The sequence below is a fragment of the Pelodiscus sinensis genome, chromosome 19 (assembly GCF_049634645.1).
Source record: "Pelodiscus sinensis isolate JC-2024 chromosome 19, ASM4963464v1, whole genome shotgun sequence".
Classification (NCBI taxonomy): Eukaryota; Metazoa; Chordata; order Testudines; family Trionychidae; genus Pelodiscus; species Pelodiscus sinensis.
Window position 1 is genome coordinate 7,426,679 of NC_134729.1, and position 71,007 is coordinate 7,497,685.

Below are 71,007 nucleotides of genomic sequence, written 5' to 3' on the forward strand. Positions count from 1 at the left end.
ACTGTAACTTGAGACCACTGCTCCTTGTTCTACCATCCGTCACTACTGTGAACAAACTTTCTCCATCCTCTTTGGAACCTGATCCCCATATTTGGGGTCGGGAAGCAATTTTCCTCCAGGGTAGATTGGCAGAGGCCCTGGAGGTTTTTCGCCTTCCTCTGTAGCATGGGGTACAGATCACAGCTGGAGGATTCTCTGCATCTTGGGGTCTTCAAACTATTTGAAGGCTTCAATATCTGAGATATAGGTGAGAGGATTATTCTAGCAGTGGGTGGGTGAGATTCTGTGGCCTGCACTGTGCAGGGGGTCAGACTAAATGATCATAATGGTCCCTTCTGACCTTAAAGTCTATGAGTCTATGAGTCTCCCTTCAGGAAGTTGAAGGCTGCTACCAAATCCCCCCTCACTCTTCTCTTCTGCAGACTAAACAAACCCAAATCCCTCAGCCTATTTTGATAGGTCATGTGCTCCAGCCCCCTAATCATTTTGGTCACCCTCCGCTGGACCCTCTCCACATCCTTTTTATAGTGAGGGGCCCAGAACTGGACACGATTTTCTAGATGTGGCCTCACCAGAGCTGAATAAAGGGGAAGTTGTGTGTGGGGAGTCCAGGACTGGCCATGAGAAGCCTGTGATCAGAACTGAGAGGCCCCAGGGTGTGTGGCTGGCGAGAGGGGGCTGGAATAGCAGAGGGCTGTAGGTCCAGAATGAGGTGGCGTGGCAGCACTGTGTGTGTGGAGCCCGGGACTGGAGCAGAAGAGGGCTGGGATTTGGTATTGTGGCAGCAGCCCAGTGCCTGAATGACGGGGTGGCAGGTTGACAGTGAGGGACAATAACAGAGCTGGGAGGGGAACCCAGGGTTAGAAATGCAGGGGGCTGTGGTGCAGGACTTGGAGCCAGGGACAGAGCGGGGGCAGAGGGCTGGAAATGCCCCAAGGGCACACACCCAAGGGGGTGTATGTTGGATTTGCGGGGCATTGACAAATGCTGCAGATCAGGCCTGGGGGGAAATAGCAGAGCTAGAGGAGGAAAAGCAGCGCTGGAGTCGATGAAGAAACGTTGTAGCTCGCGAGGGATGGGACATATGTTCCAGAATTTGGACCTCTTGACTCCACCCCTGCTCCTCTTCACAGAGCTTGGCCTTTGAGTCTCTTACAAGCCCCTCCCCTTGTCTGCTTACGGCATCCTTACTCAGTGTGTGAAGTGCGTGAGCCCCCTCTGTCCTGGGGAAACGAGGTCACCAGTGACAAGGGGAAAGAATGGGAGAGGATTTGGCGTGTGCCGATCCCCTTCACTGTGGTCATTTAGAGCTGGTCCAAAAGCAGAAAGTCAGATACGTGGACACTAGTGTTTGTCCCAAATTGGGAAGGAAAATCCGAATATAAAAAAAAAAGCCAGGGGAAGAAACGTTGTGAAAATGTGGGTTTAGAAACGGTGCAGCATTTGTCACCAGGAAACTAATGGGGGTGGGGAATGTCCCAGTGTCTGGTACTGGGAATGGGAGATCCTGGGATTTGGCGTGAGACACAGACTGTCCCCGCCCTCAGGACTGGAGCAGCATTTCAGAAACATCAGGCCAAAGGGAAAGTCTCTTTTTTGTCCCACAGGGAAAATTTAACAATTTTATCAAAAATCTCCATTTTCCTGCAGGAAATTTCCATTTTGATGAAACCACCTTTTCCAAGGGGAAAATGTTTTGTGCAACAGCTGTTTCTCAGCAATAATTTCTTTCTCCCCAGCAAGTGCAGGGGCCTGCCTTCCTCACACCTCTGGCTCAAGAACCTTTGACCCCTGGAGGCTGGGGCGGGGGTATCATTTTCTCCAGAGGGGATTATACTGACAGTCACTATTCAGTTGGGATGAGCAGCCTTACACCAGTATAGCCAGTGTCTGGGGGGAGGGGGAGAGGCAGCTTTAACTGGTCCAGGATAGGTGAAAAGCTCTGGCTTTCTAGTGCGCAGTGGCGCTGGGGCTGTGTCGGCCCCAGGGTGTTTGAGACAGGGCGGGTGAGGTGATATATTTTATTGGATCAGCTCCCATTGGAGGGCGAGACCTGCACAGAGCTCTTCTTCAGAGCTGTCAAGTATCAGAGGGGTAGTTGTGTTAGTCTGAACCTGCAAAAGCGGCGAGGAGTCCCGTGGCACCTTATAGACTAACTGAACTGTAGGAGCATAAGCTTTCGTGGGCAAAGACCCACTTGCATCTGACGAAGTGGGTCTTTGCCCACGAAAGCTTATGCTCCTACACTTCAGTTAGTCTATAAGATGCCACAGGACTCCTCGCCGCCTCTTCAGAGCTGGGAAACACAGCTCTGTGTAAGGCAGGTCTGGCCTTACCATGATGTGAACTGAGGCGGCTGCCTCAGGTGCCAGACTTTGGCGGGGGAGGGCGCAGCTAGGAGCCACTTGGCCCAAGTGAGGCAGCATGGGGGCATAATTTGAGCTCCCCGCCTCAGGTGCCAAAATGTTGTGGGCTGGCCCTGGTGTGAGCTCACAAGCTGGTCTCTCACCAAAGGAGGTTGGTTGAATAATGGATACCACCTCCCGCCCCTCGTCTCTCGGCTTCTGGCGTAGTCAGGGCCTAACACAGAGAGTTGCCTTGCTGCTTCCCCACCCCTTTCTAGGGTGTCTGTGAACTTCTACAGGGGCTGCGAACCAGACCCCAGTTAGGGGAGTTCTTTACAAGCCTGTTGGTGAGTCGCTCCAGCCTCCCTCTGCCCCTTGCAGGTCAATGGCTCAGAGAGAGGCACCCAGAACCCTGTACAGATGAAGGGTGGCACCCTACCTTCTTGGGGAGCCCCTGGAGTGCCCCGCGCCTGTGGCAATGGGACACAGTGGGGTTCAGTGTCTGGGATGACCCCACCCTGCTCCCTCCTCCCCTGGGGACTGGCAGTGCAGAGCGTGGGTCCCAGCTGAGCCACTTAAGGGCCAACAGACGGAATCTGCTTTCAATAACCCCGCTCCAGGCTGTGGAGTGGAAGAGCCTGGGCATCTGAGAGCCCCACGCAGGCTGCGCAGGCCTTGGAGCTGAATTAGCCCGACGGCCCTGTATCAGGTGCCTCTAGCACTGGTCTGGAGGGGGAGGAGGGGGTTGGGGGAAGAGGGGGCCGGGACGGAGGACAGTCCTGGGCTGCACTTGCTTTCCTGATACCTCCTCGCCAGGACAGTGTCATCGAAGTGGCCTCACAGGCCTTATCCCCAGGAGATTCCTCTGAGCTGCTGGGTTCTTGCTACGTTCTCAGCCCTCAAGTCAAAGACTCCAAGTGACGGAGACTCTGCGCCCCCCCCCCCCCCCCGCAGCCACAACAGTGGCTGATCTCCCACCCCCACTGCGAGGAATGGGCTTTCTCTCAGGTCTGGAGTTTTCTGGCTCCCCCTCCCAGCCATCGGGCCCCATTCTGCCATTGCCTGCTGGGTTAGAGGCTCTCAGTACTTCCTCCCCAGGTAGCCGCTGTTCCCGTCTCGCTGTGACATCGATAACCCTACTAGCCCCCTCCCGAGCTGCTGGGACCCACCCCTTCCATGTGTGCCTCTGTTTCCTCCTTTGTGAGGGCCACGTCTCGGAGGGGCTGTTCTGGGCCTCAGCCTCTCTCTGTTCAGAGGAGACACCTCCCCTCCCCCTGTGCGTCTGACCTCACCCTCTGCTCCGGCAGATCGGCTTTTTGTGCTGCTCTCTCAGTGCGGGGACATGTCCCCCTTCCCAGTGCATCCCAAACACACTCTGCTCCCGCCCCTCCAGATCTCAGCCCAGGCCCATGAGGTGCCCTGCCTCGCTGGGTGACAGTGGCCCAGACAGTGCCAGGAGGCAGCCGTTTGTCCCTGGTCTTCTCAAGCCTACAGTACAGCCTGGGTTATGTGGGTCACATCCCCTCCCAAAGAGGCTTATGTCTCCGCAGCCTGCCCTGACAGCTGGGAACGGGGTCCTGGGGGAGGGGGAAAGGCCAGGCAGGGGGGTGAATCCTGCTGTGCAGGAAGTTGGAATGACCTGTTCCCGGAGCAGCACCCCTTGGTTCCCCAGGACTCCTACCAACATCGCTTGTTCTCTCCGGGAGGAGTCCTGCATTGGCCCCATCATAGGGCCCTTCCCAGATGATGGAAGGAGCTGGCCTCCCTCCAACCAGCAGCTCCCCGAGGGCCCAGGAGCAGCCCGACCCAGTCGCCCATCTGCAGGTGGAGAGCCTCACTGTGCAGCCCATGGTGCACATGGAAACAGGGCCTGTCTCAGAGCCAGGTAGCAGAGCTCAGCGCTGAGACACAAGCAGCAACCCACCTGCCCAAACAGCCCAGGCATCATCCGAGCCAGTCCCTGCAGCGCCAATGGCCAAAGGTTAGTGGGGACTGTCGGATAGTCCAACTTTCCTGGGTCAATGCAGACTGTGTGTACTGGGTGGAGGCATTTGGGGTGTGGGGGAGGGGATATTTGGGGGTGCTAGTTGGGAGTATTTGGGGGTGGTGGGGAAGGTATTTGGAGTACTGGGGGGTGTATAATGGGAGGATGTGTTGGAGTGCTGGTGGGAATATTTGGAGTGCTGGGGGTATTTGGGGGTTGTGGCAGAGGCGCTGAGGGTGCTGGAGGGGGGTGTATACTGGGAGGATGCATTGGGGTGCTGGTGGGAATATTTGGGAGTGCTAGGGGGTATTTGGGGGCTGTGGCAGAGGTGTTTGAGGGTACTGGAGGGGGGGTGTATACTGGGAGGATGCATTGGGGTGCTGGTGGGAATATTTGGGAGTGCTAGGGGGTATTTGGGGGCTGTGGCAGAGGTGTTTGAGGGTACTGGAGGGGGGGTGTATACTGGGAGGAAGCACTGGGGGTGCTGGTGGGAATATTTGGGAGTGCTAGGGGGTATTTGGGGGCTGTGGCAGAGGTGTTTGAGGGTACTGGAGGGGGGTGTATACTGGGAGGATGCACTGGGGGTGCTGGTGGGAATATTTGGGAGTTGTGGGGGGTATTTGGGGGTTGTGGGAGAGGCGCTGAGGGTGCTGGAGTGGTGTGTGTACTGGAAGGATGTGTTGGGGTGCTGCGGGGGATACTTGCACCCTCACAGTGTTACTCACTGTTACTGTGGCAGGGCGGTTAGTGCAGGCCCACGACACAGGGCCAGCCCATCAGTCAGCACCTGCCTTCGAGTCTCTTGCTCCCATAGCAGGGACTTGGGGCCTGGCTCTGTCACCTCCCCAGCCCAGCTCCCTCCAGCTCCCTGATTGCCCTCCAGTTCCTTGCCTGGTACACCCAGAGAGACAGACGCCCACTGCCCCCTCACTGGGCCTGGGTAAGAGCCCAGGGGAGACACCAATGCTGACCCTCAGAAAACTTGCCCTCTGAGGAAAGGGTAAGACCTGGGTGTGCTTAGTTCTGAGACAAGAAGATGGGGGGTGACCTGAGAACCCTCTTCTGACATGGTGAGGGCTGTTACAAGGAGGACGGGACAGTGATCAATTGCTCCCATGGCCACCGAAAGCAGCACAAGATGCAGCGGGTTCAACCAACAGCAGGGGAGAGTGAGGTTAAATATTGGGGGAACTTTCTAACTCTGAGGTCTGGAGTGGGCTTCCAAGGGAAACGGGGGAATCCTCATCAGTAGAGGGTCCTAAGGACGGGCTGGGCAAACCCCCTCCGGGCTCCTCTACTGTTACTCGTCCTGCCTCAGCACAAGGGGCTGCACTTGACAATTCAGCCCCTCCCCTGACATTTCTGTGATTTGGTGTCACAGCGTGGCACCCCCACGGCACCTCCCACGTAACCCAACGGCCACTGATCACCTAACACAATCTTACAGCATGGCACGCTCATATAGCATAGCACGATGCTCCATATAACACAGCATGGCACCCCCTGTAACACGGCACGACACCCCATATAACACAGCACAACACTCCCATGTAACACAGCATGGCACCCCATATAACACAGATTGGCATGCCCTGTAACACAGCATGGCATCCCCATATATCACAGCATGGCACCCCCTATATCACAGCATAGAATCATAGAACCATAGAGCTGGAAGAGACCTCAGGAGGTCATCAAGTCCAGCCCCCTGCCCAAGGCAGGACCAATCCCAGCCAATCCCATGGCACCTCCCATGTATTTGAGTACATCATATTCCCACACAACACAGCATGGGCCCTTCCCCCCCGCCTGGTGTGGCACCTTTGGAGCCATCCCCATGCAGGGCACTTCGGTGTCTGCTGATCTATGCGGCATCACAAGGAGCTCGATGCCCCCCCCAAGCTTCCCTCCCTGACATGATACTGCATGGGACCCCCTTCCAGGGAGCCCGAAGAGCAGAGGATCCTATGGCATCTCTTTCCTGGCCAGTGTGGCCTGGACCCCACCTGCCTGCCTTGCCCAGCACACGTGGACCAGCATGGCATGGCCTGCCTTCCCCAACCAACCCTAGGTGCCCCGATCCTGCTGCAGCAGGGCAGTGGGGCCCAGGAAAACCCTGTCCCCCTTTCCCAGTTGCTCTCTGCTGTGCACTAGCCCCTTCCAGGCCTGTCGCCGCTGCGGTGAGAGTGCTGCCGTCTGTTTGCCTCGGGTGCTGATTGGCTGCTTTGAACATGACATGAGCTGAATAGTGTCAGGACAGGCGTGTCCCATGGGCCCTGGAGGGGGAGGGGCTCTGCCGGGGGCTGGCAGATGGGGCTGCTCGTGCAGCGTGCCAGAGGAATACAATGTGCAGCAGTGAATCCAATCAGGGGCCATGTGCACTGAAAGGGGAGACGCTCTGGCAGGGGCGCTACTGGGAGCTCGGGGGCATCTGGCTCAGAGTCACCAAAGCAGAGCTGAAGGCGGCTCGGGGGAGCAGAATCCCGTGTGCGGTGCTGGCATGGCCAGCGCCTGGGAGAGACCCTGCCTGGCAGGCCCAGTGCTCCAGCCACTCACACAGTGGAGGCAGCAGCGAGATTCGAGGGGCCTGGCCTGGCACTAAAGCTGGGGGATGGGAGATTGTCTCCCCACCCTATGCCCCTGACATGGTGCAGGAGCCTGGAGCGCTGCACGTGTGTGTGCACATGGACACGCCCTGCCCTCGCTTGGCAGCTGGGCTCGGTGACAGCGAGTGACCAGAGCCGGGTCCTGTTCCCTGCTGCCAAGCAGTCCCTACGACTCCTGTGGCCAGCCCCTTCCCTGCGCCCCGGCTGTCCCCTGGAGGTGGAGACGAGGGCCAGACATGCTCAGTATTCATGTTCTTTGCGCGCGCCCTGCATCCTTTGTCTGGGGGGGTCTCAAAAGTGCTTGGCCAACATGACTTGCATGCCAGCCCCTCTCCGCAGGGTAGGGCAGAGTGACTGTCCTGACACAGACAGGAAAATCAAGGCAGAGAGAGAGAATTGCCCGATGGCAGGCAGACCTCATGTTGCTGGGGGACTCTGTGGAGGTGGTGTCTATTGGTAGAGAGGGGTAAACTGAGTTACAGAAGGGGCTCAACAGCATAGTCAGGATTCAAACCCAACTCTCCAGACCCTCCGGCACTAACCAGGCCCAGAAAAGAGGCTGAAATTGAACTGTCCATGTTCCCTGTAGCCTCTGGGACAAACGTGTTGAAATGGCTCCCCCTGCGGATGGGGGAGGGGGACAATCAAATCAGACAAGCAGGAGCAGCACATGCAGTTCTGGCTGGGGAGTCCAAGTGCTGGGGCTCTGGTCCTGAGCCTGCCGCTGACCTGCTGTGTGACCGCGGGAAGGAGCTTTCTTGTCTGTGTAGCACTGTCGCTCCCTGTGTGTGCTGCCCCCAGCACCTCAGCTCCCAACCCGAGCACTGGGCCATTGGGCAGGGATTAAACCACCACTGGCTCTAGGCTCCTGCACTGGGCCAAGCCCCCCAGCCCCTGAGCTCAGACATCGCCTTTGGCCCCTGCCCCTGAGGGCCCCCCACAGCCAAGCCAGGCAGGCTCCAGTGCCAGATTGGTCTACTGCTCCACCACCCAGCTGAGCCACCAGCCCCTTGACCCCAGCACCAGGCCAGCCCCAGCTCCTGATTGAGACATTTCACCCCCTTTCCCGACATCCCTGCCCACACGCTGGCTTGCTGCACCCTCCTCACTCCCCTCCCAAGAGGAGGAGGGATGCAGCAAGCAGGGGGATTTTTGTGTGGGGGTGTGTGTGTGTGTGGAGGACTAACGGGCAGGCAGCACGGCCTTGGGGAAGGGACAGGGCCAATGGGGCCCAGGTGCTGGGCGGGGGGTCAGTGGCTGCTGTGCCAGGGAAGGCTTAGCCCCCAGCAACCCTAAATAAAGCCTAGAGCTGAGCTTTTAGATCAGCATCCCACGTGCACTGAGCCATTGTCAGTGCTGGAGAGTCCGGCACAACCCACGTGGAGCTGCTCTGGGGGCTAAGCAGCGCCAGCGGGAAAACCTTCCACCGGATTCCCAGGCTGAATGTCTGGCTGCAGCTGCCCCAGTTGGATGGAGCGAGACCTTCCCCCGCTCGACTGCAGAGCCCATCAGCAGGCATCTGTTCTCTGTAACCTAGTCACCGTCGCTCCTACCCCGGCCGGATGGTGCATAGGGCCTGAGCTGGGAGCTGGCTTCTGACCACACATGCTGGATCAGGGCCCATGGGCCACATCTCTGCCTATTTCTCTCTGGTTTGTGGATCTCTCTGGGGTCACCCAGGGATACAGGTGCCCAGGGAACATTTCCCCTGGTGACTTAGGCACTGAATGAATTCAGCACCCAGGGGGCACGGTGGCAGCTGCAGTGGAGCCCAGAACTGGACTGAGGCCCACGACCATAGGGGCCTCGGAGCGCCCAAGCCCCCTTAGAAAATGAGGCGTAAATCACAGCGCAGTGAACTCAGCAAAGCCTAGCTGGCTTCAACAATCTGGGGCTGAGGCACCTTTGAAATTGTTCTTGTGCCTTTTACCTTCCCTGACACTTGTCCCCTCCTCTGCACCGGCCCATTGTAGGTCTGGCTACACGGCCATGGAAAGGCCCCTCTGGAGAATCTCAGAGCCTGATTCTCTGCCCTGGAGGCTCACTGGAATGTGTCTTTTGACTGCGATGAAACCAAATTGGCGCAACCTCCCTCTGTGCCATGCTGCCCGCAGAGGCCAGTTCCAAAGGGCTCTGGTGAGTGACCGGTCCTGAAAGGAGGGTCTAGCCCCCCCCGTATTATTCCTAAGAGGGGAGCAAGGAGGAGCCGGCAATCTGAGCAGAAAGGTGAACATCTTGAGAGAAAGCTCCCAGGGGGCATCCCCCTTAACTGGAACAGATGTAAAGTCTCCTCACAATAGGATTAGTCTGTGGCACGTGGACTCCTCTGGCTCTGCCGTGAAAGGGAGCCTGTCTGCAGACAATGGGCCATGATCTCCCCCATCAGTTCGCTGGGGTCACTCACAGACCCAGCCCAGAGGAGGCCAGGCAGGCTGCTGCTCATTCTCTGAGCCTCAGACATTTGAGGGCCGGGGCTGGCCAGAAAAGCAAGGACATTTGCATGTACCACCCCCGCTTCCAGATTCATCTCATTGGCCGGCCGCTCTCCCTCTTTGTATAGTTCCGAATAGAGGCAGGAGTCCAAACCTGTTGGAACCATCTGCCAGGAAGGGAGAGGGCGATATTCGATACGGAGCTGGGGGGACTGTGGCAACAGGCAGATTTATTGGCTGCAATCTGTTCCCTGAGTTCCCAGAGCAGCCAAGCCCAGAGGTGGAACCTTAGATGTCAATCCATTAATGAATTAATTAGTATTCCCTGTAATCCCAGGCTCCCAAGGAAATGAGTGTGTGTGCCCCAAATTACTGTGCAGTGGCCTCAGGTTTGGCGTAGGCAGGGGATCTCTCAAAGAAGTGAGCTCTGTGTGCTGTCAAGGAAACCAGCCAGCAGCCAGCACAGTGGTAATACCAGAGGCCGTGAGCCTCTCAGGGCCCTTGCTGACACTGACCTAAAGGATGGGGGCTCCAGGCCTGTCTGGGAGAAAATCTGAGCATCCCCATTCACAGGGAAATAGAGATGATGAGGACTTTCAGTGCCCAACTGAAAGTGGGACCCTGCAGTACCCAGGGTTGCACAAAACTTAACTAAGATCAGGACTCTGTTGTACCAAGTGCTGCACAGACCCTGGCTGAGGTCAAGGTGCCAGGTGCTGCACAGACATAAGGGGAGAACCGTGTTATCCACTCCTGTGAGTGTTACAAGTTGTATGATAATTGGAGCATTTCTTAAAGCCCCAGCTCTGGGAGTCAAGTGATCCCCTGAGAACTCAGCTGAATAGGGAAGGAAGTTTCTTGCCCTTTTGGTTGAAGGGGCCGCTCTGGCAATGTGACTAGATCGTGACCACCTGGTTCAAACACCAGCAGGCAAATAGAAACAATCCCACATTTATGGTTCTTTTCAAACTCAACTCACGCTTGCTTAGGCCCAAATCATGATTTTCGAGTTGAAGGTGCTAGATGATGTGGTCTGTGCTCAAAAGAGTTTGCAAGACAGACACAGGGTGGGTTCAATTAGCTCCTGGAACAACGGACCAAGGGACAGGGTTGCTCATCACTTGGAGCCTTTCAATCCAGGGTGGTTGTCTCTTTTGGTAAAATCCATTCTGGCTCAAGCACGTATTAATCCAGGGATCCCCTGTGCTATGCAAATTGAAAATTACTCTTGAATGTAGCAGCAGCAGTAGAGATTAAAAAGATTGAGACATTTCATCTTAGAAAAGAGGAGACAAGGGGGGATATGATAGAGGTCTATAAAATCATGACTCATTTGGAGAAAGTGAATAAGGAAAAGTTATTTATTTGTTCCCATAACATATGAATTCAGGGTCACCAAAATGAAATTCACATGTAGCAGGTTTAAAACAAACAAAAGAAAATATTTCTTCACACAACACACAGTCATCCTGTGGAACTCCTTGCCAGAGGATGTTGTGAAGACCAGGATTTTAAAAGGGTTCAAAAAAGAGCTAGATAAAGTCATGGAGGTTAGGTCCATCAATGGCTATTAGTCAGGATGGGCAGAGCTGGTGTCCCTAGCCTTTGTTTGTTAGAAGCTGGGAGCGGGTGACAGGGGAGGGATCGCTTGATGATTGCTTGTTCTGTTCACTCCTGCTGAGGCTATGTCTACACTACACTGTTCTTCCGGAAAAAGCCATGCTTATTGCAAACCGTAATTTGCATTTTTTCTGCGTCTTTTTTCAGAAGAGGATTTTCCAACATTTGGCCCATCTACATTGGGCCAAATGTCAGGGAAAAAATCCATGTTCAGAACAACTTTTCTTCCTCATAAAACGAGGTTTACAGGGATGCCAAAAAAGTGCGTCTGCTCTTAGGAAATTTTTTTTGGAAGAGTAGATGCATTCCCTGTAGTATAGACATAGCCTTGGGCACCTGGCATTGGCCACTGTTGGAAGACAGGATACTGGGCTAGATGGACCTTTGGTCTGACCCAGTACCGTTCTTGGGTTCTTATGTTCTCATGTACTACTACAACTAAACTGCATTAACATGGCACATGCCACAGATAAATCAATCCAGAACTTAGAAGGGCCTTCTGATTCTAGAGATACAAGACCTTCTTCAAAAGCGTGGCAATGACAGGCACCTTTTTCAAAAGGGACTTAGGCACTTAGGAGGTGAGTCAATTGGAAAGCCCGTGGCACTGAAGGGCTTTGGTCCCTTCTAGGCTGCTCTGGGGACGCTGGTCGGTGCTAGCAGCCCAGGCGGGGTCGGGTGCTCGGTGCTGTACTCGGTGCTGGCAGGGTACAAGGTCCCGCCTGGGAAGTCTCGGAGCCGGCCGCAGGAGCGCTGGGAGGGCCGGCCCGCCAGCAGGAGGAGCCTGCCAGCCCCAGCTTACCGCGGCCCCTCGGAAAGGGGAGGAGTCCCAGGCAGAGCAGTGGTGCAGAAATTGCTCCGGGGAATCTTTCAAAACTGCCGCGGCCCCGGCTCACCGCGCAGAGCCGGGAGCTGCCCGAGGGGAGCGTGGTCCGGAAAGGGGCCGAGAAGGCGCAGCCCAGCCTCGCTCGGGCCGGGCGGGGCCAGGCGCGGGCAGGCTGGGGGCTCGGGCGGAGCTGGCCAGAGCCCTGGTGCTGAACCCGCGGGCGGGCGGAGCGGCATGGCGACCGGCCTCTGAGAGCGGCGCCGGCGAGGACTCGCTCGGGGGCGGCGGCGGCTCGGCCAGCGGCCCGCTCTGCGCTCCTGCAGGTGAGGCTGCGGCCGCGGCGCGCTGGTGGCACTGGGCGGCCGAGCGGGCCCTTTGGTCTCCGGGAAAGCAAATACCCCGGGCGGGATTTCAAACTGCCAGCTGGGATTGCGGGGTGAGTTGCGGGTCCCGTGGCTGGGATATGCGGGTTGAGTTGCGGGTCCCGTGGCTGGGATATGCGGGTTGAGTTGCGGTCCCGTGGCTGGGATGTGCGGGGTGGGTTGCGGGTCCCGTGGCTGGGATATGCGGGTTGAGTTGCGGGTCCCGTGGCTGGGAGCTGAGTGGGTTGCGGGTCCCGTGGCTGGGATCTGGGTGGGTTGCGGGTCCCGTTGGCTGGGATGTGCGAGGTGAGTTGCGGTCCCGTGGCTGGGAGCTGGGATGTGGCGGGGTGAGTTGCGGGTCCCTTGTGTGGGAGCTGGGTGGGTTGCGGGTCCCGTGGCTGGGAGCTGGGTGAGTTGCGGTCCCGTGGCTGGGAGCTGGGATGTGGCGGGGTGGGTTGCGGGTCCCGTGGCTGGGAGCTGGGTGGGTTGCGGGTCCCGTGGCTGGGAGCTGGGTGAGTTGCGGGTCCCGTGGCTGGGATGTGCGGGGTGAGTTGCGGGTCCAAAGCAGACTCCGGGCTTGCTGAATAACAGACGCTCTCGGACGAGGCAGAAATGGGGCAGCGCTTCGGATCCACTTGACCGCCGAGTTGAAGCCCGGAGCCGGACCGGGGGCGTGGGGCCGGGGCTGTCTGCGAGCAGGGAGCCCCGGCGAGCCCACAATTAATTCATCCTTCCCCAGAGCTCCCCCGCCGGAGGCGAGAAGCCCCGAGTCACCGACAGCTGCGGAGCCCTGTGGCCCGGGCCGCGTTAGGCCCCGCGGGCAGCGTGGTCTGTGGGGCGGGAGTGGTTGGGCCCGACTGCGAGCTCCTGCTGCCGCCTACGGGCCCCCGCGGCCGCGGTGAGAGTTTGTGACTCGGAAATTTTGCCCCGGCCGAGCGAAGTTCCCGCTGGCTTGTGGCTCCGTGTCGCGGGCCAGCAACGCCAGAAGCGGGCGGATGAGTGAACGGGGCATTTCCCCGAGGTCTCCGCTCCGCCTTGTGCCGGGCGGCGCCGCGGGAAGCGTTTTCCTGCCCTTGGCGTTTGCTGAGAGAGCTGGGGAGGGACACAAAGTGCTAGAGGCCCCCGGGCCAGGAGATTTTCCTCCCTCTCTCCCTTCTTTCTTCTTTCCTCCGCCCTTCTCTCCCTCTCTCCCTCCCGCCCTCATGTTCCAGCCGCTCGAGAATTCTAAAAGCTCCCAGCTGGTACCAAACACTGATGAACACCAACCACTTTAGAAGAGGATTCCTACCGCCCGTGCCCGGCGGACCCTGCCGGGGTGCCTGCCTTGCTTGCACCGCACTGCCTGGCTCCTGAAACCCTCCTCTGGATACTCCAGCCGACCCCTGGGCCTTGCTCCCTCACTTCCCTGGCTCTTCCCATTTCGGGGAGAAGTTTGCAATGTAGTAAACAGCTGCCCCAAGTGAGCAAGTGGGGGACAGGCAGCCTGGGGCAGCTGAAATGACCTAGGCAGGAGCCAGCGCAGATGCCAGCCAGGGGCATTCAGGGTTGACAGCAGAACATGGCATTGGTGGGGCTTGAAAGTGCAGAGGAATCGGCCGAGGGATCTCTGGCTCATCGCTGGCAAAAGCACCGAGCAGCTGAGCTCCACGGGCTGCTAAGAGCCTTTGGGGGGAATGGTCCTTGACCACATCATGAGCAGAGGCCCCCAGAGGCTCCGAGGGGTTGGCCCAGCTGTCCTGCTGGCACTTGGCCTGTTTGCATTTCCAGTGCCTATGCACTTTTCATTCACAAGCAGGTAGCCACTGGGAGGGACCCACCTCTGGGGGGAGCAGTGTCTCCTGAACAGGGCACAGCAACACTGTACAAGGGCTTAGTGAGGACGTACAGCAGACTGGCATGTGCCACTGGAGCTGTGGAGGGGTTTAGGTGGGGGAGAATGGAATTACCTAGCTTGGGATTTAGTCAGGACACCGGAATTAACTGCCCTGCTCTTGCAAAACACACCACGGGGTCACTGGCTCTCCTCCCGCAGCGCAGTGCACTCAGCTGATGGGGTCCACCAAAGAGAAACACTGAAACGTGAGCTCCTGGGTGTACTGCATGGTCCCTACTCCCCACCCGCCCCCACTGGCCTGAGTAAGGCAAGAGTAACTAATTAGCTTTGCTCGGGGAGGCTGTGTATGTGAGTGACAGGCATTTAACACCAGGGAAGAGAGAATGTTTCCAGGCACGGATCTTCCTGGAGAGCTGGTCAGGGCGGGAAGTTGAGTCTCGGTGCCTGGGTAAGGAAACATCTGAGCCTCAGGGGCAGCAGAAGTCACCATGACCCCTGTTGCTATTCCCCCAGTACCAGGCTGCTAAGTCTGCTGCCCCAGAGCAGCCTCTGATGTGTACTGGGACTCACCCCAGGGAACTGCTGGTCCCAGTGGCGTGTAGGGGGCTGCAACGCAGGAGAGAGTAGAAGGCTTTGTGATTTGGGCACATCGTTGGGGAAAGGGACCAGCACCCCACCAAAGCAGCGTCCCAGCTAGCTCTGGCACTTGAATGTTTCCTATAACAGCCATCAGCTAGGGCCTTTGAGTGGGCTGTAAGCCTTTGTCATGGGGTCTGCCTTCAGTGCAGCTGGAAGCTGACCTGGGGAGACAACTGGCTAGTTCTGCCTGGACTGGCAAACTGAAAATAGCCACATGGTTGTTGTGGTAGCCTTGGTGAGCCACCTGCGCCCAAGGCCCTGCAAACCCCGGGTTCGGTCTCAGCCCAAGCCCCTGCCAACTGCCCCATCCAGACCGCTCTTTTTAGCATGGAGCTTGTGTCTCTCTGCTCAGGGTAAGTGTCTCTTCAAGGCTAACAGCCCAGCTTCCTCTGCTTGTGCTAGAGGAGCAGCTTCTCTAGCCGGCAGACGTAGTAGCTTTGCACCTCTGAGGTGGTCTAAGCTTTAGAGGGGAACAAAGATCTGGACTCAGTCAGGGAGGGTCGCACATGTTATTTGCGTCTTGTAATTTTTCCATAAGGGCAGTAGCACAGACCCTGAAGGGCCTGCCCAGTTTCATGACCTGATTTCCATTGACATGACTTTGGGTCTCTTGGTTTATCAACTCCCGGTGTCTGAATATGCAAATTACTGCGATTGCAGTAACTGACTCTGCTGTCTGGGTCTTCCCCTCCCCCCGCCCCCTCAAGCAATTCATGGATTTCTTCTGGTTTCTCTTGTTGGTGTGCTGGCAGCACCAAGAGGCCTAAACTCAAACTCGGAGCCTGGCTGTGCTGGGCGCACCCTCTTCCCACTCCTGAGATCTGGGCGTTTCTCATGCCAGGCACTGTCTCCCATCTCTGTAACCAACTGCACCCAGCTGCTGGCTCTGAGTGCTGCTGCTGGACCATGGGCTAGTCCAGCATCCCTGGCCGGAGAGAGGAGGGGCCGAGGTGTAAGTGACCCAAGCTGGGTGCTTTCCTCTCGCTCCCTGACAGTGAGGGAAGGGGAAGTAGAGCAAGCAGTGCCCTGGTAAGGTGGGCATCAGCCCCCTCTCCCTTCCTAAATGGTGCCCTGGCTGCTGCCTGTTAGTGATTCATGCCCCTGTGTCCTAGTGCAAGAGTGACTCTGATTCACGTCCCTTTCTGACCCTTTAGCCTCAGTTTCCCAAGGAGGATTTCTCCCAGCTGAAGTGCTGAGCTGTGACCCCGCATTGAAACTTTACTTATTGCAGATTGCAGTAGTGTGTGTGTACATCTGTGCCTATGTGTGTACATGCATCCCTTGTATGTGTGTACATGCATCCCTTGTATGTGTGCACATGTACATATGAGCACGTGTACGCATTAGTGTGCCCATGCGTGTGCTGTGAGTGTTTCTGTGTACATGCATGTTCACATGCACAGCTGAGTATGTGTGTGGCTGTTTGGGTGTGGGTGTGCAAGCATGGGGGGCTGGCTGTGGTGGATAAAAACCCAGCTGCTTTCTGGACTCTTTCTGCCTCCCAGACAGCTGTGTGCAGGCTGTCGCAGTCAGAGCAGGAGAAGCGCTGATCCCTCCCCTCATCTGCATTTCCAGCACTAGGGGTGGGGTTTTCAGGGCACTGAGCACAGAGAGCTGCAGGATCTGGCGCCAGTGGGAAGGGGGTCAGAGCTGGTGCATGACTGCTTTGGGGTTCTGGCTGGGTGGTTTTTGTAAGTTTGAGGCAGGGACCTGGAGCTAAGCACAGCGCCTGCTCTGCTGCTGACTGGGGCCTGATTCTGATCCCATTCCACCGGTGACTGCACTTCTGCCATTGCAGCTGTACGGGTTTAAAAGAGGTTGTTCAGTTTGGAAAACGGAAGACCGAGCTGGGACATGACAGCAGCTTTCAAGGGCCTAAAAGGGTATTACAAGGAAGAGAGAGAAAAATTGTTCTCCTTGGCCTCTAGGGATAGGACAAGAAGCAATGGGCTTAAACTGCAGCAAGGGAGGTTTCGGTTGGACATTAGGAAAAGCTTCTTACCTATCAGGGTGGGTAAACACTGAAATACATTTTCCCAGAAACTTCAACACACAGGCCAAGAGTGGGGAGGAGGGCAGATGAGCTGGCCTGGTTCCCAACTGCAGTGGAAATGGGTTCTGATCCAGGTGGTGGGATGGAGGAATCCATGGTCCAGATCCTGGCCAGTACTGTGGCCCCTTTGGCAGTAGACTAGGGGTGTGTCTAGACTACATGCCTCCTTCGACGGAGGCATGTAGATTAGCCAGATCAGAAGAGGGAAATGAAGCCGCGATTAAAATAATCGCGGCTTCATTTAAATTTAAATGGCTGCCCCGATCTGCCGATCAGCTGTTTGTCGGCAGATCGGGGGAGTCTGGACGCGATGCGCCGACAAAGAAGCCTTTCTTCATCGGCACAGGTAAGCCTCGTGAAACCAGGTTTACCTGTGCCGATGAAGAAAGGCTTCTTTGTCGGCGCATCGCGTCCAGACTCCCCCGATCTGCCGACAAACAGCTGATCGGCAGATCGGGGCAGCCATTTAAATTTAAATGAAGCCGCGATTATTTTAATCGCGGCTTCATTTCCCTCTTCCGATCTGGCTAATCTACATGCCTCCGTCGAAGGAGGCATGTAGTCTAGACACACCCTAGGTGGTGTAAGCAGGCACCATTGCTAACCCAGGTTTCCAGCTGCCTCTTCCTTCTGCGATATTTACTGACCACAGACTCTGGGAGCTTGGCTTTGAATCAGTCCCTAGAGATGACCCTTGCAGAAGCACAATGTCCCCTAGCGCCCCACTGGGACACTGGGCAGGGATTCCTAGATTCACACATTCCATGGCCAGATGAGATTGTTGTGATCCTCCAGCCGGACCTTGCCAGAGACGAGCTCCAAGATCAGAACTTTTAGAAACAGAATTCTCAATATTAAACTAGTCAGCGATGGAGAGTCCATCACAACCCTCTGCAAATTGTTCCAGTGGTTGATTATGCACCCTGTGAACAATTCATGCTTTACTTCCTGTCTGAATTGGGTTAGCTTCAGCTTCCAGCCACTGAATCATGTGAGATCTTTCCCTGCTAGACCAAAGATCCCATTAAATATTAAATGTTTGCTCCTCATGCAGGGGCCTAACAGGTACTTGTAGACTGATCAAGTCACCCCTTAACTTTCTCATTCTTAAGTTAAATAGCTTGTGCTCCTGTGGTCTATAAGGCAGCTTTTCTAATTCTTTGATCATTCTCTTGGCTCTTCTCTGACCTCTCTTCAATTTATCACTGCCCTTTTTGAATTATGGATGCCAAAGGTAGACACAGGATTCCAGCAGTGGTCACACTAGTGCCCATTACAAAGGTAGAAGAACCTTCTACTCCTACTTGAGATTCCCCTGTTCAGGCATCCAAGAATTGCATTAGTCCTTTTGGCCACCCCATTGTACTGGGATCTACCTCATGTTCAGCTGATTATCCACCATCACCCCCAAAGTATTTTCAGTCACTGCTTCATCAAAATTTTGTGCAGTACGAAGGCAAAGCCTTACAGAAGTTCAAGTCAGTTCCAACAACACTATTATCTTTACCTCCCAAACTTGTAATCTCACCAAAAAAGATATCAGATTAATAGGCCATAATTACTGGTCAATCTGTTTAACCTTTTAAAATATACTATCATAACAGTAGTTTTCTTTCAGTCCTTTGTAACTTCCCTGATGTTCCAAGACTTATTGAAATTCAACATTAAGGGCTCATCTAGATGTAAATGAGCCCTACTGAAATGAAGCATGGATTTAAATATCCCGCACTTAATTTGCATATTTGTGTCCTATCGCTGTTTCTAAAAAGGGTATTTTGAAAGTGAAACCACAGTCTAGATGCGGTTCTTTAAAAAAAAACCTTTTTCAAAAGAACCCATACTCCTGAAAAAAAATGAGGAATACAGGTTCTTTTGAAAAAGGGTTTTTCCCCCAAAATAACTATGTCTAGACTGTAGTATCACTTTCAAAATACCTTTTTTGAAAAAAGTTATTGGACGCAAATATGCAAATGAAGCACGGGATATTTAAATCCATGCTTCATTTGCACTTTCGATTGGGCTCATTTACATCCCTCTTTTGAAAGAGGGATGTAGTCTAGACATAGCCTAATAGTCCAGCAAGATCCCCAGCCAACTCTTTTAGAACTCTTGGATTCAAGTTAGCTAGACCTGCTGATTTTAAATTAATTTAGAAGCAGCTTTTAACAGCCTCCTGATATACTAGTGGGATGGAGGAAATGTTATCACAATCATAAAGTGACACTACATTATCTGTTTTTCCCTGAATACAGAACAGGAATATTTATTGAACACTTCTGCTATTTCTGTATTGTTATTGAGAATTTTCCCTTTTCATCTAGTAATGCACTAATGCCATTTTCCGGATTCCTTTTGTTCTTAATATATTTTTAAAAGTCCTTATTGTGCTGATTCACAGTGGGCAGCATCCCCTACCACAGGGATTTCCAATCCTGCCCTCCTAGGAGGTTGAGCTTAGGTGCCCCCCTGCACTGCCTGGCAGGCAGGTGAAGAAGGAAGACCACTCTAAGCAGCTCCAGGCTGGAAAGGAGAAGCCCCAGGGTTCCTGCCTGCTCCTAGGCCTGTTTCAGCCCTGTCAAGTCCCAATTCTGAGTCCCATTCTCACCTCTACCCCACCCTGGGCCATGCCCAATTTTGTGCAGGGACAGAGCCCCCTCAGTATTTCCACAGGAAGGGCACTAGCCTGCTGCCTCCCTCCCCACCGCCCCGATGTCTCAGCACCTCACAGTCTTCACTACACTGATCCTTTCAGCCATCTGTGAGACAAAGCCACAGATGAGAGAGCAGCGGGCCAAAGAGGCCAAGTGATGTGAGAAAGGTCACAGAGAGAGCAGGTGAGCCAGGGACAGAGCCTCAAAACTGGGGACATTCCAGAAGAGTAGAAGAAAGCTAATACTGGACTAGTTTTCAAAAAGGGTAAACAGGATGACCCAGGCAATTATAGACCTGTCAGCCAGACATCAACTCTGGGCAGGGTACTGGAGCAGCTGATACGGGATGCAATGAATAGTGACCTAAAGGAGGGTAATGCCAAAAAAGAACCAAAAAAGTGTCACCAGGGCTTAACAACCAAGTAAAAGAAGTAGTGAGAGATAAAAAGGCATCATTTTAAAAGTGAAAGTTAAATCTTAGTGAGGAAAATAGAAAGGAGTATAAACTCTGGCAAATTAAGTGTAAAAATATAATAAGAAAAGCCAAAAAGGAGTTTGAAGAGCAGCTAGCCATACACTCTAAGGCTGTGTCTACATTGGCCACTTGAATTTCCGCAAGAACACTGACAATCTCATGTAAGAAATCAGTGCTTCTTGCGGAAATGCCATGCTGCTCCCGTTCGGGCAAAAGTCCTTTTGCGCAAAAGCTTTTGCGCAAAAGGGCCAGTGTAGACAGCTCAGATTTGTTTTGCGCAAAAAAGCCCCGATTGCGAAAACGGCGATCGGGGCTTTTTTGCACAAAACAGTTCTTCCCTGTCTACACTGGCCCTCTTGCGCAAGTATTCTTGCGCAAGAGGGCTTTTTCCTGAGCGGGATCGTGAAAGTATTTGTGCAAGAAGCACTGATTTTGTACATTACAAAGTCAGTGCTCTTGTGCAAATTCAAGCAGCCAGTGTAGACAGCCGGCAAGTTTTTGCCAGTCTAGATGCACCCATAGAATAACCTAATTTGTTGTGGGAAAAGTCAACATGGTTTCTGTAAAGGGAAATCATGTCTTTATAATCTACTAGAATTCTTTGAGGAGGGTCAACAATCATGTGGACAAGGGGGATCCAGTAGATATAGTGTAGTTAGATTTCCAGAAAGCCTTTGACAAGTTTCCTCACCAAAGGCTCTTAAGTAAAGTAAGTTGTCATGGGATAAGAGGGAAGGTCCTGTCATGGATTGATAACTGGTTAAAAGACAGGAAACAAAGGGTAGGAATAAATGGTAAGTTTTCAGAATGGAGAGAGGTGTCCCCCAAGGGTCTATACTAGGACCGATCCTATTCAACCTATTTATAAATGATCTGGAGAAAGGGGTAAACAGTGAGGTGTCAAAATTGGGAGATATTAAACTGCTCAAGATAGTTAAGACCAAAGCAGACTGTAAAGAGCTTCACAAAGATCTCACAAAACTAGGTGATTGGGCAACAAAATGGCAAATGAAATTTAATGTTGATAAAGGTAAAGTAATGCACATTGGAAACAATAACCCCAGCTATACTTACAGTATGATGAGGACTAGTTTAGCTACAACTACTGAAGAGAGAGATCTTGGAGTCATTGTGAATAGTTCTCTGTAAAACATCCACTCAATGAGCAGCGACAGTCAAAAAAGCAAATAGAAAGTTAGGAATCATTTAAAAAGGGATAGAAAATAAGACAGAGAATATCTTACTGACTCTATATAAAACCATGGTATGCCCACATCTTGAATACTGCATACAGGTATGGTTGCCCCATCTCAAAAAAGATATATTGACATTGGAAAAGGTTCAAAAAAGGGCAACAAAAATGATTAGGAGTTTGGAGTGTGTCCCATATGAAGAGAGATTAAAAAGACTGGGACTTTTCATCTTAGAAAAGAGGAGACTAAGGGTATGTCTACAATACATGGCTCCGTCGACGGAGCCATGTAGATTTGTTTATTGGGCAAAGGCAAATGAAGCCGCGATTTAAATGATCGCGGCTTCATTTAAATTTACATGGCTGCCGCGCTGAGCCGACAAACAGCTGATCAGCTGTTTGTCCACTCAGCGTGCTAGTCTGGACGCTCCCCTGCCGACATCAAAGCCCTTTGTCGGCAGCCCTGTTATTCCTCGTGGGATGAGGTTTACCGGGGCTGCCGACAAAGGGCTTTGATGTCGGCAGGGGAGCGTCCAGACTAGCGCGCTGAGCGGACAAACAGCTGATCAGCTCTTTGTCAGCTCAGCACGGCAGCCATGTAAATTTAAATGAAGCCGCGATTATTTAAATCGTGGCTTCATTTGCCGTTGCCTACAAACCTAATCTACATAGCTCCATCGATGGAGTCTAGACACAGCCTAAGGGCGGGGGTGGGGGGGTATGATAGAGTCTATAAAATCATGACTCGTTTGGAGAAAGTGAATAAGGAAAGTTATTTACTTGTTCCCATAACATAAGAACTAGGGGTCACCAAATGAAATTAATAGGTAGCAGGTTTAAAACAAGCAAAAATAAGTTTTTCTTCACACGGCACATGGAACTCCTTGTTAGTGGAACTCCTTGCCAGAGGAGGTTGTGAAGACAAAGACATTAACAGGGTTCAGGAAATAACTCGATAAATGCATGGAGGTTAGGTCCAGGATGTGTAGGAATGGTGTCCCTAGTCTCTATCAGAAGCCGAGAATGGGAGACGGGAGAGAGATTGCTTGAAGATTCCCTGTTCTGTTCACTCCCTCAAGGGCATCTGGCATTGGCCACAGCTGGGAGACAGGATACTGGGCTAGATAGACCTTTGGTCTGACGCAGTATGGCTGTTCTTATATTCTTATGCCATTGATGCCCATCAGCTTGGGTTTCTGGAGAATAGATCCTGGCAGACGAAGTTGGTAGCTTTTTAAAATGAGATTACAAGTTTGGTTGATAACAGTATCAGTGTTGATGTAAAATATATTTAGGTTCTGGTAAAAGCATCTGACTTGATGAAGCAGATCTTTTGGTTACAATATTAGAACAATGTAAAATGTAAATGGCACCTTAAATAGATTGAAAACTGGGTAGGTCTCAAGATGCATCTGTAAATAGAAAATTGTCATCAGGGAGGTCTGTTTCCAGTGGGGTCCTACAGGGATTGGCTCTTGGCTCTCAGCTAACATCTTTATCATGACTTGGAAGAAAACAAAATCATCACTGGGTACAAGCAAACAATATCCGTTTGGATACAGCGCAGTGAGTGTACCCAGCTAGAAAGAAAGGCTCTAGGCCCTGCTTCCAGGGTGGGGACTCACTCTGGAGCAGCAGTGGCTCTGAAGATTTGGGGGCTCTCGTGGACAATCGATTGGGCATGAGCTCTCAGGGTGCCACTGTGGCTGAAAGGTGAACGTGATCCCAGTAGGCATAAACAGGGGACTCTCAAGTAGGAGCAGCGAGGTTTATTGTACCTGCGCACCTGGCTCTGGTGTGACTGCTGTGTCTGGCTCTAGTGCCCCCCATCAAGAAGGATATTGGTGAAGTGAAGGCGCAGAGCAGAGCCCTTGGGGATGATTAGAAATCCCACGTTCAAGTGGAAGACTCAAGGAGCTCTGTCTAGTAAGCCTAAGAAAGAGACAGTCTGGGGTGACTGGATCACAGTCTAAAAGTAGCAATGTGGGGAACAAGTGTGTAATAATGGGCTCTTCTGGCGAGCAAGATGTAACTGTGGCGTAGTGGGGGTGCTGTCTGCTCTGTGACCCGGGGTCCCCCTGCGCTGTGATGTGAGATTCTCGGTGTCTCTCCCAAATGTGTATTAACCCAGACACCCAGGCTCAGCCTCCCAGCCTTTGCAATAAATTCTGCTCAATTGTTAAATCTTTTACCCCTTTTGTCCCCCATTTTTCTATTGAAAAGAAAAGGGAAAAATATAAAAAAGTGAGGAAAGGGGGAAAATCCCAGAAAAGTCAAACCAAAATGGTTTAAAATGAAACAAAAATCTTCATTTCATTTTGGAAAAGCGATTCACATTGAATATTTCACTGAAAATGGGGGAAATGTAAAAGGTCCAATTAACAAACCTGTTTGCTTTCTGGCTTTTTCATGACACCCCTGCCCTGGTCTGAGCTGCCGCAGGTACTAGCTGGTGATAAGATCCTGCAGCTCGTTGATCAAATCAGCTGGGTTTGTCAGTGCAAGGCCAACAAAGCCCCTGTGTGTGTTCCTGGGAGAGGTGCTGTTCATTCCCTTCCTTCTCATGGTGCACAGCCTGTCCTGCTGAGGAGCTCTGGATCCCATCATTAGCCACACGGAGCTCAACAGCTGTTGGCATCTACAGGACTCAGCAAAAGCCAGAGTTGCAGACTCACACCCTGAGTACTGAGTCCAAACCCCAGTGTGATCAGGGGTCACCCACTGAAATGAAGAGGCAGCAGGTTTAAAAGAAACAAAAGAAAGTATTTCTTCACACAACACGCAGCCAACCTGTGGAACTCCTTGCCAGGTGATGTTGTGAAGGACAGGACTATAACAGGGTTAAAAAAGTTGATAGAGGATCAGGCCATCAGTGGCTATTAGCCAGGATGGGAAGGGATGGTGTTTGTCAGCCTCTGTCTGTCAGAAGCTGGGAATGGGCAACAGGGACGGGATCACTTGATGATTGCCTGTTCTGTTCATTGCCTCTGGAGCACTTGGCATTGGCCACTGTTGGCAGACAGGACACTGGGCTAGATGGACCTTTGGTCTGACCCAGTGTGGCCGTTCTTATGCTCTTATTCCTAGGGACCCCATGTTCTGAGAGGTTCTTTGGGTTAGGGATATTAGAGGAGCTGCCCATTTGTAGACTTTAAAGTCAACAGAGCATGTTTTGCTAGCGTTAGGGTGTCCTCCCCAAATTCTAACTCAGGAGCCAGATCACATTCTTCCTGAATTGTCAGCTAGAGATGGGAGTCTCCCTTCCTTATCCTGCTGCAGATCATTATGCCGTGTTTCTGTGCACTATTTGGCTACGTCTACACTCCACATTCATTTTGAAATAAGTTATTCTGGAAGATATCTTCTGAAATGCTTATTTCAAAATAACTGCAGCTGCCATGTCTCCACAGCCCCTATTTTGAAATAACTCTTTCAGAAGATGCATTATTCCTCTTAGAATGAGGTTTACAGATTTCAGAATAAGCCTCCTGTTATTTCGAAAAAATTTCAAAATAACACTATTGCTGTGTAGACACTCACATAGTTATTTCGGAATAACGGCCTTTATTCCAAAATAACTTTGCTATGTAGATGCATCCTTTAATAGCCTCTGTATGCCATCCAAGGCTATGTCTGCACTACAGAGCTTTTCCTGGAGGTATCCCGGAAAAGCTCTGTCATGTCCAAGGAATGCATCTGCTTTTCCAAAAAAAAAAAAAAAAAAAATCAGAAAAGCAGACCCTTTTTTTGGCATCCCTATAAACCTTGTTCTACGAGGAAGAAGGGATGTTCTGAAATAGGCACTTTTTTCCCTGACATTTGGTCCCATGTAGGCGGGTCAAATGTTGGGAAACCCTCTTTTGGCAGAAAAGTGGAAAAAAATCTGCCAACCGAGGTTTGCAGTTTGCGTGTCTTTTTCTGAGTTTTCTTTGTAGTGCAGACACAGCCCTAAAGGTGGCTGCATTTCAGGGGAGAATAAAGTGATTCCAGTGAAGCGTTAGTTTTAGTTTGCTCTGTTTTTAAAGGGCACTGAGACCTTTCAACTTTCAGCCTGAACGTTGCTATACGAATGGCCATCGTCTCTGTGATAAAGCATTGCATGCTCAAGTCTTGTGGGGCTGGGCATTTCTCCTTCTTTCTCTCCCTGAGTCTCTCTGACACATGTGCACACACTCTGCGAATAGTGGAAATAGCATTCAGGAGACACCTACCCCCCCCACCTGCCCGCAGACCCTGCAGCTGTGGGTTCCTAGCACTTCCCTGATCCTACCCCATCTGCACTGTTCACTTTCCTGCGTTCCTGTCAAACTGAGCAATGCTGGCAAGTTAGTCGTGCCCCTTTGCAGTTTCTGAGAGCCCCGTTAAACTCAAGGGCTGTGTCTAGACTGGCCAGTTTTTCCAGAAAATCAGCCACTTTTCCAGAAAACCTTGCCAGCTGTCTACACTGGCCGCTTGAATTTCCGCAAAAGCACTGACGATCTCATTTCCGCACAGCGCACGGATTGTCAGTGTTTTTGCAGAAATACTATGCTGCTCCCGTTCGGGCAAAAGTCCCTTTTGCGCAAAACTTTTGTGCAAAAGGGCCAGTGTAGACAGCTCAGATTTGTTTTGCGCAAAAAAGCCCCAATCGCGAAAATGGCAATCGGAGCTTTTTTGCGCAAAAGCGCGTCTAGATTGGCATGGACGCTTTTCCGCAAAAAGTGCTTTTGCAGAAAAGCGTCCTGCCAATCTAGATGCTCTTTTCCAAAAATGCTTTTAACGGAAAACTTTTCCGTTAAAAGCATTTCCGGAAAATCATGCCAGTCTAGACGTAGCCAAGGAGTGACCAGCCACTAAATCCCATTGTGGCTTCGGCACAAGAACATTATTGACCAATTCTCAGGTGAGAATGGGGGCTGAGCTCTGGTGTCACAGGCCAGAGTCCTGCCCCGCCTGGTTGAAAAACTTTTAGAAAACCTGCCAGGACGATGGAGAATCATCCTGGGCCAATTGTTCCATGGCTAGTTACCTGCCCTGTTAAACCAAAGGTGCCTCCTTTAGAGTCTCAGTTTGTCTAGCTTTGGCTTCCAGCCTTGGCTCCCTGAGAGAGGGGAGCCCAGTCAGTGGCAGCCTGCTCAGCACAGCTCATGGAGGGTTGGAGCTGCACTTTCTGGGAGCGCTAGTTGATACTGACAGGGCAATGGCCAGTAGCTTGGTGAGATAACAGCAGCGCCTGGTGCCACAGGGCTGGAGAGCTGTCCCAAGGGCTCAGCTGCGGGTCCCCCTCGCAGGGATAGCTGTGGCTAGGACAATCCATTTGTGCCCACTACAGTATAGATTAGAGCAAGACAGAACCTGCCTCTCCTTACGCCCGGGGAGGGATCAGTCCCTGGCTGCGCCGGAGCGCAGAGAGAGACATGCCCCCTCGAGGCTTGGCTGCCTCCAAAGACCCGGCTCTAAAATCTTTCCTGTCATGTTTGCCCACGTTGGTTTCCGAGGGAAAACATCCTGCGACTTCTTCCTCTTGCTGCTGCTAATTGGTGCCCACCTGGCCCTGCTGGATGCGACGGATGTTTGCGCAATTAACACCCTAATCCACTACCCAAGCCCCATCATGCATATTAAATGCAGGATTTTCCACATGGGATGGATGGGTGGTGTGGCCTGGGGACCCCTTGCTTGGGTGGCACACTTTCAATAAAGCGGCTTACATGTTAAGCTTTATTAAATGAGTCAGTTGAGCTGACAGGATTCGGGAGACTGATTAACATGAAACCCGGGCTGTTTTGTGTAGTGTGACTGCATTAATTATGCAGCGGAGGTAAACGAAGTTCCAGGCAAACAAGCTCAGGTTACAGGAGCTAAGGCAGAGAAATAAAAAGCAGAGCAGCTTACAGAGAGCTCTGCCCTGTCTCCCACCGAGACCAGGTTTCACAATGCCTGCTTTAAAATGATCTGCAAGAACTGAAACAACTCAGTGCATGCCAGGCATCCTGGGGGCTCCCAAAGGAACATTCCTCCTGCCACAGATCAGATGGCAGGTTGGCGACCATGGCGGGAGAACCAGGGTGTCTCAAAGGCTCAGGTTGAGATCTACCGTGCCCATCCGATCCATTTGGTTTGACATGTTCATTTATATGATACAGGAGCACCTACATGCCCCGGCCATGCCCAGGCCCAACTGAGGCTGGCCCTGCACAGATCCATGGGAATGGCAGACCTTGTCCAGGGAACTTACCATGTACACAGACAAAGGGACTGCCATTGTCCCCGTTTTCCAGATGGAAAACTGAACTGAGGCACAGACAGATTAAGTGACCCACCTGAGGTCGTTCAGGGAGTCTGTGACAGAGCCAGGGACTGAACACAGCTCTCCTGAGTTCAAGGCCTGTGTCTGATGCACCAAACCTGCCTTCCTCTTGTCCATCAGTGGGGCACCGTCTGCTCAGTGCTTCTCCCTGGCACTGCCTGGGCGAGTGAGGACCTGCCCCTGATCTGGCCATGCACTGAGACAGACAGACAGACAGACATCCCAGGGCTGCATATTCAGGAGGCGCCTCCTCCTGAGATCTCCTCCCTGACCCCCCAGCTCTTTCATTGTGGCCAATCATCCTGCAAAAGAAGCCTGGGTGGCATTTCTGTGGCACTGACGCAGGGGCTTTGTCCAGCTAGACCAGTGGCTTGCACAGCAACCCCACACATACTATTTAGCCTTTCCTTAGCTCAGTAATTCTCAGCCTTTCTATGTTGGGAGCCCTCTCCCAGCCAGTCAGGACCCCTGTTCCCTGAGTCGGTAGCACAGGAAAGCAGGAGGGCCCCATGCTCTGTGGAACCCCAATGAGCCACAGGACATTTGCGGGTAGATTGGGAAGATGGCGGAGCAGGGAAGGTGCAGTCCCCTCCCCAAAAGGGCTGAGTCAGCACCTCTGTGCACCCTGCAGGCTTCCATGACCCCAGTTCTGCAGGAGCTCTCCCTCCGCCCCCATACTCCCAGCACAAAGAAGAGCATCGCGCCCATTGTTTTTGCTTTCCAACTGGCCATGAAGCAATGAGACGAATCCATCCATGTGCCAGGCAGTGCAGGGCCTGAGCCTCATGGAGCTGATTGAATTCAGACTCCAAATACTCACAGTGACATTTAAGGGAGTAAAACAAATCCATAAAACTCAGTCACTGGAATCCAGGGATACGTCTAGACTACATGCCTCCGTTGATGGAGGCATGTAGATTAGCCAGATCGGCAGAGGGAAATGAAGCCGCGATTAAAATAATCGCGGCTTCATTTAAATTTAAATGGCTGCCCCGCTCTGCCGATCAGCTGTTTGTCGGCAGATCGGGGCAGTCTGGACGCGACGCGCCGACAAAGAAGCCTTTTTTGATCGGCACAGGTAAACCTGGTTTCACGAGGCATACCTGTGCCGATCAAGAAAGGCTTCTTTGTCGGCGCGTCGCGTCCAGACTGCCCCGATCTGCCGACAAACAGCTGATCGGCAGAGCGGGGCAGCCATTTAAATTTAAATGAAGCCGCGATTATTTTAATCGCGGCTTCATTTCCCTCTGCCGATCTGGCTAATCTACATGCCTCCGTCGACGGAGGCATGTAGTCTAGACACACCCCAGGAGACCTGAAGGGCAGATGTGCACAAGCAGCAGGAGGCTCTTCGCCTGTACTCAGAGAGACAAGCTCTCACTGGCTGTGTCTAGACTACATGCCTCTGTCGGCAGAGGCATGTAGATTAGACACATAGGCAAAGGCAAATGAAGCCGCGATTTAAATGATCGCAGCTTCATTTACATTTACATGGCTGCCGTGCTGAGCCGACAAACAGCTGATCAGCTGTTTGTCGGCTCGCGCGCTAGTCTGGACGTTCCCCCTGTCGACATCAAAGCCCTTTGTCGGCAGCCCCGTTATTCCTCGTGGAATGAGGAGTACAGCTAGTTCAGATTAGGAAGCCTAATCCGAACTAGCTACTCCGTGCCGCGTGTAGCCGCGCGGCACGGGGTTCGAACTAGCCGGCATTTAAAAATGGTGCCGGCCGGCTTTATGCAAATGAAGCCTGGGAAATTCAAATCCCGGGCTTCATTTGCAATTGCGGATGACTACATTACCCCTGCTAGTTCGAACTAGCGGGGTAGTGTAGACATACCCTCAGAGGGGATTGACTCCAGAGGCTGGGCACACAACTGTTCATAAGGAGCATTGTGCTCACCCATTAAACCCCACCCATGCAGCATGGCAGGGGAAGGGACTAGGTAGCAGGTTTAAAACAAACATAGAGAAGTATTTCTTCACACAGCGCACAGTCAACCTGTGGAACTCCTTGCCAGAGGATGTTGTGAAAATCAGGACTTTATCAGGGTTCAAAAAAGAGCTAGATAAATTCATGGAGGCTAGGTCCATCAATGGCTATTAGCAGGGCTCGACAAATCCATATATCTACTTGCCCATGGTGAGTAGATTTCAGCCGGTCGCCCCGTTCACCGGTGGTGCGCACATGCGCAGTGCCGGTCTGGCGCATGCGTGGTGCAGGGCTGGCAAGTGGATTTTGCTGCGGTTTGTCGAGCCCTGGCTATTAGCCAGGGTGGATAGGAATGGTGTCCCAAGCCTCTGTTTGTCAGAGGCTGGGAATGGGTGACAGGGGAGGGACCACTTGATGATTGCCTGTTCTGTTCACTTCTTCTGGGGTTTTTGGCATTGGCCACAGTTGGCAGACAGGATACTGGGCTAGATGAACTTTTGGTCTGACCCAGTATGGCCATTCTTATGAAAGAGTGCACAGCACTTGGGGGCTATTGCTCCCAAAATACAGCTCCTTATCTAGGGATTCCCTGGCCTGGGAAAAGCTCATCAAAGCTAGCAGGAATCATTGTCACTGAAAGCTATGTGCATGGTGCTCAGACACCACAGCGATGGGCATGCAATAAAAATTGATGATAGATAGATAGATACTGTAGGCACATAGACAGAAAGACAGATAGAGGGATAGATACTGCCTATGAACTATGGATTTGTGCTGTAGTCTTGGGAGGTGACTTTGCATTCAATTTCTGAAGCATGTGAAGTGAAGAGTGAGTCCTTGGCCTGGGACTTATTAATACCCACTGGTTTCTTTGTTGCAGAAATTAGGAATGACCAAGACATATGCCAAATCCAAAGAGATGTCCGAGCTGGTCACCTCCCAGTCATGGATGGAGGAAGCCCTGAGCTCCCAGGACGAAATGAAGGAGGAGGACAGCAGACAAGCCCCCTATGGAATGGTGGCCAGCTTTAATGACGAGCATGACAGCATTGAGGAGGAAGAGGAGGAAGAGGATGGAGAGAAGCCTAAGAGAAGAGGGCCAAAGAAGAAGAAAATGACCAAGGCGCGGCTGGAACGGTTCCGGGCCCGGCGGGTCAAGGCCAATGCCAGGGAGCGCACTCGGATGCATGGGCTGAACGATGCTCTGGATAATCTGAGGCGGGTGATGCCTTGTTACTCCAAGACACAGAAGCTGTCCAAGATTGAGACACTGAGGCTCGCCAGGAATTACATATGGGCTCTGTCGGAGGTGCTGGAAACGGGGCAGACCCCAGAAGGGAAGGGCTTCGTGGAGATGCTTTGCAAAGGTTTGTCACAGCCAACCAGTAACCTAGTTGCCGGCTGTCTGCAACTGGGGCCTCAGTCCCTCTTCCTGGAGAAGCATGAAGAGAAGTCCTCGGTGTGTGACTCTGCTGTACCCAGCCATACCTTCAACTACCAATCTCCGGGACTGCCAAGCCCCCCCTATGGGAACATGGAAACTCACCTCTTACATCTAAAGCCTCCCACCTTCAAAAGTTTGGTGGATCCTTCCTTTGGGAGCCACCCCCCGGACTGCACCACTCCACCCTACGAAGGGCCCCTGACGCCTCCCCTGAGCATCAGTGGGAACTTCTCCTTGAAGCAGGATGGGTGTCCAGACCTGGAGAAGTCCTACACCATCATGGCCCACTACCCTTCCGTGAGCCTGAGTGGAGCTCACGGGCACCCCTCTCATTTCCAAAGCACAGTGCCCCGCTACGAGCTCCCCATGGACATGAGCTATGAGTCCTACCCGCACCATGTGGTTGGGCCCCAGCTCAACGCCATATTTAATGAATGAGGGGAAGGCGGACAGCTAGACATCAACGTTCAGAACCAAGAGACATGCAGCCATTCAGTGTAGATGTTTCTGGAGTGCCCACGGCTGGGATGGGGACATCACTTCTCCAAAGCCATGTGAAAGACCTCTGGACCAGTCTCCTTGAGACACCTCTAAGAAAACCTCTGCTGGCCCTTTCCACACTCTCGACAGTTGTTTATTTGCTGGTTTCTACATTTTCCCCAAGATTGGCTCCTTCGTTTATTGCCAGCCAAGTATGTACTGGACTGATCACTTGTGCTTTTAAATGGAACACCCCCCTCGGCCAACACCCCGAGAGACACAGCAGTGGGGGCAGGAGCCAGCAGAGTAGTTCAAGCTGTCTGCAGAATTTGGGGCGCTGCGTTGGTTCCAGGTACATGCAGTCCTGGAACGGAACAGCGGCTCCTCACCAGGCCTCTGTCCCAAGCAATTGAATCCAAACTGCCGATCCATCTGGGAGAGACCTGGTTGTGGAATTCTGACATTGGGAACTGGTAAAAGAAACAGCCATGAACAGAGGCAGTCGAGTCATCGTTTCATAACCGCTCCCAAAGGAACATCAGCCAAGCACGAGACACACAACCTGGAACCCGAAGAAGACATGGCAAAAATCTCCATCTCTTCCAGTGCACTAGCCACTGGACAAACCTGTGTCTCTTGCCAAACTGGGCTCCCGTCAGCTCCTTCTCTGGGGTGTCTTGGCATCAACCCCTGCCTTGGCACCCAGACACCATCCTGAGCAATCCCACCCCACGTGATTACTAACCCCGTTCTGAGGGCAGCACGCAGGCTCTGTTGAGCACCGCACGGACTATACTCCTGGGACAGGCAGCTCAGCTTTTCCCTTGGGGTCTCTCAGGTCCAGGAGCAACTTTACTGGCTGGGGAAGGTAGAGATGATCGGAACCAGTTACAAACAGCACTAAACTAACCATGCAAAGAGACATATGTAGTGAGGGGTTCTCCCAGCCAGCTCCCAAAGCATCAAACGTCCTCCCAGCGCCCAAAGCATCGAACGTCCTCCCAGCTCCCAAAGCATCGAACATCCTCCCAGCGCCCAAAGCATCGGACGTCCTCCCAGTGCCCAAAGCATAGGACGTCCTCCCAGCGCCCAAAGCATCGGACGTCCTCCCAGCACCCAATGCATTGGACGTCCTCCCAGCGCCCAAAGCATCAAACGTCCTCCCAGCGCCCAAAGCATTGGACGTCCTCCCAGCGCCCAAAGCATCGGACGTCCTCCCAGCTCCCAATGCATCGGACATCCTCCCAGTGCCCAAAGCATCGGACGTCCTCCCAGCTCCCAAAGCATCGAACGTCCTCCCAGCGCCCAAAGCATCGGACGTCCTCCCAGCTCCCAATGCATCGGACGTCCACCCAGCGCCCAAAGCATCGGACGTCCTCCCAGATCCCAGTGCACCGGACGTCCTCCCAGTGCCCAAAGCATCAGACGTCCTCCCAGCTCCCAATGCATCGAACGTCCTCCCAGCTCCCAATGCATCAAACGTCCTCCCAGCGCCGAAAGCATCAAACGTCCTCCCAACGCCCAAAGCATCGAACGTTCTCCCAGCTCCCAAAGCATCAAATGTCCTCCCAGCGCCCAAAGCATCAAACGTCCTCCCAGCTCCCAAAGCATCAAACATCCTCCCAGCTCCCAATGCATCGAACGTCCTCCCAGCGCCCAAAGCATCGAACGTCCTCCCAGCTCCCAATGCATTAAACGTCTTCCCAACTCCCAATGCATCGAACGTCCTCCCAGCGCCCAAAGCGTCTAACGTCCTCCCAGCTCCCGATGCATCGAACGTCCTCCCAACTCCTAATGCATCAAACATCCTCCCAGCGCCCAAAGCATCAAACGTCCTCCCAGCTCCCAAAGCATCAAACGTCCTACCAGCGCCCAAAGCATCGAATGTCCTCCCAGCTCCCAAAGCATCGGACGTCCTCCCAACTCCCAATGCATCGAACGTCCTCCCAGCTCCCAAAGCATCGAACGTCCTCCCAGCACCCAATGCATCGAACGTCCTCCCAGCGCCCAATGCATCAAACGTCCTCCCATCTCCCAAAGCATCGAACGTCCTCCCAGCTCCCAATGCATCGAACGTCCTCCCAGGATCCAATGCATCGAACGTCCTCCCAGCTCCCAATCCCAATGCATCGAACGTCCTCCCAGCTCCCAAAGCATCAAACGTCCTCCCAGCTCCCAATGCATCAAACGTCCTCCCAGGATCCAATGCATCGAACGTCCTCCCAGCTCCCAATGCATCGAACGTCCTCCCAGCTCCCAATGCATCGAACGTTCTCCCAGCTCCCAAAGCATCAAATGTCCTCCCAGCTCCCAATGCATCGGACGTCCTCCCACCTCTCAAAGCATCGAACGTCCTCCCAGCTCCCAATGCATCGAACGTCCTCCCAGGTTCCAATTCATCGAACATCCTCCCAGGTCCCAATGCATCATACGTTCTCCCAGCTCCCAATGCATCATACGTTCTCCCAGCTCCCAATGCATTGGATGTCCTCCCAGGTCTCACCCTCCTGGCTCCCAATGCACTGGACATTCTCCTAGCTCCCAAACATCCACTGTACTCCTCGCAGGAACACATCTATTCCCTGCTAAAGCATCTAGCTGAATGCAGAGAACAAGCTTGAAACCCTGGACACTTTGTCTTCACTGTCTCCTTCTCAACCAGGGACTAGACGATCAGTCCAAATTCGAAGCTCCAAGGAAATCAAATAGCCAATTACATCTACTTCAATCCTGGAGCTGCCAATCTGTCCTCCCCAGTGAAATCCTGTCCCGCAGAACTTCGTGTGTTACTCAAAACCAGCATGAGATCATCAGAGCATGAACCCCTTTTGGATCAGAACCAGGAACTGTTCTACTCAGCCATGTGTAGAACATGTGGGTCAGTTACATGTAACCTGCAGAGAAACAGAAGACTCCAAACTATAGGATGCTTCATCTGGAAGAAGTACAAATACCTGCCACTTAAAATAGAGGTTTAAATTAAACCACAAACATGTGGCCAGGGCAAATGTTTCACGATGGTCTGTATTATATTTATTATACCCCGTGTTTGGAAACCAGATCCTGCCAAAATAAGTATGTCTTAATTTCCTGTTTTATTTATTATTTATCTGGGTCTAATTTATTTTGTTTGCATTTTACAGAGAATATGGAATGTGCTGAATAGACTGTTTCCTAATCAACTTTAAAGTGTTTAGTTGGAGTTTAGCTTTGTGGGGAAATGCATGTCGGGTTTTGGTTATTTATTAGACATTATTTATTTAATTTATTCGCCCTCTGCTGCTTTTGTGCCCTTCTTCCAGGGATTAAACCAAGTATGAACCAAGGAATTGAGTATTTAATGTTGCCCCTTTTTGGTTTTGGAAGATTTTTGCCAGACCTTGCCGGTCAGTCCCTAGATACATCTATACAAGCAATAATGTTTAATGGCTATGCAATTAATTTTATTTTCCTTTCAAGAAAAGTCAGGCAACTATTTTTGGAATCCCCCCCCCCCCCCCCCTATTGTTGGCCTCGAGAGCCCTTTGTGGGGAAGCCTCACTATTTTGAGGAGGAAATTTGTATAGAGCTGGAATTTTGTAATGTCTCAAACTCCAAAGGACCCTTTTTGTACAGTCCCTAGGATGATTATTAGTGGTCCATTTTGTTTTGTACTAAGAGCAAACAATCTATCCTTTTGTAAAGAAAGCCAGATCAGCTTGTTGGCTCCAATAAAGCTGTGGATCGTGTTTCAAACGGTGTTGCTCAGGCCTGCAGATTGTTCTCGTGTTTTTTCTTTTGCTGACTCCTGGGCCGATGATCAGCTGGCTGACCTCCCACCAGTCATGCTGCACAGACTCGCTCCAGCTGACATGGTGTTGGTGTTGGGGTCTGGGCCACCTCCAAGGAAAGCCAGGAGATTGATTCCCACTGACTTCACTATGGGAGATGGATTGGGCCCTGTGGGTCTCACAGCAGGATGTAACATGCACTTAGATGGGGTGAACTGCAGATTTAGAATGCCCATTAACCCATGCACCCACCCAAGCCAGTCTCCATAGAGAAAGTGGGTCCCACCATTGACTTAGCTCCATAAGACTCAGCCAAAAGCAGATTGGTCCATTTTCCAGCCCTGTAGAGACCTGGGTTCTGTTCCCTTCCCTGCCAGCTGGGCCAAGTCCCTTCTCCTCTCTGTGGATCAGATTCACCATCCATGTTACTGTGCATTTTAAAGGAGCACTTGAGGCCGCAGGGCCCTAGCATGCTGGGAGCTGCCCAGAGCCAGGGCCAGGTTAATAGACATTAAGGCTAGAAGGAACTGTTCTACTCATCCAGTCTGAGATCCGCACAGCATCACCTGGAGGCTCCTGCGTTGTGCCCAGCAGTCTAGCTGAGCTATAGCAGGTCTTTAACGGCATGTCCACACTGCAGTAACAGACCAAGCATTCACACTGCAATAACAGACCCGGCATCCACACTGCAATAACAGACCCGGCATCCACACTGCAGTAACAGACCAAGCATTCACACTGCAATAACAGACCAGGCATTCACACTGCAATAACAGACCCGGCATCCACATTGCAGTAACAGACCCCGCATCCACACTGCAATAACAGACCTGGCATCCACATTGCAGTAACAGACCAGGCATTCACACTGCAATAACAGACCCCGCATTCACACTGCAATAACAGACCCCGCATCCACATTGCAGTAACAGACCAGGCATTCACACTGCAATAACAGACCCCACATCCACACTGCAATAACAGACCCAGCATTCACACTGCAATAACAGACCCAGCATCCACATTGCAGTAACAGACCCAGCATTCACACTGCAGTAACAGACCTGGCATCCACATTGCAGTAACAGACCAGGCATTCACACTGCAGTAACAGACCCTGCATTCACACTGCAATAACAGACCCCACATCCACACTGCAATAACAGACCCAGCATTCACACTGCAGTAACAGACCTGGCATCCACATTGCAGTAACAGACCAGGCATTCACACTGCAGTAACAGACCCTGCATTCACACTGCAATAACAGACCCCGCATCCACACTGCAATAACAGACCCTGCATCCACATTGCAGTAACAGACCGGGCATTCACACTGCAATAACAGACCCCGCATCCACATTGCAGTAACAGACCAGGCATTCACATTGCAATAACAGACCCCGCATCCACATTGCAGTAACAGTCCAGGCATTCACATTGCAATAACAGACCCCGCATCCACACTGCAATAACAGACCCGGCATTCACACTGCAATAACAGACCCGGCATTCACACTGCAATAACAGACCCGGCATCCACATTGCAGTAACAGACCAGGCATTCACACTGCAGTAACAGACCCGGCATTCACACTGCAATAACAGACCCGGCATTCACACTGCAATAACAGACCCGGCATCCACATTGCAGTAACAGACCAGGCATTCACACTGCAATAACAGACCAGACATTCACACTGCAATAACAGACCTGGCATCCACACTGCAATAACAGACCAGGCATTCACACTGCAATAACAGACCCGGCATTCACACTGCAATAACAGACCCGGCATCCACATTGCAGTAACAGACCAGGCATTCACACTGCAGTAACAGACCCGGCATTCACACTGCAGTAACAGACCCGGCATTCACACTGCAATAACAGACCCGGCATCCACATTGCAGTAACAGACCAGGCATCCACACTGCAATAACAGACCTGGCATCCACATTGCAGTAACAGACCAGGCATTCACACTGCAATAACAGACCCCGCATTCACACTGCAATAACAGACCCAGCATCCACATTGCAGTAACAGACCAGGCATTCACACTGCAATAACAGACCTGGCATCCACATTGCAGTAACAGACCAGGCATTCACACTGCAATAACAGACCAGGCATTCACACTGCAATAACAGACCCGGCATCCACATTGCAGTAACAGACCCCGCATCCACACTGCAATAACAGACCTGGCATCCACATTGCAGTAACAGACCAGGCATTCACACTGCAATAACAGACCCCGCATTCACACTGCAATAACAGACCCCGCATCCACATTGCAGTAACAGACCAGGCATTCACACTGCAATAACAGACCCCACATCCACACTGCAATAACAGACCCAGCATTCACACTGCAATAACAGACCCAGCATCCACATTGCAGTAACAGACCAGGCATTCACACTGCAATAACAGACCAGGCATTCACACTGCAGTAACAGACCCTGCATCCACATTGCAGTAACAGACCGGGCATTCACACTGCAATAACAGACCCCGCATCCACATTGCAGTAACAGACCTGGCATTCACATTGCAATAACAGACCCAGCATTCACACTGCAATAACAGACCTGGCATCCACACTGCAATAACAGACCCGGCATCCACACTGCAGTAACAGACCCGGCATCCACATTGCAGTAACAGACCTGGCATTCACACTGCAATAACAGACCTGGCATTCACACTGCAATAACAGACCTGGCATTCACACTGCAATAACAGACCCCGCATCCACATTGCAGTAACAGACCTGGCATTCACATTGCAATAACAGACCCCGCATCCACACTGCAATAACAGACCCGGCATTCACACTGCAATAACAGACCCGGCATCCACACTGCAGTAACAGACCCGGCATTCACACTGCAATAACAGACCCGGCATTCACACTGCAATAACAGACCTGGCATCCACACTGCAATAACAGACCAGGCATTCACACTGCAATAACAGACCCGGCATTCACACTGCAATAACAGACCCGGCATCCACATTGCAGTAACAGACCAGGCATTCACACTGCAATAACAGACCCCCACATCCACACCTCAATAACAGACCCGGCATTCACACTGCAGTAACAGACCAGGCATTCACACTGCAATAACAGACCCGGCATTCACACTGCAATAACAGACCCGGCATTCACACTGCAATAACAGACCTGGCATTCACACTGCAGTAACAGACCAGGCATTCACACTGCAATAACAGACCCGGCATTCACACTGCAGTAACAGACCAGGCATCCACACTGCAATAACAGACCCGGCATTCACACTGCAATAACAGACCCGGCATTCACACTGCAATAACAGACCCGGCATTCACACTGCAGTAACAGACCAGGCATTCACACTGCAATAACAGACCCCGCATCCACACTGCAATAACAGACCCGGCATCCACACCGCAATAACAGACCCGGCATTCACACTGCAATAACAGACCCGGCATCCACACCGCAATAACAGACCCGGCATTCACACTGCAATAACAGACCCGGCATTCACACTGCAGTAACAGACCAGGCATTCACACTGCAATAACAGACCCGGCATCCACATTGCAGTAACAGACCAGGCATCCACACTGCAATAACAGACCCGGCATTCACACTGCAGTAACAGACCAGGCATTCACACTGCAATAACAGACCCGGCATCCACACCGCAATAACAGACCCGGCATTCACACTGCAATAACAGACCCCACATCCACACTGCAATAACAGACCCGGCATTCGCACTGCAGTAACAGATCCGGCATCCACACTGCAATAACAGACCCCGCATCCACACTGCAGTAACAGACCCGGCATCCACACTGCAATAACAGACCAGGCATCCACACTGCAATAACAGACCCGGCATTCACACTGCAGTAACAGATCCGGCATCCACACTGCAATAACAGACCCCGCATCCACACTGCAGTAACAGACCCGGCATCCACACTGCAATAACAGACCCGGCATCCACACTGCAATAACAGACCTGGCATCCACACTGCAATAACAGACCCGGCATCCACACTGCAATAACAGACCCGGCATCCACACTGCAGTAACAGACCCGGCATCCACACTGCAATAACAGACCCGGCATCCACACTGCAATAACAGACCCGGCATTCACACTGCAATAACAGATCCCGCATCCACACTGCAGTAACAGACCCCGCATCCACATTGCAGTAACAGACCAGGCATGCACACTGCAGTAACAGACCAGGCATTCACACTGCAATAACAGACCTAGCCCACAGCCTCAGCTGGCCCAGGTCAGCTGGCTTGGGCTCCTAGGGCTTGGACCACGGTGCTGAAACTTGTTATGGAGAGGTTTGGGCTGGGGCTGGAGCCCAGGGTCTGATCTCCATGTGGGGTGAGTCTAAGAGCCCATGCTCCAGCCTCTATGCTGCTGTTAGCCTCCCAGCCCAAGCCCCATGAGTCTGCGTCAGCTGAGCCGGGCCCTGAGCCATGGAGCCAGGGTTTGCCTTGCAGGATAGAGGAGGTCTTAGAAAGAGACGTCCAGGCACAATTCAATGGCTCCAAGGGCTGGGCAGCCTCCTCACCCTGAGCAGGGCAGCCACATGCCAAGCACTTACACTGCTGGTAAAAGGGCGTGTATTTGGAGAGATGCTCTCCCGCACCCAGCACCCATGGCTGGGGGAAGGGCACTGAGCACTTACCTAGGCAATGCTGGTGCTGCCTTCTCTCCTGCTGGCCCCAGAGGCTATGTCTAGACTGCAGCCTTCTTTCAAAAGAAGCTTTTCCAGAAGATCTTAATTCAAAAGAGAGTGTCTACACAGCAAACGCGCACAGAAAAGCGATCTGCTTTTTTGAAAGAGAGCGTCCACACGCACTGGGTGCTGTCCCGATTTCAGTTGTGATGGCTGTGGATGGAGTGGCCACCAGGGCCCCTGTGCTTCCCCCTGGAGGCTTCTTCTTTCGAAAAAACACTCTTCCAAAAAAGGCTTCTTCCTGGTAGAAAGAGGTTTACCGCTGTTGGAAAAACCCCTCCGTTCTTTCGACTTTCTGTCAGAAGAACGCAATAGCAGCGTGGACAGAAGTAGTTTTTCCGGGAAAGCTCTGCATTGTAGACATACCCAGAGATGAGCAGCGACTCCTCAGAGAATGCAGTCCTGGGAGCGGGTGCTGGCCCCTTTCCCCTGGGAAGTGAGTGGCCAGACCTGCCGCTGGCTCTGAACCAGCCCTGAGACAGCCTTGGTGTGACAAGCGGCAGCGGGAGAGGAGTCAGCATCAGGATGGGACAGTCCCTGTTCTATTGCCTGGCTCCCGAGGGGCTAGCTGGGCCCATTAGTCAGCGTGGGGAGACCATAGAGAACCCACCAGTGTTCCATGCTGCTTGATGCCTTGAGGAACCATGTGGCAAACTGGCCCCTCTGTGGCTCTGCCCACCTGGAGCTCAGCCCTCCAGCCACGTTCACACACACGCCCAGGGCACGCCAGCGTCACTGGCCAGGCCAGAGAGAAGGAAATTGAAAGCCAAAGCAAGGAAGTGTCCACGCCTGACAGAGTCGGTGAGAGGGCTGGCAAGAGAGCCCAGCATGCCCTGCCCCCATCACGAGACACCTCTCCGGCCACAGAGGCAGGACGAGAGCCCAGGAGCCCCCTGCTCTAAGCACTCGAATCGGGGATTAGCCCCTTTGTCTAACCACTATACCACGCTCCCTCGCATCACTGGGCATGGACCCCAGGACATTCTACAGACCAATGGTAACAGACCCCTGCAGCCCGTGGCACGTGGCATCAGGCCAAAGCTCACAGCCCCAGTGTAGCGCGGCGCCTGCCCAGCAGGGCTGATCGGCACAAACTCAGTCCTGGCAGCAGCAGGCATCTCTGACTTTGGGGCTGCCCCTCCCCCTCCGTGGCCCACTCCCTGCTCTAATGCCATGTGCCCTTCCCCAGCGCGCCATCGGCACGTGTCCTGTACAGCTCACTGCCTTGCTGCTTCCCAGCCCTAAGCACCGCGGGGCCCGCTGCCTCCAGCAGCCCCTGCCTCCCCCACGCCGAGCCCAAGGGGAGCCACCACAGTTCTCTGATCCCTGCAAGATGCCGGCGGCGGGCTGCTCCTCGGTCTCAGGGCACGGTGAGGGGGGCAGGAGGAGTGTCAGGGCCCCCCGGGGGGATGGGCAGCTGCAATTTCGCTGTGAGGGGAGGAGAGAGGAAGCAGCACCGAAGAGGGGATGGCCATGGCGGAGAGCAAGGGTCCCGCGTCAGCCACATGGCTCCCCTGGCCCGGCAGGCCAGAGCTGCCTCGCTCAGCTGCTCCCACAGCTTCTGCTCCATCCCACCCAGCTGGAGAGCGGAGCTGGAACCTCACCAGCTGAGAGCCGCGTGCCAAGGCCACCGCGCGGCCTGCCCAGCCTGAGGGGGATGAGACTGTGTGGGTGCTCCCGGGGCACAGGAATGTGACTCTGTGCGAACCGTGGAGGCGGGGGAAACACCCCACCAAGGCCAGGACACTGCTCCTACCTCCCTCTGGACTGCAGAGGAGTGTGCTGATTCCCAGGCCCCTCGTATTCCCAGCTGCCCTCACTACACCAGCCCCAGCCAGCCCCACACATGGGGTGAGGAAGCACCATGCTCCTAATGTGATACATGGGGAAACTGAGGCACGGTGGAAGACTTTCTCCAGACTGCATGGCTGTCTGTAATGGGGTGCTCTTAGCTCACCACCACCCTTTCACTGAGCCATGCTGCTCCAATATCTCTGCCCAGCTAGGGTGAGAGCTGCTAGCACACCCAGACTGAGGCTCTCCCCTCCTGGCTCAGCCCTGGGCCTGGGCCATCAGGCAATAGGGCTGCCAGCATCCCTTATGCAAATGCCTGCCCTGTTCAAAATCCAGCTGGGATGCCCTGTGGCCTGCGTTTCAGTCAGGCACTTGGCTTTGCAAAGTGCTGCTGGGTGGCTGCCAGGCCTGACCCACCAGGACCAGGTCCCACCCGAGCCCACACTCCTGACATTGCTCCTCCCAAATGGCACCTCCACCAGTGCTGCCTTCCTCCAGTCCGCTCCCCTTCCCAGCCCCCAGCAGAGATGCAGCTCCGGGCACCTGCATGGAACCTGGACTGAACAGGGGCTGCTGGAGCCACCAGCCCAGCACTGGGGTCCTGCATCTACTGCAGGGCCCAGACCTGGAGGGAGAGCCCTAGCAGCATGGGGAAGAGAAGGGCTTCGCCCCAGGGGCTCATGACATCAGTGTTCCCTGTAAGCCGATTGTTTGTTTCCACTGGTGGTGCACATTTGCACACACCTCGATGAACATAAAAATTATTCCACACATGGATGGAAAAGATTAGAGGGAACATTGCCAGGCACATCTGCGAGATGCCCCGAATTTCTGAAACACATTGCCTGCCCTACTGGGACAGACCACCCTGAGCGCTTGGGAGTGGGGGGGCAGAGTGGAGATGGAGGTGACAGTGTTGGGAAGAGGGGCACAGTGTCAGCCTGCACTGCCTGGCTCCAGCCCCCCTCCCCACCCTGTAGCTTTCCCCTCACTTGGTGAGGGAAGGTCATGAGGCCCTTCCTAGAGGATCAGGAATGGCTCTTAACCACAGCTGAACAGGCGAGCTGGGCAAATACAGCCCTCCGCAGCCCGAAATTGCCCTCACCGCCCATTTGCACGAGGACAAACCAGATGTGACCATACTCATACGCACGTAGCTGCACCGACACACCGATACGCACACGCGGGGCTGCACACACACATACAGGTGCACACCTCCCACTACATGCACACACATGCTTGTCACATATACACCCCCTATCTCAACCAGCCCAGGGCAAGCGCTGGGCACTAGCAGCACACACCTGTGGCAGGGCTGCGGCAGGCCATTTCTAGCTGTGCACCTGGCCACCGGGGCTGCCTAGCTGGACACGGTGTAGATCGAAGGGGCAGATTTCTGTCCTCGAGCACACGCCGGGACATGGGGGGCACATTCCTGTTGGAGCAGTGGCCACGGGCCAGCAAGCGCAGGGCTGTCTCTGGGTAGCAGGCGGAGCTGGGGCACAGCTGGACTCTGCGTACAGTTGCTCTTACATTAGCCAAGTCGCCGCAGCAATTGACAACGTGCCCAATTCCCAGCGTTCGGCGGGAGCTCCCCAGCCCAGAGTGGAACTGGCTGCTCGGGAAGCTTGGCAGCAGCTGCCGGCCAGCCCTGCTTGCAGCTGTTCAGGAGCCTTCTTTCCCAGAAGAGCGGAAACCCTGAGCAGTAACCACAGTGTGAGGGGGAGAGCATGCGCGCAGCCAGTGTGTGCATGTGTTTGGAGAGCCTGTGTGTGTGTCCAGTGTGTGTGTGTGTGTGTGTGTGTGTGTGTGTGTGTGTGTGTAAGTAAGGGGGTCTGTGTATCTGCATACATGTAGCGTGTGTGTGTGTATGCGTGTGAGAGAGAGAGAGAGAGAGAGAGAGAGAGAGAGAGAGAGAAGTGTATTTGTGTATGGGTATTCAGTGTGTGTGTGAGAGAGAGAGAGAGAGAGAGAGAGAATGAGAGAGAGAAGTGTATTTGTGTATGGGTATTCAGTGTGTGTGTGTGAGAGAGAGAGAGAGAGAGAGAGAGAATGAGAGAGAGAAGTGTATTTGTGTATGGGTATTCAGTGTGTGTGAGAGAGAGAGAGAGAGAGAGAGAATGAGAGAGAGAAGTGTATTTGTGTATGGGTATTCAGTGTGTGTGTGTGTGTGTGTGTGTGTGCATGCACACGGTCTGTCTGTACATCCAGCCTCAGTAACTGTGTATCCATCTCAACTGCGGGATCCCAGAGCACTTTCTGTTCAATAAACTTTAACAGGGGGTGGCTTCCTCAGTCTCTGCCCACCTGGACGGCCCCAGATCTCGAATCATTTTGGGGCTCGCCCTGAATTCCATCTGGCTCTTTCTGACGTGTGGACATCAAAACTGGACACACATTCCCCAGGAGGGGTCTCACTGATGCCGGATGCAGATGATCTTAAAATGGTTTACAAAGCTGGATCAGTGCCAGTGTTACAGGCAGGGAAACGCAGGATGGGACTGGGGAAAGGGGAGAAGACGGGCCCTGTGAGGAAAGGTTGAGGGAGTTGGGTTTGTTTAGTCGGGGGCGGGATAACAGCAGCCGAGGTTGTAAAGGTTTGTTAGGAAGAGCCAGGGGATAAACTGTTCTCATCTCCTGGGGACATGACAACCCCCCCCCCCCCCCCGCAGTAGGGGGATTATGGTTGGTCATTCCGAAAAACGCCCTTCCTGTCCGAGTGGCTACGCCCTGGAACAAATGGCCGAGGGAGGCTGTGGGAGGCTGTGGGATCTCTGGCGCTGGCAGTTTTTAAGAGCAGGCTGGACAAACCCGTCAGGGATGGGGTGTGGATGATGCTCAGCCCTGCCTCAGAGCAGGGCACTGGACGCGATGGCCTCTGGAGGGCCCTTCCAGGCCAACATTCCTGGGATTTGCCTGGAGCTGCCATGCTGCGGCCCTGACCACGGCGGGCTCCGTTAGGCAGGAGTTCTCACACCGGCTCCGGACCTCAGAGCTGCTTTAGACTTGCTGAAGCCTGGGCCACACCATCTGGGGCCAAATCCAAAACTCGAGGGCTTCAGCTCTGGGCAGCAGGGCTCAGGTTACAGGCCTCCCACCTGGGACTTGTCATCCCCCCAAGCTGGGGCATCAGGGCCTGGTCAGATTCAGGCTTCTGAGCCTTCAGGCCATAACTGTGGCTGTCAGAAGGGGGTCGCGGCACCGTGAAGTTTGAGAGCCGCTGCACTAGGTGTTCCCGCAGTACGAAAGCGCTGACACTGCCGAGGGCTCATCCGGAGAAGGACTGCGCCTGGAGAAGCCAGAAGCTTGGCTTTTCTGGTCCCGGTAATTCATTGATCATGTTCCTCCCCTCCCCCCACCCCGCCCGGAGAGGCTCCCCAGCGCCCTGGTTTCCCTGGTGGGGTGGGAGTGCACGGAGCAGCGTAATTGCTAAGCCTTTTTAAAGCCAGATTTAGTGGCTGTAATTCTGATGTCTGTAATCTGATAACTCCATGAGCCCCTGAGCCCCTGATGTGCCCAGCGCGGGAAGCCATGAGGATTTCTCCACTAAGCTGAAATGTCAGACTGTTGATTCTGGACTTAATCGTCTTTTCCCATTGGGAACATCAGATTTTGGCAACTAACTTTGCTGCTGCCAAGTGTGGGCTGGCATTGGCAGGCGGAGGGGCAGCCGGGGCCTTCCGCCAGCCACGCCCCCAGCACATGGGCTGCACACACAGCAGCGGCTGTGGGAAGAGTTGGTGTGTCTGGGAAACTCACCTGGACCCAAACCAGCAGTTTTCATGCACCGGGCGTGTTCCGCCCAGAATCACCTCCCCCTGCACGTCACGGCAGTGACGGGCACCCCAGGCGAGTGAGCAATCTCCTGCATCTCAGTGGGCTCCAAGATCGCTGTAACCAGGACAGTCTCACTGCACTGGCATCCCTAGAATGGGTGAGGCGTGCCGAATGAATGGCAGCAGTGCTCTGATTGGCTGCAACAGGAGCGCCCACCTCTCACAGTCACTGCTGTGTGCTACCAGCACACGCCTCACTTCCCGTGCCCTGGCGTTACGTGCGTGGCACTTCAGTTCACCAGTAGGAAAAAATCGTGCAGGGCAAAACCAGTGGAATCTGGCAACCCTGTTCATGAGCAATACAAACAAAGAGCCGTGTGTGGTCCCGGGGCGCATGTTGCCCACCACTGCTTTATAAGGCCCCTCACCGGCTGCCAGGGCACTAAGGCAGAGTTTGCAGCCGGTGCCCTGAATTAGGGGCCTGCTGATCCCCATCAAAGGAATGCAAAGAAAGCTCTGGCAGCAGTGGCTGCTTGCTAGTATGAGCTGGCTCCACACTCAGGCCTCGAACCTGGGTCAATAAAAGAGGCTACAGAGTCTTCTGTCCCCAGATCTCACTGCGTGCAGTTCCTAGCTGGGATCAGCACGGCCTGCAGCGAGTCAGGCTATGTTATGCCCACTGCAGCGCCTGCTGGCTTGGGCTGTCATGCCCAGCACCACAGTACCAGTCCTGCTGCCCCCTCCGGCGCCCCGGGTCAGTGTGACCCTGAGAGTCTCTCGGGCGGGACATCGTCGCTGGTTCTCCTCTCGGTTACCAAGGGGCTGGTAATGGCCATTGCTTAAAGGAGAGATTGAGCACAGGCTGCAAAGCTGGGACCTCCTGATGGGCCGAGCTCAGCGTTCTGGCATGGGGGGAGCCCACAGGGACCAGTGGGCTGCTCACACCATAGGCCCTGCACGAGTCTGTGCAGGACAGGGGCCTAGGAGTGTGCGCAGCCCTGCTGCTGTCAGTACTAATAACCCATGAAGCCCTCGCACACCTTGACGGATAGGAGCTCGCAAAGGGCTAGTTCCCACGGAGCTTCTCCCTAGACTCAGTCACTGGATACTGCAGGGTCCTGCTGATTTGGGTTCCATTTGGCTTTGTGCCGGGGACTGCCGGCTCTCAGGGATCTGCACTCCCTGGAGCCAAGGGAGAAGCAGCCCAAACTCCCAGCCTCTCTGCATGCACTGAGATCCCAGAACAAGGCTCTGAGAGACCTCCCAACCCGTCCAGCACCCACAGGGGATCCTGTGATAACCTGATGTGAGTGTCCCCTGCCTGCAATCTGGGCTTGGTGACGGGAGCATGATTGTGAGTTTGTTCTTCAGAGAAACTTCTGCTCTTGCACAGCCAAGTTCTGTGCTACTTCAGGGGAGACATGTTATGCAAATGACTAAATGAGACAATTTACATAGTCATGAATAATTCAAAGAGAAACTTCAGCACCAGCTTTGCAGAACCATGGGGGTTTATGCTTGTAAGAAGCAGTGGCTGCTCCAACCTCCCGTTGGCACAGAGACCGATGCTGACAGTCCCAGCCACCTGGAAAGGGGAGGAGACAGAAAGAAACCAGGATCAACAGATTAGTTGATCAAACCCTAGCAGCTGGGCCAGGGACTGGCATGATGAAGGGAACCAGTGTGGGGCTCACGCTGGGAATCCCTGCTGGAGCCCATGGCACGGAGAACATGTCCAGCAAGTTGGTTGATAAAGCCCTGAGGAATTTGCCCAGGTGCCAATAAGCGAAGGCAAGCGACCAAAATTCTGCAGAAGAGACTAGAAAACATAGCTGCATCAAAGAGGCAAGAAGAAAAGCAACCATGCAGCCTTTGAAATATGCTTGATGACAGTATAACGATACTGGGACTAGCGGGAACAAGCAGGATGAAGCAGAAGTCAAGGCATGTGAGGAAAATTATGACTGAATTGGCATTGCAGGGACAGTTCTCATGACTGGGGTGCCAGCGCTGCGGGATATAGCTTCTTCCATAAGGCTAGCTATGGTAGAAAAGGAGGAGATGTTGCACTGTGTGTCAGGAATGGTGCAAAAGGAAGCAAGTGACAGACCTACTGAGTTTCTGGGTGAGGGGGAAAAGGGAAAGGAACAAGCAGCAAAGTTTTGGAGAGGGTCTGTCTAGCTCACCAAATCAGGCATTCTACAAGCAGTGAACACAAGTGAGCCAGCATTACGGGGAGAGGGGGTGTTAATTTTCCTGATATTTGTTGGAAGCCCATGGCAGCGTTTGTAAGGGACAAGGAAACAACTCGGGGGTCCTCCCCTCTGGATCTGGTGTTGATCACGAGGGATAAACAGTGTGAATGGAAAGGTGCTTGGGAGGAAGTGTCATGGCCTGAGTGAATCAAGACCCTAAGGAAAGGGAGGGCATGAGGACAGCAAAGCAAGGACATGACTTCAGAAAGGTGAGCAGCTCTGTGTGACATGTCCTGGGGGGGCCGGTGGGCCCAGCTGTCCTGGGCCCCTGTCTGAGGCCTTAATCCCAACCTGCTCTGGCTTTGGCAGGTACCCGATCCAGCCCCAGTGAGCAGGGATGTGACACACTTGGTCTCACCGATGCAGAGGTCACATATCCCCTGTGCTGAGTGGGACGCTCAGGCCGAGTGCCCCATACCACACGGGCACTGGAGGAAGGGGCAGCCAGAGGAAATAGCAGCCCTATTGTGTGCACATTAATCCAGGATCTTGTCCCAGCAAACAGCCCCAATCCTTCAGTGCCCAGGGCACAAAGGTGCACTAGGCCCAGCCCCAGAGGTGCCCCCAGCATGGCCATGTCACCAGCTAATGGGGCCTGGCAGGGGAAGGGGAACATGCCCAGATCTCCCTGCTCATCCCCAGCTGCAGCCATGAGTTAGAGCTGTCTCCTGGTGGCTCTAACAGGACCCAGGAATGGAGGGAGGGGAGGGGCTTTGCCTCTGCCGTCCCTGTGCTCAGAGATCCTCAGCTGGGCTGGGGTGCAGGGGCTCCAGGGGTTAATCAGAATCAAGACAGCAATACTGGTGTGTGCAGGCAGGGAGCTCATGTGTATCCAGCGCTAGGCCTGCTCCGCCCCCCACATCTGCAGCGTGTGGCCTCTGGCCAGCTGCAGGGGACAGAGGGATTGTGAGGGCTAAGCTGTGGCAAATTGCTCTTAATCTTCTGGGCCGAGATTTCCCAGTCAAGGCAGAGCCCTGCCTTGCTCGGGATTCGCCTCGGGAGCGTCTGGGCCTACAGAGCAAGTGGAGCTCGTGCTGGTTGCTATCCCTGGGCACCAGCCACAAGATGGGCATTGCCCTGTGGCTGGCAGGGACCAATACAAACCGCTCAGTCCAGCCCAAAGGAGAGGGCACAAGGCAAGGGAGCTGCTAAGGGGGCTGCTGAGCAGCCCAATCCCATGTTGTACTTAAAGTGCCACATGGGATCTTTTCTGGGGGATAAGGCAAAATTCCACATGCATTGGTAATACATACAGCAATCAGCACGGACCAGACGTTGTAAGAGGCAGGGCTCATCAGGAGGGTGTTATAGGAGGGTAGGGTTCTCTGGGAGTTGAAGGGGGCAGGGCTCATCGGGAGGCTGTTATAGGAGGGTAGGGTTCGCTGGGAGTTGAAGGGGGCAGGGCTCATCGGGAGGGTGTTATAGGAGGGTAGGGTTTGCTGGGAGTTGAAGGGGGCAGGGCTCATCAGGAGGGTGTTATAGGAGGGTAGGGTTCGCTGGGAGTTGAAGGGGGCAGGGCTCATCAGGAGGGTGTTATAGGAGGGTAGGGTTCGCTGGGAGTTGAAGGGGGCAGGGCTCATCGGGAGGGTGTTATAGGAGGGTATGGTTTGCTGGGAGTTGAAGGGAGCAGGGCTCATCAGGAGGGTGTTATAGGAGGGTAGGGTTCGCTGGGAGTTGAAGGGGGCAGGGCTCATCAGGAGGGTGTTATAGGAGGGTAGGGTTCACTGGGAGATGTAAGAGGCAGGGCTCATCAGGAGGGTGTTATAGGATGTAAGGTCCCATTGGGCCCCTGTGGTTAGTAATGAATTTTGTGCTGGTGAAAGGTGCCGGCTCATCCATCACACACAGAGAAGGGGTAATAGCAGGGCCAGTCTCCCTCTTTTCTTTCTTTTCCCCCTTCTGCACTGTACAAGTAGGTTGCTCTCTTGGGTACCCAGAGGCATAACTACCGGGTGCCCCAATGCCTCAGCAAGTGAGAGCTTTGCTAGGGTGAGGGTCCCTGCCACACCAGCCTGCTTACCTCACCAGCAAGCTCCTGAGGACTCTGCCATCTTTAACCTGGCCAGGCAGGTGACAGTCACAGAATCACAGAATTCTAGGGCTGGAAGACACCTCAGAAGGTCATCAAGTTCAGCCCCCTGCCCAAGGCAGGACCAACCCCAACTAAATCAACCCAGCCAGGCTTTGTAAACCCAGGACTTAAAAACCTCTAGGGATGGAGATTCCACCACCTTGCTAGGTAGCCCATTCCAGTGCTTCACCACCCTCCTAGTGAAATAGTTTTTCCTAATTGTGACGTTGTGGGTGGTACCTTGCTGGTTGCTATGCTGGGCAGTGGGTTGTGAGTGACCTCCGCTGGCTGCTGGCTGCAGCACAGCCCAGCAGGGCAGGGGATGAGTCATTATGCAAAGGGGGCTCCAAACCTGTCTGACCAGTGATCTCCCAAGGAGCGGAACAATGGGAAGAAGGGGAGTGGAGCCCTGGCTGGGGGCAGGGCTGGGAGTGAGTGGGTTAGTTTCTGTCTGGGAGCATGGAGGAGACAGCCTAGGGAAAGGGGCTGGAATTTAGGGGCTCAGTCTCATAGACTCATAGACTCATAGGCTGTGTCTACATTGGCATCCCTTTCCGGAAAAGGGATGCTAATGAGACGAGTCGGATTTGCAATTCCGACTTGTCTCATTAGCATCCCTTTTCTGGAAAGGGATGCCAATGTAGACGTAGCCATAGACTTTAAGGTCAGAAGGGACCATTATGATCATCTAGTCTGACCCCCTGCACAGTGCAGGCCACAGAATCTCACCCACCTACTCTCACCTATATCTCAGATATTGAAGCCTTCAAATACTTTGAAGGCCCCAAGACGCAGAGAATCCTCCAGCTGTGATCTATGCCCCATGCTACAGAGGAAGGCGAAAAACCTCCAGGGCCTCTGCCAATCTATCCTGGAGGAAAATTCCTTCCCGACCACAAATATGGCGATCAGCTAAACCCTGAGCATGTGGGCAAGACTCACCAGCCAGACACCCAGAAATTCTCTATAGTAACTCCTATCATCCCTCCATTGACCTATTTCCCATTGATAATGAATGGTCAATTAGTTACCAAGATCATGTTATCTCATCAAACCATCCCCTTATCATAGAATCATAGAACTGGAAGAGACACCAGAAGGTCATCAAGTCCAGCCCCCTGCTCTAGGCAGGACCAATCCCATCTAAATCAACCCGGCCAGGGCTTTGTCAAGTTGAGACTTAAACACCTCTTGGGAAGGAGACGCCACTACTTCCCTACGTAACCCATTCCAGTGCTTCACTACCCTCCTAGGGAAAGAGTTTTTCCTAGTATCCAACCTGGACCTCTCCCACCACAAGTTGAGATCATTGCTCCTTGTTCTGCCATCCGTCACTACTGAGAACAGCCTCTCTCCATCCTCTTTGGAACCTCCCTTCAGGAAGTTGAAGGCTGCTATCAAATCCCCCCTCACTCTTCGCTTCTGCAGACTAAATAAGCCCAAATCCCTCCGCCTCTCCTTGTAGATCATGTGCTCCAGCCCCTTAATCATTTTGGTTGCCCTCTGCTGGATCCTCTCCAATGCGTCCGCATCCTTTCTGTAGTGGGGGTGGAGGGGAGGGACAGAACTGGACGCAATACTCCAGATGTGGCCTCCCCAGTGCCGAATCTAGTCTTTGGGTTAAGATTAGAGGTGAGAGCAACAAGAGTGATGTTGTGGTGGGCGTCTGGTAGAGGCCACCAAACTCAAAGGATGAGGTCGATGAGACTTTCTTTGGACAACAGAAGTTTCCAGATCACAGGCCCTGATTCTCATTGAAGATTTCAGTCACCCTGACATCTGCAGGGAGAGCAACACAGCAAAGCACAGACACTCCAGGAAGCTTTTGGAGAGTGTTGAGCTAAACTTCCTGGTGCAAGTGTTCAAGGAAGCAACTCGGGGTTCATGCTCGTCTTGACCTGCTGCTCACAAGCAGGGAGGAATTGGGAGATTTCCAACAGCAGTGCATCATTGCAGGGGCTGCAGGACTCAGGAGAGGGGGCAGCACAGCCAGGCAGCCAGCTGCCGGAGAGAAGTGATGCTTTCCCACTTCAAGGTGCGGCTTTTTCCTGCAGCTTTTGGGCTCTTCAGCTCCCACTACCCTCCTCTCCCCTGCCGTGGCCACCCGCCATCACCACCCCACAGGCAGCCGCCAGTCACCAGGAGGCAGCCAGCAGCACGAACACGGGCTGGAAGGCTCAGAGGAGCACTGGGTAGCCGTGCAGCTGGTGGATGGAGAGATGTGCTCTCTCCCGCTTCAAAACGCCGCTTTTCTCCAGCTGGCTGTGCGGCTGCCCCATGCTCCTCTGCAGCCTTCCAGCCCCTGTTGGTGCCACTCGCCGCCTCCTGCCAGCTCTCCTGAGCCTACAGCCTGCAGCTGAGCCTCCCTGCTCTCCTACCCCCCCCCCCGCCCTCTCTGCAGAGGGAGCGGCCCCCCACAGAGCGGCTACCCCCTGCAGGGGAGGTACTGGACCTGGTGTTCGACTGCCCAGCCCTGCGGGCCCCATATTGTTGAGGGGGGGCCCCCATGCCAGGGCACGGTATGTTTCATTGTAAATCCATCCCTGCCCATATGCCTCATCCTTCTTTCTCCCTCCCGCCATGTCCCTGCCCACCATACAACATAATGCAGCTCCGGACAGGGCACTGGATTAAAAAAAGAATTAAAGGCGATAATGTAATTAATGCCAATCAGCATGTGGTTACAGAAAATAGACCCCATCAAACCAACCTCATAGCTTTGGGATGAGATTGCAAGTCTGGCTGATAAAGGTAACAATGTTGATATAATACACTGAGGGTATGTTGAGACTACATGGCTCTGTCGACGGAGCCATGTAAACTAGTTTACCCGGCAAAGTCAAAGAAGCGGGGATTTAAATAATCCCCGCTTCATTAAAATAAACATGGCCGCCGCGCTATGCCGATGATCAGCTGATCCGACACAGCGTGGCAGTCTAGATGCGGAGCTGTCAGCTGGGGAAGTCTTTGCCGACTGTTCCCTTATGCCTCGTGAAACGAAGTTTACAGGATCGGTCGGCAAAGACTTCCCCAGTCGACAGATCCGCTTCTAGACTGCTGTGCTGTGTCAGATCAGCTGATCGTTGGCACAGTGCGGCGGCCATGTTTATTTTAATGAAGCAGGGATCATTTAAATCCCCACTTCTTTGACTATGCCGAATACACTAATTTACATGGCTCCGTCAACGGAGCCATGTAATCTAGACACACCCTTAGATGTCAGCAAGGCAGTTGGCGTCCCATGACATTGTGATTGAACTACTAGAAAAACCTAGAATTAACATGACCCACATTAAATGGCTTAGAAACTGGCTAATTGATGGGTCGCAAAATGTCATCATATAAAGGGACTCCTCATCCAAAGGATGTGTTGCTAGTGGGGTCCTGCTGGGACCAAGGTTTGACCCTACACTATTTACCATTTTTATTAATTACCTGGAAGGAAACAAAAAAGCATCACTGACAAAGTTTGCAGATGACACAAAAATCTGGGTGGCTTGGTAACAACTGGGTGCAAGCAAACAGTATGGGTTTGAACTTATCTAGGAACAAAGTCTGTTGGGCTTATGTGCATGCTGGGGACTTGATCCTATGACTTGGATGTGGGGGTGAGAATTCAGCTCACCCTGAGCTGCAGGGGTGACACTGAGGACTAATGGAACCCTTGGGTGCATAACCAAGAGCATCTCAAGTAGGACACCCTGCTGCTGTGTCTTATTCTGGTGCCCACAAGCCAAGAAGGATGTTGATAAATTGGAGGGTTCCGAGAACAGCCTGTCCATGACAACAATTAAAGGGTTAGAAAACCCGCTTACGGTGGTGGACTCAAGGAGCTCAATCTATTTACTTTCCGAAAGAGATGGCTCTGGGGAACAAATAGGTAACCATGGGCTCTAGGGTCTCACAATAAACGGTCTAACACATCCCCATGTGTGGAAGATGATGCTAGACAAGACGTAGCCGTGCTAGTCTGCAACTTTAAAAACAACATGGCTGGTGACCACAAAAGCTCATGATACCATCTATATTTTTGTTAGTCTCGCAGGGTACGTCTACACTGCGGGGCTATTTTGGGGTACCAGAAGTATTCTGAAAGGCTCTGTTGAAGCAGCCCTTCATTTCAAAATAGTTTTTGAAATAACGGGCGGCTTATTCCAACATCCCAGTAACCCTTGTTCCACGAGGGTTAAGGGGAATTTTGGAAGAGCGAGTTATTTCGAAATACGCTGGAAATAATCTATGCAGTTTGCGTAGTGCAAATTGCATAGCTAATTTCGAGCTAAGGGAGCTGTGTAGATGCACCCTAAAGTGCCATGGGACTACTCATTATTGTTAACAGCGAGAGTAGTTAACACTTTACCAAGGCTCTTGGAATGATTCTCCAACACAAGCTATTTTTCAATCTGGATGGGGTAGTTTTCTGCAAGCTCAGCTCGAGGAATTCTTTTGGAGGAAGTTCTATGGCCAGTGTTACTCAAAAAGTCAGACCAGAAAGATGATCACAACGGTCATTTCCGAGATTAATCTATGACTGTCTTTTCTACCCTAAGCCCTGTGCCTTGCCTCTTTCTACTCCGTGCCCCTCACCCCATGACTTGCCCCCATGCCTCCCTCAACCCTGTGCCCCTCCCCCGCCATGTCCCTCCCCCCTCTGTGCCTTTGCCCACTCCATGTCCTTCCCCCATGCCTCTCCTCACTCAAGCCCCACCCCACTCTATAAGTCTACCCACCCCTCCCAGGCTGTGTCCAGACTCAGGGGTTTTTTCGGGAAAAGTAGCCTTTTTCCGAAAAAACTTCCCCTGCGTCCAGACTCAAGTTCTTTCGAAATTAAATCTTAAAATTAAATTAAAATTAAATCTTTTCTTTCGATGGCGGTAAACCTCATTTCACGAGGAAGAACGCCTTCTTTCGAAAGTTCCTACATTGAAGGCGTTCTTCAATGTAAATAGGGCTTCTTCGAAAGAGAGCATCCAGAAAGCAAGCCGCTTTTTCGGAAGTTCAACGTGCAGTCTAGACGCTCTCTTTCGAAAGAGGCTTGCAGTCTAGACATAGCCCCAGTGTCCCATGGTCAGTGCTACAGGATGCTCCCATCTCAAGGGCTCTGGAGGAGATGGCTGCAAACTGCTTCCAGAGCAGAGCTGTTAATTCGCACCAAGCCAGCCCCTGCGCAGCAGCTCCCCACCGAGCTCTCCTGCCTCTCGCCAGGTCAGCGAGTGTTTCAATCTGTTTGCAAAGCTGTACAGAGTGTTTGCTCAGCGGTGGCCTGGGCTAGGGGATTAGGAGGCCCCCCTCCCTCACTGCATCTGCTCATCACAGCATCACAACTGGGACTGTCGAGGTTTAAATCCGCAGCCCCCCACATGAGTTCCCTCACCGAGGGCCAGTCATTCTCCCCAGGGATCTGAGCTAGCGGCTTCCACAGGCACCAGGTGCAGCCAGTAGGAGACACATTCCAGGTGAAGCCGCCAGGAGGCAGGTTCGGCCGGGACCCCACGCCCCAGCATTCTACATGAGCCTGTGGTCTGTGCTCTGGCTAGACACACGCACCCACAGACCACGGGTGCCTGAGGAGAGCACCCCCGCATGTCACTCAGCAGCACACACCCCTGCAAGTAGCACAGAGCAGCACGGCACAGTGCGCTGCAGTGGGAGGGGCGTGCCGGGGTTTCAGACACTCTGACCTGTTGTTTGGACTCAGGCAAATCACTTCCCCTTTGCCACGTCTGTGTGGGGCTGAGCCTTGGCGCCTGTAGGTGCCCCCCTGATGCTGATAATCCTAGTGCTGAGTATTGCCCCTGCTGCACAGAGCAGGGCCCCGGGTACGAACTCCCACCTGGGGCCCGTCCCGGAAAGCCCTGGCCTGGCTGCTGAGCGATACCCGTCAGGTGGTGGATCCATCGTGCTCTGGCGACACTGTTCTGACAGATTGCAATGTGATGGGGGGCTAGCAGGGGGCTGGTGCTGAGCAGCCTGGGCAGAGCCGTGGGTGGCTCCCAGAGCTGATGGACCGGGGCTGTGTGGGAGGGGACTGGTGAGTTGTGCATGACGCATTCAGGGCTGGGGCAGCAGCGAGGCCAGAGAAGTGGGTTACATGGGAGAGACCAGTGAGGCGTTTGACTTGGTCCCACGTGCTGTTTGATTCAAGAGCTGGGGAATGGAGCATTCGCATGGCGTGCATTCCATGGATTAAGCTGACTAACCAACAGGTGCCAAAACCCTGCTGTAAATGGAGACTCGTCATCGGAAGGGCGTGTTTCCAGCAGGGTCCCACGGGGACCACAGGGACCCACTGCTGTTTTTACCAGTGGCCTGAAAGGAAACAGAAAATCATCACTGCTCAGGTTTGCAGGTGCCACACAAACTGGGGATGAGAAGGACTGATCACCGGTGCCAGCTCTCTGGATCCTTTGGTAAACTGGGCACAAACATGGTGCGTTTCACTCAGGCTCCATGGCGATTTATACCTGTAGGAACAAGGGCCAGCAGCCCTGTTCACACAAGGGCAGCTGGCCCTGGGAAGCAGTGGTGAGGGGTTGTGCTGCACATGGGCCCCCCAGGGTGACACTGTGGCCACAGGGGCCACTGTGATGCCGGGATGACTAATCAGGGGGATGCCAAGTGAGGCAGAAAGGCAATTTGACATCTGTATTTGGCACTGGTGTGACCTCTGCTGGAACCTTGTGTCCAGTTCTGGTGCCCACAATTGAAGAAGGACGTGGACCAACTGAAGAGAATTCAGAGAAGATCCACAAGACTGATGAAGGGGCAGAGAACCTGCCTTACGGAGCTAGACACCCAGAGCTCCATCTATTTAGCTTAACAAAGAAGTTAAGAGGTGACTTGTCTCCAGACTGAAAGTATCTATCAGAGAGGGCAGACTAGAGGATCCCAGTGGCCCCTTCTGAGCTTGGAATGGGTGAATCTATATGTATGAGCAGCTGCTTGGACCTACTGCTTCACACAGGCCAGACGGTCCACCCAGTGATTCTCGTATCTCGCCCAGTGACTCAGACTGAGCAGGAGCAGACTTGAGAAAGTGATGCCCAGTTCTGATGAGATGGAGAATTCACCTCATCCCTCAGTAACTTGCTGCCCAGGTTAACTCCTCTGGGTCAAACATGTGCATCTCACTGCAATCTGCCCCACCTCAGTTCCACCCACTGGCTCTTGTTCTGCCGTTGCCTGACCCACCAGAGAGCCCTTTGCTACCAGAGATCTCCTCTGAATCTAGATATCTACAGACCATGGCCAAGTCCCCTCTTAACCCCTGGCTCGGCAGAGCTGCTCCGGTCCCTCGCTATGAGGCAGCTTTCCTGATTTCCCAGCCTGGTGGCTCTTCTCTGAATCCTTTCCAATTAGTCAACATCCTTCTTGCAGGATGGACATCAGAACTGACTGCAGCTCCCACTAGCGCTGAATCAAGAGGCAAAATCCTCTCCTTGCCATATTCCTGATTTCCAGCACCAGGGCTCAGCGGCCTTTCCCCACAGCAGGACGCTGGGAGCTTCTGTCCAGCTGGCTTCTGTCCGGAACCGTACATCCCTTTAGGACTTTCTGTGGCCCTCCAGAGCCATTGAGCTCACTCAGGCTGTGTCTACGCTGCACTTTGAACGCGAAATAAGACACACAAATTGCACCACACTCATTTCGGACTTATTTCGAGTTTATTTCAAAATAGGCGATTTTGAAATTTGGTCCTGCCTAGCTCTGGTGTCCCGCAATAATGTGGATGTGTAGACATACCCTCAAGGGTCCATCCCACGAGATCAGGCCGGAGCAGCACCCCCAGAACATGCACCCTCCATGCTCCTCTAGACCTGCCCACTCTGCTGCTCGTGGGTGGGCGAAGGCCCACAAGCCAGCTGTGACTCAGCAGCTGCAGCAGCCACCCACTGAATCAAAAAGCCCAGGGGCCATGCAGGGAATGGAGCAGCTCTGCAGGATTCTCCTGGAAACCCAGCCCAACCCTGGGATGTTGCCGGCCACGTGGGCTGCCAGAAGGGGGATAGCACAAAGAGGTCGCGGCATCCTCAGTGGATCGCAAGATCCCTGGTAGGAGAGCGAGTGGGTAGCTTCTCCCTGCCCCTTCCACGGCCCAGAAAACAGGGGCACTGCAGGCACCAAGCTCATAAAACTGCTTGTCAGGTCAGAGGTCCGGGCACTTGGGGGGAGGACAGGACTCCTGCAATCCAGCCCCCTCCATCCCTCCGCCTGGAAACCTCGTGGCAAGATGGAGACAAAGGACTTACTTGGTGTGAATGTCCCTCCAGTTCAGGTGAAGGTTCAGGGCAGGGGGTTAGAGGATCTGGAGCCAGCGCCCTGGGGGTCAGCGCGGCTGACCATGCTGCCTTATGGGAGGACATTGTATGACCCCAGAGGCTGCCCTGCTGCAGGCACAGGGGTGTGGAGGAGGCTGTTTCCCTGCACTCATCCTGCCAAGAAGCAGGGAAGATGCAGAGTCCTTCAGGAAGGGGCCAGTGCAGCTGCCTGGTGGCCTGAGGCAGTTTGTGCTGCTGGGGGGCAGGGGCTGTGGGATTGCATGGGATGGCTGCACAGCTGGCTCCATCGCCAACATGGCATCCTCCAGAGCACAGGCACTCTGCAGTGAGGGCAACATGGCACCCCTAGAACACAGACACTCTGCAGTGGGGGATGCTTTGGGGGAGATCCGTCACTATCACACTAGCAAGCTGGGCCACAGCGGGATGTGGATAGCAATGGCAAGGCCGACTCAGGCTGGGGGAAAACACCTGGACAACCTTTCAATGGGAGGCAGCATTCACACAGTCTGGAACTGGCATTGGGGTGGCCACCGCTGCCCAAGCAAGTCCTTCCCTGTGGCCCAGCCCTGTCTGAGGCTCCTGACTTGCCAGCTGTTGGGCACTGGGCAGCCACAGGCAGGGGTTTTATTATAATACAAGTTCAGGACCCTCCCCGCGTAATCCGCACCAGATAAACTAACAGCAGAGAGATTTGGAGTTATTGACGAAGTCTTGCTGCTCCGATGAGATTAGGGCTCTGGTTAATCTTGTAGCACGAGGGTTTGGGACGGTTTAATCAGAATTTGTACAGGAATAATCCTGTCTTTAAACTCTTCCTGTGGCCCAATCCCTCCCCAAGTTGTAATCAGGCAAGAGGCTCTCGGATGAAGAGGCATGGGGGGTGGGGTAGGGGGTGTCCATACTAAAGGTTGTTGTGTATTATCCCCAGCTGGAATCCCACAGCCAGTTCTCCAATGGAGCTCTCAGGGCCCCGCACTGTTCCCGGGTCCCCCAAGGCGCAGCCAGAGGGAGGCTTGGTCTGGATGTGGGATCCAGCCATGCACGGCCAGCATGGGCAGCAGTACTCGTCGCATGGGGGGTTGCATCCCGCGTGCTTCCTCCTGGTTTTGCGGGGAGCTGAGCTGGCACCAGTTGACCTGCCTTGTTTGCACCCAGGGCCCAGACCTGTGCTGGGCCAGGCTCGATCCCAGCCATACACAAGGCCTGGCATCCCACAGGCTGAGAGAGGCCACCAGTTGGCCCGCGCTGAAGTGTGTGGAACTGGGCTCGCCAGGCTCGGCCATGCCAAGGGGTCTAATGGGCTGTTTCCATCGTGCCCCCATCTGTCTGGGCATGAGGGTCACGGGAGTCACACTCTGGGGCAGTCAGTATGGACATCTCCTGGGGGGGACCTGTTGCGGCCACCACGGACACATCAGCACCACTGGCCACTCTGTGCACATGGGAAAGCTGAAGTGCAGCGTGGACTGGACAGGCAGGGACATTCAGGTGTGTTTCACCTGCCCCCAGCGCTGACACCGACTGTGTCCACATTAACTTCCCACCCAAGGGGGCAGGCTGGACCCAGGCAGTCAAGGACAGTAGGTGTCTTCCCAGCTCCTCCCTAAATTATAGAGAAACACACACAGACCCAGACACACAATGCACACACACGAATGCACACAGCACAGACACACAATGCACACATAGAGCTATGAACACGGTAGAGAAAAGCACACACAAAGAAAGGCACACAGACACATACAAAATGCACACAGAGAAATGCACAGACACACAGACGCACACACAGAGAAACACACACAGACCCAGACACACAATGCACACACAGAGAAAGGCACACAGACACACAATGCACACACACAAATGCGCACAGCACAGACACAGATGCACAACGCATACCCAGAGCTATGCACGCAGAGAAATTCTCACAGACACAGATGCACAGAGGACATACACAGAGAAATGCACAAAGACACACAGACGCACACAAAGAGAAACACACACAGACAGACACACAATGCACACAGAGAGAAATGCACAGCCACAGGGGAGCAGGCCAGTCACTGGCCAGAATTCTCCTCTATAGTGTTTCAGGTGCACAGTGAGGGAGCAGAAACTGACAAAATACCTTAAAGAAAGTGACGTTACCCAGGGCACAATCTGGATTGATGGGCAGTGGGGGTGCCTCTTACACTGCTTGGCCACTCCTGGTCAGCCCACATGCAGCCTACACTCCAAGCTACACTGTCTCTGAGTGCTATAGCCAGCTACTCGTAAGTTACACTGCCGGGAAGCACCAGCAAACTCCTAGGAGCAGACGTTCCCCAGAAATGTGTGTCTTGTCCTGCCCAGCCCTCCTGGATAACTCAAGCATCTAGAAAAAAATCCGTTACTCCATTAACAGGGAACAACATGCGCAAATCCTGTTACCCCAAATGACCTTCCCAGACACTTCAATCCAAGTACACGGGGGTAGATAAAACAATAAAACAATTGTACTAACTACAGCACGTAAATATAAGTTGTGGTGGGAGAGGTCCAGGTTGGATATTAGGAAAAACTATTTCACTAGGAGGGTGACGAAGCACTGGAATGGGTTACCTAGGGAAGTAGTGGAGTCTCAGCTTGACAAAGCCCTGGCTGGGTTGATTTAGTTGGGATTGGTCCTGCCTTGGGCAGGGGGCTGGACTTGATGACCTTCTAAGGTCCCTTCCAGTTCTATGATTCTATGATAAGTGAATACAAGCCATGAGGCAGAGGAATCAAAATAAGAAATAAAAGGTAAAATGTAATTTTGATGGGTTCCCACCTGGCTCAGGTGTTTGCAGGAGTCCTCTTGGGTGGAGTGAGGCCACTTCAGGGTGTCACATGGGGTGTCAGAGGTGGGGAGGAAGAATGAGGGGGCACGTGCCCTCCCAAATGCTGGGGGGGGACAAGGGGCCAGCAGCCAGCAGGGCCAGAACCTCTGGGAAGCCCAGGGGACTAGTGGGGGGCCCTTGGCACCCACAACAGGGACTGGGCCCCCTTAACATCACTGGCAGTGGTGAGGGGAAGCAGAGCATCACTTAGTCCCCCTGCTCTCAGCTGAGTTTCTCTGCTTCCTGCCAGGGCGTGCAAGAGGAGGGGGGTTATACCCCTCCCCTGAGCAGGCAGTCACGTAGCTGGCACCCCCTGTGTTCCACCTCAGCAGTTGCCCCATGATAACAGCCCACCTCATACAGCTTTAATGTGTGGCGGGGACCCTTTATTCCAAAATAAATTCTCAGCCCAGTGTGTGGAAAAATACAAGTACCCAAAACGGAGATCAGTGTCACGCGGTCTGGCCACATGCCCTTGCTTGCCCTGCTGCGTCATACTAGTCATTATTCACAAGCACTCTGGAAGCAGGTGGGAGATAAGCTTCTGCTAAGGCCTGTTATTTCCTCTTGTAGCCCATTACTTCAAATAGGCCCTTCACAACTGTGTGTACAGTACCTGAAGCACTTTGTCAAGTGGGTGTCACCCAGGTGTAATCACACGTGAAATACAGATACACCTAGTCATACTGCAGATACAAAAATACACCTACAGATACAGATACAATAGTCATAACTGCAGCTGTAAAAATGATACATTCATGAAAAAAGATAATGATCTTTAGAAAATCATAATTTTGCCAATAACACCTTATACAACCCATCTTGGACCAAATGCATCATAATTATGCCATAATCATATCACAATATCATTATGCTGAATGTGGGGTGCAGTGTCACAGCAACTTAACAGCTAATGTAACAAGCTAAGTGAGTTCAAACTAGTGTGGCTAATGTAGTCATTCGAATTTGCAAATGAAGTCCGGATTAAAATATCCCGGGCTTTATTTGCATCTTCCTGGGCGCCGCATTTTTAAAAGCCTGGTAGTTCGGACTCCCTGCCCACGGCTACACGAGGCACAGGCTAGGTTATTCGAACTAAAGCCCCTAATTCGGACTACCGTTACTCCTCATTGCATGTAGCTGCGGGCAGGGAGTCCGAACTACCAGGCATTTAAAAATGGCGGCACCTGGGAACATGCAAATAAAGCCCGGGATATTTTAATCCCGGGCTTTATTTGCAAGTTCGAATGACTACATTAGCCACCCTAGTTTGAACTAGGGTGGCTAGTGTAGACATACCCTGAATTAATAGAATCATAGAAAATTAGGGTTGGAAGAGACCTCAGACAATCATCTGGTCCAACCCCCTGCCCAAAGCAGGACCAACCTCAATTTAATCATCCCAGCCAGGGCTTTGTCAAGCCAAGACTTAAACACCTCCAGGGATGGAGATTCTACCACCTCCCTAGGGAAACCATCCCAATGCTTCACCACCCTCCTAGTAAAGTAGTTTTCCCTAATGTCCAACCTAGACCTTCCCCACTGCAAGGATTGAGGGGGAATATAATAGAAGTATATAAAATCATGACTGGTTGAGACCATTGTTCCTTGTTCTGCTATCCGTCTCTACTGAGAACAGCCTTTCTCCACCCTCTTTGGAATTCCCCTTCAGGCAGCTGAAGGCTGCTGTCAAATCCCCCCTCACTCTTTTCTTCTGAAAACGAAATAAGCCCAAATCTGTCGGTCTCTCATATGTTTTGCACTCCAGTCACCTATTCATTTTCGTTGCCCTCCTCTGAACCTTCCAATTTGTCCTAATCTTTTCCAGATTCTGGCAAACATAAGCTACAGGCACCATTTCTACCCATCCTGGCTAATAGCTTATCCTCCATGAATTTATCTAGTTCTTTCTTGAACCTTGTCAGAGTCTTGGTCTTCACAAAATCTTCTGGCAAGGAGTTCCACAGGTTGACTGTGTGTTGTGTAGAGAAATACTTCCTTTTGTTTGGTTTAAATCTGCTACCCATCAATTTTGTTGGGTGACCCCTGTTTTCCTGTGTTATGGGAACCAGTAAATAGCTTTTTCTTATTCATTTTCTCCATACCAATCATACTTTTATATACTTCTATTATATTCCCCCTCAATCTCTTTTCTAAGCAGAAAAGTCCCAGTCTTTTTAATGTCTCTTCATAAGGCAGCCATTCCAAGCCCCTAATAATTTTTGTCACTGTTTTCTGAACTTTTTCCAATGCCAAGGTATCTTTTTTGAAATGAGATGACCATATCTGCACGGAGTATTTAAGATGTGGTCATGCCATGGATTTATACAGAGGCAATAAGATATTCACTGTCTTATTCTCTATCCTTTTCTTGATGATTCCTAACATTCTATTTGCTTTTTTGACTGCTGCTGTACATTGAATGGATGTTTTCAGAGAACTATCCACAATAAGAACATAAGAACAGACACACTGGGTCAGACCAAAGGTTCTTCTAGCCCAGTATCCTGTCTGCCGACAGTGGCCAATACCAGATGCCCCAGTGGGAGGGATCACAACAGGTAATCCTCACATGATCCCTCCCCTGTCACCTACCTCCAGAGAAAGAGAGGCTAGGGATACCATTCTTACCCATCCTGGCTAATAGCCATTGATGGACCTAACCTCCATGAATCTATCTAGCTCTTTTTTGAACCCTGCTAAAGTTCTAGCCTTCACCTCATCCTCTGGCAAGGAGTTCCACAGGTTGACTGTGCACTGAGTGAAAAAAATCTTCCTTTGTTTGTTTTAAAGCTGCTGCCTATTAATTTCATATAGTGACCCCTAGTTCTTATATTCACTTTTTCCACACCCGTCGTGATTTTATAGACCTCTGTCATATCCCTCTTAGTCTCCTCTTTTCTAAGATGAAGAGTCCAAGTCTTTTTAATCTCTCTTCATATGGGACCCTTTCCAAATCTGTAACCATTTTTGTTGCCCCTTTCTGAACCTTTTCTAATGCCAATATATCTTTTTTGAGATGAGGCGACCACAGCTGTATGCAGTATTCAAGATGTGGGCATACCATGGTTTTATATAGAGGCAAAAAGATATTTTCTGTCTTATTCTCTATCCCTTTGTAAATGATTCCTAACATTCTATTTGCTTTTTTGACTGACGCTGTTCATTGAGTGGATGTTTTCAGAGAACAATCCACAATGACTCCAAGATCTTTCTCTTGAGTAGATGTAGCCAAATTACTCTCCATCATATTGTATATATAGCTGGGATTATTTTTTCCAATATGCATTACTTTACATTTAACAACATTAAATGATACACAATGACTCCAAGATCTCTCTCTTGAGTGGTAACAGCTAATTTAGTCCCCATAATTATCTACATATAATTGGAATTATGTTTTCCAATTTGCATTACTTTGCATTTTTCAACATTAAATTTCATCTGCCATTCTATTGCCCAGTCACCTAGTTTTGAGAGCTCCTTCTGTAGCTCTGCACAATCTGCTTTGAACTTAACTATCTTGAGCAGTTTTTTAACTATCTGCAAATTTTGTCACCTCACTGTTTACCCCTTTCTCCAGATCATTTATGAATATGTTGAATAGAATTGGTCCCAGTATGGACCCCTGGGAGACTCCACTAGTTACCTCTCTCCATTCTGAACACTATTTATTCCTACCCTTTGTTTCCGATATTTTAGCTTCTGTCACAGACTTCCTGGGAGACTTTGGGCAAGTCATGTAATCACTCTCTGCCTCAGTTTCCTATTCCCACAATGGGGGTAGTAATGCTTCCCTGCCTCTTGGTGTGTTGGGAGGGGGCCATGCCTGCTTGGCTGGGGGCCAGAGGGGAGTCAAGAGAGGACGTTGATCGCTGGGGACCTGAGGCCATTCTTTGTGGTGGTCCAGGCCTGAATGGGGGCCAGGAGTGTTTGTTATGATTCCCATTTGGAACAGGCCCCTGGCGGTTTACAGGAGCGTGTCAGGGTCAGCGTGGCACCAGCACTAATGGCGTGGTACCGGGGCTAATGGCCTGGCACCAGGGCTAATGGCCAGCCAGACAAAGGGCTCTGGGCCCTGCAGAGAAGGGCAAGCGCTTCCTGTTCTGCAAGGGGAGTGCTGGAGGGCTGGTGCAGAGCAATGCAGTTAGACTGTGCAGGCGCCTTTCAGGGAGCACAAAGGCCAGACGTGGCAGCACAGATGGACCCTTTCCCGCCTGCCCACAGCTCCGACCAGCATCACATTGTCTCGTAATTGAATCCACACGTTTATAGTTCATTACCTCCCTGATAGATTGGATTAGGTGGGGGCTGCCGCCAGCCAGCCTCCACGGGAAACAGTTGGCTGCTTTCAGTCCCCACAGGGAGGCCGTGCACCAGGGGGACAGAGGAGGGAGCCAATCCAGAGATAATGGAGCCAAGTGGGCAGAGCCGAGAGGCCGGAGGTGCCCTCCCCCTGTAGCCAGCAGACAGGGGCTCCCATTGTCTCCTATTTGAAGTTCACGGACAATGGATGCAGCTCGGGCTTTTGTCAGGGGCCATGCTGCTTTCAAAGCGCCTGGCCCCATCTGTGCCCTGCTTGTAGAGGAATTTCTCCACGCTCTCCTGCACCTCCATCCCCGGGCAGTGCCTGAGAGGAGAGCCGGAGCCAGGCCTTTGGCAGCCTGGCCCTGGGGTACAGCTGTGGGAGGGCAGCCCTGTGTTATAGTGCTCGCAGGGCCTGATCCTGCCCTGATCAATGGGCCCGATTCCTGGCAGCTTCACACCAGAGCTTCACTTCCCCCACTTTACTGTGGTGCATGGCAGGGCCATGGGACCAGGGGACACCTGCCCCCCCCCCCCGGCACACCATGGACACAAGGACCAGACAGGAGAGTGCCCCCAAGGGCTGCCCTTCCCTGGGACACCAGCTGTAGGTCAAGGAGGAGACTAACAGGGAAAGAACCCCGAGCACCACCCACCGCATCCTGGCGACGCTCTTGAGCCTGCTCTGGGCAAGGGTGACACAGCTGTGGGAGGGGCCCCCAGCAGCCAGGTGAAGGGGGTGTGGTCACAGAGCAAAGGGGCGGGGCTGGAACAGGAGAAATGGGCTGGTGCCCAAGGCAGGGGAAGGGATTTGGCTCCTGATAAGGGGGGTGGCTGGCAGGCCATCGTGCCACACTATTGCTGGGCTGCAGTTTCAGCCCCTGTGACCTTTAAAGGCTGCTGTGAGTTGGAGCAGCCCCAAGGCTGCTCTAACTTAGTGTGGAGGGAACGGTCATGGGACCCAGCCTGAGCAGCACCGTGAGGCGCATTAGCCTCCCTTCCTTCCCTGCAGCCTCCCCCACCTGGTGCATTTGAGCATTTGAGCTGCAACAGCTTCATGAGAGCAAGGGTGAGCACCCTCCTCAGAGCAGCTGGGCTGCCATGAGCCCACTTGCACGGCCAGGCAGGGAGGGTCTGCAGCGAAGGGATCAGCCAGCAGGGGTCGCCCATCACTGCCCAGCCTTGCAGGGGGAGGAGGAGGAGGTTCTGGACAGAGGGCCTTGTCAGTATGGCTGGTGTGGCTGGGCCTTGGGAGGCCTCGGGAGGCAGCAGGTTGAGTCCTGGCAGCTCCTCTGGGCTGTGGGCTGGGCGGTTGGGCGCCAGGGACTGCCCTGGTGGATGAGAGCAAAGGCCCGAGGCCAATGTGCTCTCGTGACCCAAGAGGTAGCAATTACAGCTTCTTCCTCAGCTGCCCGGAACCTGCATGGGGCACAGCAAATGCATCTTTGGAGAGACACTTTTCCTGGGAGCAGCTTTGGAGGGGGCAGGCGCAGCTATGGCTGGCCCAGAGCTCCCCCGGGCAAGTGGGGTGGGCAGGGCTCCTCCAAGCAGGTCGGGGGACACTAGACTGTGTCCAGCCTGGGGCTCAGGCTGGGGGTGAGATGACAGGGAGTGTCAGGGGCCAGCAACAGGTGTGGGGCAGGGGTAGAAGGGGTGGAGCCAGGACTGGCCTCCACCCGCTGCCCATGCCAACCTCACTGGCTACAGCTGAACCTCAGGCTGCTCTCACTTGTCCCCCTGCTGCAATAGCATCTCTGGGGCAGGGAAATAGCCAGGGGGTATCATAGAACACAGAACACTAGAACTGGAAGGGACCTTGAGAGGTCACTGAGTCCAGTCCCCTGCCCTCACGGCAGGACCAAGCACCATCTAGAGCAGGGTTTCCCACCCTATGGGTCAGGACCATTACATTTCAAAAGGGTCTCCAGGTGCCTCCCCAGGTGGCTCTGCCCTCTCTCCTCCCTCTGTTTTTGAAATACCTTGGGTCATCAAGTCTTCCTGAATTGTCAAAATGGGTCCCCATCTGGAAAAGGTTGGGAACCTCTGATCTGGGAACCACTGATCTAGACCATCCCTGACAGGTGTCTGTCCAACCTGCTCTTAAATATCTCCAGAGCTGGAGATTCCACAACCTCCCTAGGCAACTTATTCCAGTGTTTAACCACCCTGGCAGGCAGGAAGTTTTCCCTAATGTCCAACCTGAACCTCCCTTGCTGCAGTTTAATCCCATTGCTTCTTGTCTTGTCCTCAGAGGCCAAGGGGAACAATTTTCCCTCCTTCTCCCTGGGGGGAAATTGTTCTCCTTGGTCTCTGATGAATCACTAGGGCCCTGGTCTATCCAGCCCTTCCCTTCTCTCCTGCCTCCTGGGCTCCTCCTGGGGAGCTGTCTCTGCTGCGTGCCAAAGGGCATGCCAAGGAAAAAGACCCCTTCGTGGCAGAGATGAGCCAGGCCCCTTCCATGGCTAGGGGCTGGCACTTGCCCGGGTTTGGCTTGAGGCTGGCACTTGCCCAGGCATGGGGGGGCTCAACCAAACTTTTCCCCAGATATGGCACCAGTGCAGCCTGGGAAGCCAGGCCATTCCATGGGGGGCAGGGACACTGCCTGGCCTGGTCTGACGCTGATTCTAGGGTGAGGCTTCACATCAGCTCAGGTCAATAGACATTTTCCATGGACCGGCCCCAGCGCTTGCAAAGCCCCCCTTGCTGGTACCCGGCTGCACAGCCCGCTGTGACCATATGGGATAACGGCCACTCGCGCCTGTTACGCAAAGCGCCGTTTCCTCATTAACCTTTGCTCCGAGCTTCTGTCCTGCCCAGCTGTCAGGGAGCCACAGTCCCCGGACCTGCTGCCCCCCTTGTGCTGCGCAGGGCTGAGGAGGACTGGGGAGGAGCACATGCCATCGGCCGGGATGGTCCTGCACTGCCAGGACACTCGGCCGAGACTGGGAGGCTCCCTCACCAGTGCACATGACCCAACAGCTCTGGGAAGGATCCCAAGGGCTCTGTCTCATCATGAAGCCTCCCCCCCCCCCCACTCCCCCGCACTCAGTGGCCAGAAGCTGCTCAGGCCGGGCATCTAGAGCTGGGCCTGTTAAGGGGGGAGACCCGCAGGGCATCCTGTGGCCTTTCTCAGTCGCTCTGCACCTGTGCCTGGCCGGGGGGGGGGGGGGGGGTGGAGGGAGGAGCCTGTAGGCCACCTTGTGTGTTAGAGCAGCCTCAAGGCTACTCTTCCGTTCTGCTGCCTGTGGGCCCCAGGAGCAGAGAAGAGCCCCAGAGTGCAGGGTGTTGCGCCCCATAAGTGGGGGCTGGGGAAGGGCTTCTGCTGAGCCCTGCAGGCTTATTCTCAGGGGGCCATTTCTGTTTGCTGCAAGGCTCCGTTGGCAGCATAAGGGGCTCTCACGGCATAGGAACCAAGGCCCTGGTGTGGTCACTGGGACCATGCAGGGAGCGCACAGCGGGGGGCCAGCCCTGCTCCTCCGCTACAGCTGCATGTTGCGCTAGCTCTGCACAGTGACTGCGACACCTCGCGAGGGCGGGTTGGGCCCCGAGAGCCGGGCTCCAGTTTCTCTTCCACCGGATACAGAGGTGCAACGGCAATGGCTCCGTGAGAGCAGAGCCCAGCTGACAGGTGTGCGCCGCCCTCCGCCTGGGCCTAGCTGTCCACGCCCCTGAAGCCACAGAGCCCGGGGGGCACGCAGACATCTCATCCGGCCCCCGCGGAAAATGGTTTAGCATCTTCCCCCTTCCTTCTCATCCTCTTAGCCAAATGCACAGGCAGGCCCTCCGCGGGCTGTTGCCAGCTGTGGCCGGAGCGCCATCGGGGCAGTTAGAGCCGTATCACTTACGGGAGGGGATTACGGAGCCTGCCCTTAGTGCCGCAGCCCCCGCGGCCTCCAGGATTAGTATCTAATGCAGCAGGCTTTGCTGGAATCAGCTCTAACCCTGCTCAGCCTCGCTGCGCGGAGCTACCGAGGGGGAACGCCTTTCCGAGAGCTGGGGGCACCGACAGCAAAGCTTGCAAACCATTGTCAGAGCCTGGGTGTAGCTGCTTAAAGTGGTGTCAAGTTTTCACGGGTTGGGTTGAAATTTGCCCTGCTGGCTGATTGCCTTAGGCCGAGCTTTTCCCAAAACGTTCAGCCTCACAGTTCCGCTGGCTCCGGAGTGAGCTGAGCTGTCTGGTTCATATTAACAAGTTTCTCAGCTGCTCCTGTGCGTCTGTGCTTTGGAGCAGGGACTGGGCATTTGGCAGGGGAGTCGTGCTGGGCTGGGATCAGAGAGGTGCCTTTTAGCCCCGCCATGGCCATGCATTTGTGCCTCTTTAAATGCAGCATTTCCCAGGGTCTGGCTGCTCAATTCCCCAGCCATTCCATCTACCCCCAAGGCTGCTCCATCCCCACACGGCTCCTATGGGAGAACCAAGTGGAATATGCTCCCTGCCACCATGTCAATGAGCATGCACCGTCCTGAGCTCCAGGCGACTTGCTCTGCAGTTACCCCTCTGATGCTTGGGGATACGATGGCACCGGCACAGAGGCTGGCTCTGCTGTGCACTCAGTGCCTCCCTGGGATGAGCGGCGGGGAAGGAGGAGGCAGCTAGACTGAATGTCCAAGAGGACAGGAGCAGAGGGAGACAGGGACAAACTAGGGGTGACGGGAACAGAGACCCACACATGCTGGAAGGATGGTGTGGAAAGGTCTGAAGCCACTAAAGAATTCTTTCCAGAACCTGGAGCCAAACGTTGCCTCTAACTATTTTCTGTCTGTGTGCAGAACAAATTTTATTATGTGCACCAAAGGATGTGCAGATGTTCATCACCAATATAAACACATTCAGCAAGCTGTGAGTGCTTTGCTAATCAGCTGGGTGGCACCTGAATTTATTCTGTGCTGCTGCCCAAGCTCTCAACTTACAGGGAGCACTGCCTGGAGCTGAACCCAGCATTCCCAGGTTCCCACATTCCCCTGCATTCAGCAAAGCCCTGAAACCCACAGAGGAAATGTCGGTCTCTTGTCTGTGAGGGTATGTCTACACTACCCCGCTAGTTCGAACTAGCAGGGGTAATGTAGTCATCCGCAATTGCAAATGAAGCCCGGGATTTGAATTTCCCGGGCTTCATTTGCATGAAGCCGGCCGGCGCCATTTTTAAATGCCGGCTAGTTCGAACCCCGTGCCGCGCGGCTACACACGGCACGGAGTAGCTAGTTCGGATTAGGCTTCTAATCCGAACTAGCTGTACTCCTTGCAGAATGAGGAGTACAGCTAGTTCGGATTAGGAAGCCTAATCCGAACTATCTAGCCCATGCCGCGTGTAGCCGCGCAGCACGGGGTTCGAACTAGCCGGCATTTAAAAATGGCGCCGGCCGGCTTCATGCAAATGAAGCCCAGGAAATTCAAATCCCGGGCTTCATTTGCAATTGCGGATGACTACATTACCCCTGCTAGTTCGAACTAGCGGGGTAGGGTAGACATACCCTGAGTGGTCTCCCTAGGAAATATCGGTCAGCTTCTGTGACGTAGTGGGGGGTACCTTGCTGGTTGCTATGCTGGGCAGTGGGTTGTGGGTGACCTCCGCTGTCTGCTGTCCGTAGCATGGCCCAACAGAGCAGGGGATGAGTCATTATGCAAGGGGGCTCCGAACCTCTCCGACCAGTTATCTCCCAGGGAGCAGAACAATGGGAAGAAGGCGGAGTGGAGCCCTGGCTGGGAGGCAGGGCTAGAAGAGAGTGGTAGTTTCAGTCTGGGAAACAGGGGAGAAGGAGCTAGGGAGGGGGCTGGGATTGTAGGGCCCAGCCACCCCCCATCTCAAGGGGGAGCACTGAGGCCTCCTAGCCCCAGTTCCTGTAACCAGATTACATCTGTGCTGTGTTGTATCCTGGAGAAGCAATAATCTCCCTCTATTCTACTGGCTGGTGGAGTCTGTTCGTGCCACTACGGGGGTGCAGGATATGGGGAAACCCCT

At 53.4% G+C, this 71,007-nt stretch overlaps 2 protein-coding genes across 2 annotated transcripts; one reads left to right on the plus strand and one right to left on the minus strand.

Annotated features, from left to right (window-relative positions):
- The first annotated feature begins 10,790 nt into the window (after positions 1-10,790).
- NEUROD4 (neuronal differentiation 4) lies at positions 10,791-31,120 on the plus strand. The gene is made up of 2 exons (XM_075902086.1): positions 10,791-12,136; positions 30,119-31,120. The coding sequence occupies exon 2, from the start codon at positions 30,128-30,130 to the stop codon at positions 31,118-31,120; it is 993 nt and encodes a 330-aa protein (XP_075758201.1). The 5' UTR covers positions 10,791-12,136; positions 30,119-30,127.
- Positions 31,121-31,494: 374 nt separating this feature from the next.
- Positions 31,495-34,872, minus strand: LOC142818943 (uncharacterized). Its single transcript, XM_075902085.1, has 2 exons — positions 31,908-34,872; positions 31,495-31,632 (listed from the first exon to the last, which is right to left on the minus strand). The coding sequence occupies exon 1, from the start codon at positions 33,735-33,737 to the stop codon at positions 31,953-31,955; it is 1,785 nt and encodes a 594-aa protein (XP_075758200.1). The 5' UTR covers positions 33,738-34,872; the 3' UTR covers positions 31,495-31,632; positions 31,908-31,952.
- Between the last annotated feature and the right edge of the window lie 36,135 nt (positions 34,873-71,007).

Coding starts and splice junctions, on each gene's coding strand:
- NEUROD4 (XM_075902086.1), top strand. CDS start 30,128: ATGACCAAGACATATGCCAAATCCAAAGAGATGTCCGAGCTGGTCACC.
- LOC142818943 (XM_075902085.1), bottom strand. CDS start 33,737: ATGTGTTCCTGCGAGGAGTACAGTGGATGTTTGGGAGCTAGGAGAATG.